The 60,948-nt window shown below is 36.2% G+C and overlaps 5 protein-coding genes and 1 long non-coding RNA gene across 7 annotated transcripts; 3 read left to right on the top strand and 3 right to left on the bottom strand.

Annotated features, from left to right (window-relative positions):
* Positions 1-15,912: 15,912 nt before the first annotated feature.
* On the top strand, positions 15,913-18,910 carry LOC113333077. The gene is made up of 3 exons (XM_026579567.1): positions 15,913-16,210; positions 16,597-16,726; positions 17,524-18,910. Exons 1-3 carry the CDS (start codon positions 16,078-16,080, stop codon positions 18,764-18,766), a joined length of 1,506 nt encoding a protein of 501 aa, XP_026435352.1. The 5' UTR covers positions 15,913-16,077; the 3' UTR covers positions 18,767-18,910.
* Positions 18,911-19,580: 670 nt separating this feature from the next.
* LOC113333076 (AMSH-like ubiquitin thioesterase 3) lies at positions 19,581-24,180 on the bottom strand. The gene is made up of 14 exons (XM_026579566.1): positions 23,983-24,180; positions 23,364-23,428; positions 23,167-23,242; positions 22,864-23,055; positions 22,599-22,705; positions 22,219-22,324; positions 22,094-22,140; positions 21,568-21,868; positions 21,335-21,424; positions 21,192-21,254; positions 20,843-20,917; positions 20,557-20,619; positions 20,377-20,429; positions 19,581-20,063 (listed from the first exon to the last, which is right to left on the bottom strand). Exons 1-14 carry the CDS (start codon positions 24,094-24,096, stop codon positions 19,889-19,891), a joined length of 1,527 nt encoding a protein of 508 aa, XP_026435351.1. The 5' UTR covers positions 24,097-24,180; the 3' UTR covers positions 19,581-19,888.
* A 177-nt stretch (positions 24,181-24,357) lies between these two features.
* LOC113332654 (dnaJ protein ERDJ3B-like) lies at positions 24,358-27,452 on the top strand. The gene is made up of 9 exons (XM_026579177.1): positions 24,358-24,575; positions 24,690-24,971; positions 25,391-25,502; positions 25,588-25,704; positions 25,946-26,032; positions 26,619-26,678; positions 26,769-26,846; positions 26,954-27,025; positions 27,107-27,452. The coding sequence occupies exons 1-9, from the start codon at positions 24,502-24,504 to the stop codon at positions 27,263-27,265; spliced, it is 1,041 nt and encodes a 346-aa protein (XP_026434962.1). The 5' UTR covers positions 24,358-24,501; the 3' UTR covers positions 27,266-27,452.
* A 20,673-nt stretch (positions 27,453-48,125) lies between these two features.
* LOC113333118 lies at positions 48,126-53,413 on the bottom strand. 2 transcript variants are annotated; one of them, XR_003351808.1, is made up of 8 exons: positions 53,176-53,413; positions 52,738-52,868; positions 52,178-52,655; positions 50,759-50,972; positions 49,474-49,781; positions 48,921-49,251; positions 48,654-48,771; positions 48,126-48,545 (listed from the first exon to the last, which is right to left on the bottom strand). It is a non-coding gene; the product is annotated as an uncharacterized LOC113333118 (long non-coding RNA). The 2 variants fall into 2 exon arrangements; XR_003351807.1 differs by having other exon boundaries at positions 48,921-49,781; positions 53,176-53,412.
* On the top strand, positions 52,910-54,101 carry LOC113333117 (protein disulfide-isomerase like 2-1-like). Its single transcript, XM_026579610.1, has 2 exons — positions 52,910-53,254; positions 53,957-54,101. The coding sequence occupies exons 1-2, from the start codon at positions 52,991-52,993 to the stop codon at positions 54,005-54,007; spliced, it is 315 nt and encodes a 104-aa protein (XP_026435395.1). The 5' UTR covers positions 52,910-52,990; the 3' UTR covers positions 54,008-54,101.
* Positions 54,102-55,203: 1,102 nt separating this feature from the next.
* Positions 55,204-56,612, bottom strand: LOC113332702. Its single transcript, XM_026579222.1, has one exon. The coding sequence runs from the start codon at positions 56,573-56,575 to the stop codon at positions 55,367-55,369; it is 1,209 nt and encodes a 402-aa protein (XP_026435007.1). The 5' UTR covers positions 56,576-56,612; the 3' UTR covers positions 55,204-55,366.
* Positions 56,613-60,948: the final 4,336 nt, after the last annotated feature.

Below are 60,948 nucleotides of genomic sequence, written 5' to 3'. Positions count from 1 at the left end.
ATATTTGGACTGGTTGGGTGGGGTGCGGGTAACAATAGGTGGGTCAAGCCGGCTGGTTGGGTCTAGTTTGTGCAGTCCATGTAAGGTTCCGTTGTATTAAGAAAATATCTCCCTGAACCACTGGCTTGAGTGGGTTTTAAAATAAAAAAATCTATCTGAATTCAACTAAGTTTCAAAAATAAAAAACTTCTCTGAACCTACGGTTAAGCTGAATTTTATAAAAAAAATCTCTCTGAAACTATGATTTTAATGAATCTTTTTTTATTTTACATTGTACTTGAGGCGTTATTCATGTTCTTGACGGGAAAAGTTCGATCTTAATATTGGTGCATATAGAGGTCATAGCTCATCACCTGCCTTATTCGTTGTATTAATTGGTCTCTCGGACGTATAAAGGCAGCCCAAAATTAAGGTTTAGATCAGTCCCAGTAAAATTAAAAATATTACCACCTGGTCTACCTCGGGTTAAAATATAGAATATACAGTATTGTACAACATCTACTTAACAAATAATTGCAAGTTTTTAACACTAGTCTCGATTTCAAATATTGTTTAAAGTTTTCACATACTCTAACACTAGTCTGCAAGATAAAAAAAAATCTTATTTATAAAATTTAATAATTTTTGGACTTAGCAATCGCAATTTTGGTTAATTTTTAGTGAAACTGTCAAAATAGATAAATAAAAGATATAAGGTGAATCGGTGATCTTACTGTTTAACAAATTTAGTGATCTTAAGCAGTTATACTGGTGATGGTGATAAACTTAGATATCACTTGAGCGTCTTATTCGGTCGTACCCATGTACTAATATTTGCTTAGGATCTTATAAGGTGCATAAAATATTTACAAGCCTTGATGAACCTTTTTCCGATCTAATCAACTATGACAAAATTACAACCCTAATAATATATGTGATTTGATCATATGTGAGTATCTGAAATCACTTGAGCATCTTATTAGGTCGTACCCATTTTTAACTAGATAATTGCATTGTTATTTAGTTTTTGGTTATTGATTTGTTTGACTAATTAAAAACGTGGGGGTACCAAAATACACCACCAACTTTTTCTTAGGCAACATGTATGGACAAACTAAAATATAATTCTGAGAGTTCAACTTTATGAATCTCAATCAAGAAAGAATATTCAGAGTTTATATCTCTATCTCTCACAATCAGAACGTTTACAAATACAAGTCCGTGAACCTGATTTCTGGGTGAAAGTACTTGGTGATTCCAAATACCAATTTCCAAGTAATCAAGTCGTATCCAACAAACAAGGATGGATGTATCTACTTTGATTGATTAACGCACGACCTGTGATATTTCAATTATAAAGATAAACAATATAATATGGAAAAAGAAATAACACATACACCAGAAGTTTTGTTAACGTGGAAACCGCAAATGCAGAAAAATCCCAGGACCTAGTCCAGATTGAACACCAAATTGTATTAAGCCGCTACAAACACTAGCCTACTACCAATTAACTTCAGACTAGAATGTAGTTGATACCGAATTAAACCCTCCCAACAATTCAATTACAGTCGCGCTCCTTACACCTCTTGAATCCCAGTAGGACTCTGCACAATTGATTCCCTTAGCTGACGTCACACCAACTAAAAGTTGCTTCAACTCAATTGAAGACTTTAAACCAATCTTCCTCCCACAGATAAGCAATATATATTACCTTGATCTATGTGTGATTTCCTTTTTGATTGTAGATCAAGGTAATGGAAATCGATAGCAATAGACAAAGTCTAGCTAACCTCAAAATTCAGACTTACGCAACCCGAAGTGCAACCTAGATTATTATTCACCTCACAAGTATAAAACTTGTGGAATCAACAAAGTCTGATACGAAGAGAACTTTGATGATTTCTATTTATCTTGTTCAAGTGAGCATCTCAACAATCGAACAAGATTAGGATACTCGAGCTATCAAGATAAACAGTAGTTGGACCTGGCTTCACGAATCCCAATAAAGTCTTTATAGTCGCTAAACCCTAAAAGAGTTTTAGGAAGAGGACGACTCTAGTTACAACTAGGACACACCAAGAAAAGTAATGTCGGGATTCAAAGATCCCAGTTGTTTGAAGTTCCCCTTTTATAGACATTCAAAACAAAGGTTGCACTCTGGTTAGGATGAACCGTAACCGAACCGTGTATAAGACCACGCTCATGAATGGTTAGCCGAAGCTATCCAACTGAACTATAAGCTTAAGCATTTTCATAAACACTTAAGACTTAAATCGAAACACAATCATGTGATCAAATATGTCTATGGTGTTTTTAGAGATTATTCAAATGTTAATTATCTCGGAGAAATAATTTATGTGTATAAGAATTTAATCGACATGGTAAGTAGGCGTACAAGGTACAATCACTTTACTTGTTCGTGAACAGTTATGCCACGGTACGTGTACCGGTATGTAAACCTTAAGACATAACCAAGTTCCGGAGGTCACAAAACTTTTTCGGTATGCGTTCCAGAGTTCACATAAATTTTGTGGTATGTGTACTGGTATGGATACCATTTAAACATATCCACGTTACGGAGTCCACAAAACTTTTCTGGTACGTGTATCGGTATGGATACCAAACCGGTTCCGTAACCAACAGTCATTTTCTAGTACGCGTACTGGTTTGCGTACCAATCCAGATTCATGAGTTCCCGGACTTTTAAAGGTGTGCATACAAATATGCATACCAAAAGTATGTTTTTCGACATATAGCTACTCTGTTTCGTGTACTGAGTACATGCATTGTGGCTTCAGACTTATAACAGTTTTCCCAGTTTGAGATAGCAACCCTCGCGAGTTCGATCGAGCAGTGCTCTAAAAATCTCCCCCTTTGTCAATTTTAGTGACAAAACTATCAATACATATGGATTACAAAATAAATAAACCAGCTTCTCATCCATCATACTTGATATCCTTCGCTCTAAAACATTCCTTGAATTATTCGTTACTCTAAGTACTCAAGCGATTCTGAACGTTGTTCAACTCAGCATCACTGTTGTTGAAGATCATTAGCCATAACAATAAGAAAACAGATGTTCTCAATCATTGTTATACAGTGTCATAGTATTATTATAGTTAATCAAAGTCCAATTGTATCACAACTTTGAAATAATACTATGGTGATATATATCACTCCCCTTTAGTCAATACTTCATCTTACAATGAAAACCACTTCCCCTTACATAATGATATGTAAACCATATGTATGTAGTGTGAACTACCAAATAATTCTCCCCTTATTTGTCAATATAAATTGGCAAAGGTACGAAAACTACGTGATCATAATGAAATTTTCAAAAAGATACTTCATGACTAAAAGAGAACATATCAACTTTGTTTCGATGATTTCACATAGTCGAAACTTAGTATTCATCAAGGAGTTTATAAAGATACAAATTAACTCCTACAATATTCCACAGCCGCACTCCCCATAAAGATATGACAAATAAGCACAAGTTCGATTAAGAACTCTCCCCCATTTGATGTCATTCCCAAGAGAACAACATGAGTGACCTTACTTTTACAAGAAAAGAAGGATTTCTTTGGACACGACTTGTTAGTGTCCAAAATATCATCGATTAAACTAATCACAAGAAAACCTTTATGATTAATTTAACCAGAAATTACTCAACATAAGAAAACTTACGGAGTCATACAGTACTTTCACATAAAAGTGGATCAGGGAAAGATTAATACTGCGAAAATTTTTAAACGTTCATTCTATCTTTCATCAATATTTGCATAAATACATAATAGACTTAACTTTTGAGCATATATGAGATAAGCACAATTCACGAACGTAAACGCCTATATATCTCATAAGCAATTGCAATATATAAAATCAAAAAGATTAAATACTGCAAAAACCATCTTCCAAATAACTTTAGAATTTAAATAAATAAATCTAAAAACATTGCAAGATGAAAATCGTTGAAATAGATATGTGTAATCACAATAATTGTTATTCCAAACCCTAGTTCTCCTTCTTAAACATAAGAATAATTTCTCAAAAAGAAGTTTCCTAGACATTAAGCTTCTTGAAAAATTCTTTATCGTCCCCGAACTCCTTGTCGTCAACAGACACTGGAACATAAGGTTCATGAAGAAATGAGTCAATTCCAACAAACCTTCTTGACTGTTGCTGAATCAAGGCCTCTGAATTTCAATACATCCTAGAACAATAACCTGTATTTGCTTAATCTCCATTCTTGTTTCTTTCAACTCTTCAAGTACAACAGAAAACTCCTGAAGATTTGAGGTGTTAGCCCTTGGTTTCTTCATATTCTTCTTTTTTCTCTTGAAAGTTGTTGAGGAATGGGATTTGTTTTTTTCCTTCATGACTGATGGATTAACAATGATATTCACATCTTTTCCATCAGAAGAGATGATGCTTAAAGACTCCATAAAATTAAAGTATGGGATTTGTGAAAAAGGAACACAAAAACAATAGATCCACAAGCAACCTTTTGATGAAAAGAGTTTCAGAGAAGGAAAATAATTTAGGGTTACAGAACCTATATACAGAGTAATAGGGTTCACGTACGATCAACACAAGCAACCCTAAAAAGTGAAGGAATGTCGATTTTGACCCCCTTTTTTATGTTCAAATACTGAGAAACCTTTTCAATACCACTATTTGACGACTTGAAAAGAATAATCAGGAATTCAGAAAAAACAAAACTTAAAATCCAAACTATAATAGTTTTTTGTTTTTTTAATCCTATAGCCCGATTGTGCATAACTCTTGTTTCTTTTTGAAATTCGGGCACATGAGACAAGATACACTTTCAATACAATTAGACTGTGTTGGGGTGAACAATAATCTGTTCACCACATGGTTCATATACGGAATTTTCAACGTCCCTTTTTATAGGTCATTTAGACCTAGTTCTTTTTTGTAGTGATCTAACTTTATCCTTAGAAATCAACTTCTTAGGAGATGAGTTAAACAGACATACCTCGGATGGATTTGACTTTAGAACAAGTTTGAGCTTGTTTGCTAATCGATTAGCTATCCGTCGCAGTTTGTTGATATATCTTAGTTTATGTTCGTACTTGAAACAATTAAAGAGTTCATGACCCTTAATAGTACAATAAGAACATGTCAATGTGGAGGTTGGTTCAGGGACCATCGCCGAACATGCTGCTAAACAAAGTGAAGTACCTGAAACATGTGAGATCGAGTTTTCATTAGTCATAGAAAAATTTCATTCTCCAATGTGGTCGATGAGATTTCTTCAGGAAAAATATCAAGGTTGATGTGAGTATTGTTACAATTATCAAAATTAATATTTTCGTTAAGGAGTGCTACAATTGATTTTTCATCTTCAGTCGAATCACAGTAATCAGATGTTTCATCAAGAGTTGCAGCAAGACCTTTGTTCCCAGTGTATTTTCTCCGATTTGAACATTAATTGGCAAAATGACCAAAACCTTTACACTTGAAGCACTGTGGCATATCCTCATCATCAGTGTCGACAGTATCCATGTTTTTAGGAGGGGCACGATCATGGGGTTTAACTGATGATCTAGGTTTATCTCAGGTGAATCGTTTGCTTCTCTTCAAAAGAAGATCTCGAAACGGTCTTGTGATCAAATAAACTGAGTTGTCAAGATATTCATCTGATGCTTCAGTCTCAATAGGATCATCCACAGAGTTGCAAACACTTTTACTTTTATCAAGTAGTTTAATGTTCTTTTGTGCTTTGAAAGCAATATCCTTTCCAGCTTTGGATGAGTGCTCGTGATCAAAGATCTTTAACTTTCTAATAAGTGTATTTCTGGAAAGTGTTTCAAGGTTATTTCCCTCAACGATGGCATGTTTCTTAGAATCGTATCTAGCTGGTAGCGATCCGAGAATTTTCATCACAATGTCCTTTTCAGGAATATCCTTACCTAATGCAAAAGATGCATTAACAATTTCAGACACTTTGTGATTAGACTCATCAAATGACTATTCATCACCCATACGAATGTTTTCCCAATCATAATTTAGGTTTTGAAGCCTAGCTTCCTTCTTAGAGATATTCCCTTCAAATACGGTTTCTAAGATATCCCAAGTATCTTAGACCGAGTGCACGTAGTCACATGGTGCTGAAGATCTGGGGTAATGACATGGATGATAGCATTTAATCTGTTAGAATTTTGCTTTGCGGTAAGAATCACGACAGGTTCATACTCACCAATATCCTTTGCAACAGTTACACCGTCTACTGTAACTAATGGAGGATTATATCCATTAACAACACGAACCCATGATTAAAAATCACGCGCTTGAAGAAAAGCACACATAACAATTTTTTATCATAAGTAATTTGAGCCATCGAAGATTGGTGGTACGTTTACAGAGATAAAAATTAGAGCCATATGGACTAAACTCCAATATAATTCCGAGAGCACCAACTTAAAATTCAAGACTCAATCAAGAATTATATCAAAGAGTTTTTATCTCTTTCTCAATACAATCAGCAAGTCAAACCGATAGAAATACACGAGCATGATTGATATGAGAAATAACTTGGACGGTACCAAAGACCAATATCCAACTGTTGATGGTGGTTTTTAGTTCAGGGATAAAAATGTAAAACCATATATTTAATGCGCCGTCTGCAAAAGGACTGAGCCATTTTAAAGTAATGAGTGCCCGGGCCTCTCTACTCACACATGTACTGAGCAATTTGGTATATTTATTCAGAATGGTGCATGTAGCAACAATCCTAAACATTCTGTAAACTCTCGCCTATATTATTCATTAGTGTATGGTTTATTAAGTATTTTCCTATGCTATGTTCCCCAGCTGAACCCTTAGTATTGGTATGACATGACAATTAGTGTTCACTCGCAGCTGAGAAGCACGAATTTCCCGAAGTATCAAAATTAAGGTCTGCATGAAAATTCTCAATCAGAAGATGCGTAACTGCTCTCTGAGAATAAAAGGATTTTGTGTCAACAGACAGAATTTGTTAAATTTGTTCAATTTTGTGATAACTCACAAAATTCAAGTTTTGACCTAATTAATTTGCAAAAATTAGGCCTTTTTGCGCCTGTGCAAATATCTCGAACCCTATTGGTCGAGGCCAAACCTAGGCAAGCTAGGAAACTAATCCGCCATGGAGCTAGTAGGAGCAAAGTCCTACCAGAAAATAAGAAATAAAAGAGGATCCGCAGAAAATAGGAGCAGGAACAAAAGAAGGCGTGGCCATGTCATGTCACATGGCCGGCCAGTTTAGGCGCCACCCGCAGACGGCCATGCCCCATGCTTCTTGACCGCCCCCCTCTTTCATATCGACCAATAAGGTCGCTCTAAAGCCGCCACGCGCACTAGAGATGTGGTCACGCCCCCATGCTGCTTGCCAGGCCTCCTCTTTCCCATCGACCAATCAGGTTGCTCTAAATCCGCCACATGCACATGAGATGTGGCCGGGCCCATACTTGTCGGACCTCTTTCCTATCGTCCAATCAGGTCGCTTTAAATGCTCCACGTTCACTAGAGATATGGCCCCATCCTATGTTTGGCCGACCCCTTTTCTATTGATCAATCAGGTCGCTCTAAACCCGCCACACGCATTAAAAGGCCAAATTATGCCACCATGCTAACTGGCATGCCAAACGTGCCATGCCACGCCAACATACTAATCGGCATGCCAAACGTGCCATGCCGCGCCAACGTGCCAATTGGCATGCCAACATACCATTCTGCCACAGTAACATGCCGACATGCCACAAACTACGCAGCTACGTGCTAACCCACTTTTGCTCGTGGCCAACTGCATAACAGACTCAAAACATGGTATTCTTATCAGAAAACACGTTTTTACTTTAGTGGCATTAGTCGAAACCCTAATTCTTGGTCGTGGCCCAAATTACGCCACTTTGGCCCCACGACATGCCACGAGCCATGCAGGACCCATAAAACCCTAAAAAAGGTGCCATGTCATGGCCACCCATGGATATCCTTGCGCTTGTGGTCGTTCCCACATTATGGCCCTGCCATAATTCCTTTGAAGCGGCCATGGCACCATCTGCACAAAAAACGTCACCATGTCGCGGTCACATGCCACACGCGCTGATTAGGATTGTGGCATGCCAACCCCTAATTTAGGCAGCGCCGCTATGCCACATGCCACACGCGTTAATTAGGGTTGCGGCATGCCAAACCCTAATTTAGGTAGGGCCGCTACGACACATGCCACACGCACTAATTAGGGTTGCGGCATGCCAAACCCTAATTTAGGCAGGCACCAATGCACCACTATGCCACTGACAGGCGTCATTACGCCATTATGTCACTACTGGCGCCAACAAGATGTGGCCATAATCAAAGGCCACCTTCTCTCACAAATTGCAATCTCAGCCGTCCAACTTCGCCACAGAGTTAAACCGGCCTATAACAAGTCTCAGGTGACCAACCAAGACTAACCTAATAGCGTCACACGCCATTTTCCTACGACAAGTCTCATGACTTAACTTGCCACACATGATTATCCGCCATTTAGCTGGCGTACGATTAATCAGAATAGCCAGGTCTTGCACACAAGACCCACTCAGTAATCTGCTGCACATTTTCCACGAAAATACTCGAGACATCAAACATGTCACAAACTGGGGGATGCTCATCAGGGTATTAATCTGGCGGTTTGCAGCATGCGGCGTGCAACACGCCCATTATAAGAAAGTGTCAGGAAAGCGGGCAGTTAGTGACGACAAGAAGTAGTGGGTGTAAACTAACCCGTTTCCTTCATAGTGGGGACGTGGTTTCTAGCATTTACACATTACCCCACTTCTCCATCACTCAATCACTTCCACTTCCTACAAGATCAGGGTGCGTTCAATTATAACTTGTATAAATAGGTTTCTACCTATTTCGACCAAAAAAACAGTTTTTGGTTAACAACAACACAATATCCATAAAAACACCAAAGAAATGATAGCTTACATTCCGCAAGCCAGTTCCATATTCTGATACAAGTCATAAAACAACCACACCTTCAGAATCAACCATTCTGGTCTCAGCACTTTCTTCGCTTCCCTCCCTAAGACCAACCCTTCTGATTCACTTTGTGACTGAAGCAAGACTGGAATGACCATTTCTTGGTTTAGGCCAGGATTGTACAGATTGATCTCTCGAATCTAAAGTACTCCCGTGTAGTGCATTTGTTTAGGCCTAAATTCGTTTCTCATCAACACACCCAAATTTACCAAAACCGGCAGAAACATTTTTTACCCCAAAACATTAACAAACAAGGTTGGATTTATCAACTGATTGAACTACGCACAACCTATGATATTTCAATTATATAAACAAATATAATGCAGAAAAGAAATAACACAGACACCAGAAATTTTATTAACAAGGAAACCGCAAATGCAGAAAAACCCCGGGACCTAGTCTAGATTTGAACACCACACTGTATTAAGCCGCTACAGACCCCAGCCTACTGCAAGTTAACTTCGGATTGAAATGTAGTTGAGTCCTAACCAAGTCTCACACCGATTAAGGTACAGTCGCATTCCTTACGCCTCTAGAATCGCATCGGATTCTGCGCACCTGATTCCCTTATCCGATCCCACCCACAACTAAGAGTTGTTACGACCCAAAGTCGAAGACTTATACACAAATATGTCTCCCACAGATATTTCTATATTCTTTATTCTGTTTTTGTTCCGTCTTTTGATACGAAAATCAAGGTGAACAGGAACGAACTAATAGTCTGGTCTTATACTCCCAAAGAGAAGCCTAGAAATATTAGTCACCTTACAATAACCCAACTGATTAACATGAAAATTTATTGCGGAATCATAAGAGTCTGACGAAGAACTGTTGTGATTACTTTTTATATCTTACCTATCGGAGATAAATCTCGAGTGAATCTTAGAGAAGATAAAACTCAATACGATAGAACAAGTAAGATCAGAATACGCAACTCCAGAGAAAATAATTGGATCGGGCTTCACGAATCCCAAATGAGGTCTTCAATTCGTTAACCTAATAATGGTTTTGGAAAAACCTAGGTTAAAGGAGAATCAACTCTAGTTTGCAACTAGGACACATGAAAGTGTCGGGATTAGGTTTTCCAGTTGCTAGAGTTCTCCCTTATATAGTCTTTCAAATCAGGGTTGCTTACAATCGAACCTAAAATAGATTAGTAAATCATTTAATATTCACTCGAGATTTAAGATTATTAATTCTTAGCCGACACTTTCCTGATTAACTCCCACCGTTAGATGAACTCCTGATTTAAGATTCAAACTAAGTTTTCTTAGAAATTAAGCAACCAATCTCCACCACTAGATCGTCTTATCTTGTTACACACAAATGAAATATACTTATATTTAGATATGGGTTACCGTACCTAAACGTGTATATTGAGTTGGCTCAAGAACAATTAACCGAAGTTAGCCATATGAACACTTTTTTCTTAGCCGTATTCATCTAACACTTCCAGATCAATCAATCATGAAAGATAATAAAATGAATCTAATTGTGTTTCAAATAGAGTTGTTCAATTGTTCACTATCTCATAGAAATATATATGAACAAATTGAATCAAAATCGGTTTGATTCGTAATCATACAAAGTACTTATACAAGAATCAATTCATGAACACTAAGCCACGGTTTGCAAAGATTTAATCCCTTAAATCATACATAACCGATTTTAGAACTTCACCATTGTGTTCACAAACCAGGTACGCGAACAGCAGCTCCGGACCTTGGCCTAGTCAAGCCGTTCGCAAACCCGTTTCGCGAGCAATTGTTTCGGACCCATCTCAGGTAAACTCGTTCGCATACTAGGTACGCAAACAAGAGTTCGGGACCTTCTCAGGTAAATCTGTTCCCATAGTAGGTACGCAAACAAGAGTTCCGGACCTGAATCATCACAATACAGTTCGCATACTAGGTATGCATACCGTGTTGTATCCAGACATGGGTAATTGTTCTAAACTCTCATTTTAATCATTGAAACATCATTGGAAGATGACAATGGTAATCTTACACATACCATTAACTTCAAGTAATTTTCAAGTGGTCGAACGATCAATACGAAACTTCCCGAGTTAACATCAAATGACTGTCTCATACAAATCATATAAGATGTTCAAGGTAATTCTCACATGATCATCTTTTGACTTAATATTTAGTTTCTAACAAATAGATTATTTCCAACGAAACTCGTCAAGAATATGATGAACATAGCTAAAGCAAAAATCTTCCAACACATATTTCGAGAAATAGATAAGCGAGATAAACTCGGATTGAAATATCAAATGTGTATAATGTAAAAGTCTATATATCTATACGACTTAGTCTCTTAGAAGATATAATAGAATAAACTTCTGAGTGATAGATAAGTTTTAGTCTCCACATACCTTTTGTTAATGAAGTTCCTCCAAGCTCCTCAGTAGATCTTTTTCTTCAATTGGTGAACGCTATGAAGTCTAAAGCTCAACTACACATTCTATCCTAATCCATAGTTATAAGTAGACTAGAAATCAAGTATATAGTTTTGATCAACTAAACTTGACATAACAACGCTTGCGAGTTCGACCAACGAGTGCTCTAAGATCAGGATATGGTGTACATCATTTGGGAAGATTCTAAATCATCTATCACACTCGTTATAGCGCAATTATCTTTCTTGATTTTTTTGGAGAACTCAGTAAGTTGCGACAAGCCGGAGGTGTTGAAGATTACCGATATGAGTTTTAAAGATTATTAACAAAGTATGATTCACTGCTACAAAGTAGTCAAATAAATTTCTTTATTAGCGGGTTGCGAGAACCAATCCATACTGATATACAAGCCAACAACATTATCAACATCAATTGGGTTGTCATGTCTATTTGAGGCATGTTATACGTCTCAACAAGAGGCTATCACTCCCACAACAAATCAAGGGAAGAATCCAATAAAGTAATTGGCGACTCTGGAGTTACAAGAACGATGGAAACAAAGATTTTGCTTCACATGTGATAGATGTTCATTCCGAGGCATCGATGCAAGAAACTATTTATGATAACTCTAGTCATGGAAGATACAAAGGTAAATCATCATACCAAAACTGGCAGCCATAACCTTAGGGACAAGGCTTGATTCAAAGGGGGGAGAAGTTGATATAGTCTGCTTTAGACTTATGTTTACTTAGTATTTAAATTCATATTGAGTCTTTCTCATATTCCTTGTTTATAGGCTTTTATTAGAGTTCAGGATAAGTACAACTTTGCGGTTATATTATTAGGAGGTCAGTTATCGATATTTATCCAAGAGAAATTAATGTAATCTCTGTATATATGGTATGGGTAATCAATAAAAGGGATCAATTGTGTTTTATAAAAAGAATCGCAGTTGTACGCGTGATTTGGCAGGTTAGCCTCCTCTGTTAGCATTTACTTTAAAGAAGGGTCCTCTAAAACTCTATATCTTGTTCCCTATATTTGTCCCAAAAAAAAATTATTATGGAAAATTTTCAAAAATTTATTTTTAGCCCTCCTACAAATACACATATTTAATTTTTAGCCCACTTAAGAGATAATTAAAAGTAAAATTTTATTAAAAATAATAAAAAAGATAATTAATAAGGAAAAAGCCATTTTTATTAGAGGGAATGCTGACTTTTGTCAAACTTATTTGACTTCGGGGTGGATTTAAATTACTCTTCCATTTCCTATATAAACTGTAAACCCTAAATATCGAATACATTCGACTGTTCAGAGTCTATCATCTTAATCCCAAGATATTTAAGTGAAATGGAAGAAAATGATCGTAGTAAATACTAAATCCCCAGAAAGCAAAGACGATCAACAATGTGACGTGAAAATATATTATAACTTGTTAATTAAGTACCTATGTATATATCGATTTTGTCATGATCACAACCTGAATGATTTGACAGTTTGATTTGTATACAGTTGCTTCACTTTTCTTTCTCTTTATAATAGCATCGATTAGCTTACTGCATTAGTTTTTTATTTGCATATACAATTATTTTTGGTTTGCGTATAGAGCTTACATTTCTCAATGACGAAGACAAGGTTTTCCATTTGCAGATGTTATATGCAATGAATCCGCTCTATCTACTATGGACGACTCAATTGATTCTTTTCGCAACTAATAAAGTATGATTGCAATATTTTTTTTGAAGAAGAATTGCTGCATAAAAGTATGATGTTCCTTAACGTTTGTGTTTTAATTACAAATGATCTAAGAATTTGCAATAAATGGTTTAATGGTTAGAGTTTGGGTCAGGGTAAAAGGTGATACATCTGTATTTATAGGAAATCAAACTCCAACAATAATTTTGGCATGGTAAAGCTTATTATTATATTCACCCCATATTGACCCAAGACTAGACCACATTCAGCTTTCCTCCTAATAAAAGTGGCTTTTTCCCTATTAATTATCATAAAAAAGTTCTACACCTCACACAATTATCTCCCATTTTGCTTCCATTAGCTATATATATCTTTCTCTAATCTCATTTTGCTATTAATATTGTTAGTTTTATTTTTTAGTTGTGCATCTATTTGGGTTTTTATAGGTGGATTAGAATTAGCCGTTAACTACACCACTGGTTCCAAAAAAAAAAAATTGGCGCTGCTTTCGGCCGTCTTAAAAATCATTGACATTTTATCCCTACCCAACGAAAAATTCTAGGTCTGTCCCTGCTATCATCAAATCCTTCTCCATTACATCATACTGTAATCATACCACCAAACTCAAAAAGTAAATCTTCCAAGCTTGATAAACAATCTTTTCTCGATCGGCACATGGTCTCAGAATTGTGGCACTTACCTACAAATATGAATGCATGAGTCTTAGTAAAAAAAAAAAAAAAAAGCATATAGGGTGTGCTAATTTCTCATTTCATCCGGCTAAGATATAATATAATTTTTTTTAAATATAGATAAAAAACTTAAGTTACATGTAAATGACCAAATTGGGATTGGAGCCATTACATGATTGACAAGACAATAACATTAGAGTTTAAACGACAAACATCAAAATCAAAATAGCTCCACTAAAACGACAGAGCAGATTGAGATAATTTAACCAAATCAGTAACATGTAAGAAGTAAACAAGTTTAGATGGCATTGTTCAGATTGTTTTAGACAAAACCAAACCGAATAACAAAACTATACAATTCAGTAATGTTAGGATCATAGAATGATCTGACCATATCTCAAGGATTTTAGTAACAAACTAGCAAAAATAACCAAGGTAATTTGAGTTGGAGTAAATTGCCGAAAATCTGTATGAATCCGTCTAGATGGGCGTCGGAGACTGGGATTTGAAAATGCTCTGAGTTGATGTTGTTGTTGAAACTGTTGTTGATGTTATTAGAGTTGTTGTAGTAGCTACTGGAGTCGTTGCTTGAGTTGATTTTGTTGTTGTTGTTACAGATGCTTTTGTGGTTGTTGTAGAAGAAGTTCTTGTGAGAAAAACCAGGCCACAAAATCCATTCATCATCATATGATGGAGCTAAGAATCAATCAAGGACATGAGATGACCGCAATCGAAAATCCCCAAACTGAAAACTTAAAAACTTCTAAATCCGAGAAGATATACCAAGAAACCAGATAAAGGAACTAATCCTACACTACTACTAAAGATTAAAGAGTGAAAAAAGCAAATCAATGAAGGTTTTACATGTTCAGATTTGTTTGGAGCAAATCTAAGCAGTGAGGCTCAAGCGACGCTAGGATTCAGTGCGTTGAGGAGAGAGGGAGAGCAGGGAAAACCTTGTTAACAAAATAAAACTTGTTAGAGAGAGCAGGTAAAATAATCCAATTCCTATAGGTTTATTTGGGAACCAAGCAATTTCACCATCATAACATGATGACACTCTTGTTAGCAAAGTAAACATACTTGCCGGAAGTACATTTTAAATAATTAATGCTTCCCCAGATAGCAAGGCCTTAACTTAATCCCCAACTACGCATTTGCCTACCTAGCCATACCTATAGAAGGTTACTTGTCCACCCCTGTTTTCTAAGGGGCGCACAAGTTTACACTCCAGTGTTAAGTTTAATCAATGCCCACATACTTAATTTGCGAAATTTAGTACCGAATTCAAAGCTTAATTGATGATTGACATTAATTACAAGGACTATGATCAAAAAAGTACGAGCTCAAACTTCTCTATGTTTTTATTATATGAATTCCAAAGTCCTAACCTTAATTAACATTAATTATAAAAGGACGATAGAATATGAGTCTGAGCTCAAAACTTCTTTGGAGGAGGTTAATTTCAAGATTTTCGACAAAGATACTATTTGTGACCTTGTTTATTAGAATCTCAGGAGCTTTAATTCAAATTAGACTTGAGTCACTCACAAGTCAAATATTGTTGTGAACCGCCAGTATTCTTCTTGCTTTTGAGTAGAAAAAGGTATGTCAAATTTGGGTGTTCATAGGCATAGCCCTCACGTACTCATAAGTCATAACTCTGTAGTTAAGAGAATCCACCAAATGTATTTGCGATTCAATATACAGTAGATCGTAAATACGGTTCCCGATTTAAATAACCATGTTGCTGATGGCATTAAATGAAAGTGGAAGTCATAAATCATGCACCAAGAAAAGTTTACGTACGCATGTACGTGGGAGATTAAAGCCCGTGACAAGGAACTCGACGGTTAAGAAGCCACGAGTGCCCATCTTGAGTTTTGATCATCGTGTCATGTTTCTTAACCCTAGAAAAAAAATATCACGCATTTGCATTAATTCTAACGCATCCACCATTTTCAGTCACCACCCTGGCTCAGCACTCTCCAACATTTCAAACAAATTTGTGTCTTTTTTCTCTTTTTCTAGATTTCTCCTTTTTTCTCAATTGACTAAAGCTAGCTAGCTAGCTTCTAAAAGAGGACCCCCCTTTTCTCAAAAAGTGATTCAACAAATATTATATCAAGTCCCAAGTCGCAAGTCATCAGACCATACTCACTTCTCTTCTCTCGCTCTGAAGCATATATAGTTATATACTCACATTTACACTCCTGGAGAGTTGTAAACTTTTCTTCTCCATTCTTCCTAGCGGTGTGAAGGAGAGAGATCATGGGGAGAGCACCATGTTGTGAGAAAGTAGGTTTGAAGAGAGGGAGATGGACAACTGAAGAAGACACAATCTTAACGAATTATATTCAAGCTAATGGTGAAGGTTCATGGAGATCATTACCCAAAAATGCAGGTAATTAACTAATTTATAACTATTATCACCATCTTCTCTGTAGCAAGTGAAATATTACTTCGCCGAATGCAATGTTAAAATTGCCTCTCTTTTTGGTAAGGATCATTGCTAGAGTTGATTTGAATATTCATAATCAATTTACTTTATTTCATAAGGTTAAATTCTAAACTTATGAAAATTGATCATCACGTCATAGCATTTTATTTTTTTTAGCATTTGCATCATGCGAATATTCACGAGATACACAAGATAACAACATTGTACAGATAGTTTATGTGGATATTTTGTTTTTCTTTTTGTTTTTTGTTTTGCTTCATTTTGTTTTACTCTCGCATGGAGTGATTTTTCTGACATGGGTTTTGTTTTGTTATTTGTTATGGAAATAGGTTTGTTGAGGTGCGGAAAGAGTTGCAGACTAAGGTGGATTAATTACTTAAGAGCTGATCTAAAGAGGGGAAACATCTCTACTCAAGAAGAGGATATGATCATTAAGCTGCACAGCACTTTGGGAAATAAGTGAGTTCTTCGCTCTGCAACACATCTCTCTTTTTTCTTTGTATATACGGCATTCTTTCGCTAGGACTTCCATTTCTTCATTTTGGTCACTATTCATATAGTCAGAGTTCTAACGGTACAGAGTTATGACCGAACCCGCCGCTAGATATTTAATCAATCTAACTTTTCCATCATTGATTAATCACTATTACCAATCTGATGTACCTATCAATAACTGAGGTAAGGTTCAGCGTCGGAATCCAGAGATGAAAAAACAATTGCAAAAGCTGACCACGGAGTACTAGAGGAATCGGGTAATTTACCAATTCCAGAGTCATTAGTAATCTTTTGGGTTCAGTGAACGACCCATTAATTCTTCAAGGACAGAAACAGTTGGTTTTTCTTTTATAGATCTTATGTCGACACAAAAAGTACCGAGTTTGTTGACCTATATAATAAAAGTTTATGTCTGAGTAAATTGGTATAAATCAAGCACAAACAGCACACACAAAAAAGAAGCAGCTAGCCATCTTATGATTTTAGTGGTATAAATCTATGTCTACTCCATATGCATGTAATATATATATATAGGGTTTGGCCAAGCAGTGAATATTGCATGCACGGTGTTACCGCTAGGAGGACCATAAGGCCTGAGCTTGCAATCCGTGTACTGCAAGGAAGCCTTGGTATTGCACAACTATTTTTTCTTTGCTTCATTAAGAAAGAAAATAATCTTAGTTTTATTTGTTATTACTGCTGGTGGCTGTTGGTTAATCTCGTATTGATATTAATTGGAGTTTAATTGTTTCATGATGTAGGTGGTCAGTGATAGCTGGACACCTACCAGGAAGAACAGACAACGAGATAAAGAATTATTGGAATTCTCATTTAAGTAGAAGAATTCATACTTTCAGAAGACCCCTGCATTACAGTAAAGAAACTCCATCGCTGGTGACAGTAGATACAACTAAATTGAAGAGTACAAATGGTGATAAAACGTACAAAGGTGGTAAAAAAAGTAGAGGAAATATGAAAAAGAACAAATTAATACCATCAAGTAATAATATGGCAACACGGATGGCAGAGAGAAAAACTACTGATGATGATCCTGATCATAGAAAAAGTGGTTGTGAAGATGATGTAATGATAACTGCAACGCCCATATCACCCCAAGAGAAAAATACCCAGATGATGGATGTACTAAGGCAAGTGGAGAAAGAGAGACAAAGGACAAATATGGACTCATGTGATCAAAGAGATCAAGGTAAAGAAGCCATAGTTATTTCAGGTCCTTTTCATGATGAAGTCGGAGGAATATTAGGTCATAGTGGGGGAAGTGAACATCAAGGAAAGGGAGACAGTATATTAATGTTGTGTACAAGTGAGGAGGAGATGGAAAGTGGGTTGTTGAATAGTCCATATGTAGAACAAGTACTGCTTGCCTCCAGCATATTCTGCTCTAATGAAGAACTTATTATGGGCAATGAAAATTTGGGTCCGTCGTCGGATATTGATGGCCACAATGGCCCTAATAATGGTCATACATTTAGTGATGGGGCAGGAAAGAGGGTCATGGGTGGTTCGAATATTAGTGATGATCAAAACCATGATTTCGTTCAGAATGAACTTATCAAAAACCTAATGGAGTACTCTTCTTCTTCTTCTTCTTCTTCTTCAAGTAGTCATGATCAAGCAGAGATTGTTTGTGATGATCAAGTTTTTGTAAGTTCAAGTAATAATATTTCAGACATGCAGCATGGAAGTCATGAATTATGCCCTAGTTCTTCAATGAATTCAACCACTACTTCAAGTAGTTTTACTACTATTAATACTGATGAAATTGAAGATAGCGAATGGGTTTACAATTGGGATTTTGATATGGGAAACGCAACTGTTGATATGGATTTGAAAGCAACTTCTGCAGTATGGGATATCGAAAAAGAAGAATTGCTATCTTGGTTATGGGAGAACGATGATACTGGTGATGATGCAGCTGCAACTATTCCAGAGTCTGAAAAACAACAAGCTTTAGCTGATTGGTTTCTTTCTTTAACTCGTTAGTTGTCGGTCATGATGTTTTTGAAATTAGAGGGCTTGCCACCTATATTAGTTTAAATTTGGTTTGGAAATAAAAATGATCTTTATTTGTTTAATTCATTTAACAACCTAATATAAGTAAACCTCATTTAAATAATGAGCAACATTCTTTTTAAGAAAAGAACAACAATATGACATTCCCAGACGATCTAGCGTTCTTATGTTTTCAATGAACTAAATTAATTGCTAAAAAGAGACTTAATTGAATTGGACCCAGTGGTTGTTGTACCCATTTGTCTGTCGTACCCATTTGTCTGTCACATAATAGCTGCTGCAATTACTCCTAGGGGTTTTTCACATTGTCCTTTCTTAGGCAAGTTGGTGGTTTGTTAATTGTCCTACACTCTTTATGTTAATTAATTCTATAACTTTCATCTCTTCCTCCTCTCCCTATCCCACTTTCTGTCTAAAAGAAATGCACTGTCATGTCATGTTCACAGTGCGATTCAAGTGTAAAAAGCCTGGGTACTATACTAGTACTACTACATCAGGTAGATCTGGTTGTGCCGCTCTGCATGGTTATAATATTAATCAGAGCATAACTTAATGAGAGGGGAAGTGTGTCTGTGACGTGCCAAAGCCCTAAATCTCAAAGAGCAGCTGCAGAGATATTAGTTTCCAATATATACGAGAGCACAAGCAATAACACCAAGCAGAGAGAGTGTTCATGACAAACTGTTAACGAGCAGCTACAGTAGCTGAGATAAGAAATGATCCTGCATATACATATAACACAAAATATGTTGGAAGTATATAGCAGTTCATAAACAGCTTAAACTGTAGGATAAAAATCAGTTCACTGTTTTTATTTCAAGTTTTTATCTGACAAAATCAGTTTACCGTTGAAAATGGAATGTATATACAGAGCTGATGTCGAGGCTTCCAAAGTAAAACCATCGATTTCAGTGTTGAAGGCTTTCTTTCTCATACATTGTGATCTACGGATCTCCTACGTACTATGGAGCTAGTTGAATTTCACACTTTCTTCATAAGTTTGTCAAGAATATATATTTGATATTTACTGATGTTATCACTTGAAACTAAGGTTTAATAAAAACAACAAGAGAAGAGTAAAACCATACAACCTCAACGAAGATCCGCAATCTCGAACTTCAATTTAGGATTCATGTAAACATGTGAACAATGCTCATAAATAGGACTACCGTCAGAAGGCTCCTCATGTGGATGAAAGCCACGTTGTTGACAGTTACGAATCAATGAGACTCCCCCAGGATCAGATAAATGGAATATGCCGTGCTGTCTGCAAGCAATAATTGAGTAGCTGATAGTCTGTAGTCTTTGAATGTTTAAATACGACAAGACAAAGTTGTTGGTTCGACCGATGCAATGAAGAATGGGTGACCTTGGACTACACAGTAACAATCATTTTTCATGGTCCAGGTTTTAAACTCCCTTTTTTTTTTTTACTTCAATTCTACTATTCCACAGAGTTGAAAATTTGTTGGACAGAAGGCAGAGTGGGTAATGGGTGTAACCAACTGCTATTTTGGTTCAGCAGGACTATGCAAAGTCACTGTAATTGTAACAGGTATAAAGGGAGAGACAAATTCTACCTGGAAGTATCTGTGGGGGCCATGACAATTGCAATTGCTTCAGGTAACATGATCTAATAAAAAAGCCACGTAAAATCCATGTTAGAAAATCTCAAATGAACTGCAAAAGTGAAGTAGGTATGGGCAGTATATTGAGGTCTACACGCATATAATACCAATTCCAAAATAGTCTATTATTACCTGGTATGAGTAATGTGTATGAAGATCAACTGAAGACATAAAGCAAGTCTGTGAAGGATGTGTCTGAAAAACAAACCAGGAACTTAATGAGTGAAGTGACTGTATACTTTTGTGACTAGGACAACACATATCAAGGATTAAAGATGTGCATGATATCATACAAGTGATGTCAAACTGAAGTATTGGTAGACACATTATGCGCCCAAAATGAGACAAGGATTAGACAACAATAAGTCCTTGAATAAGAAACAGGATGACTACTTGAAAGGTGATTTTTCTCACTTACATGAATCCACCCAAGGGGGAAAAGGGAGAGTTTGTCTTGAAACTCGAAAATTTCTTCTTCATTCATCGTCGAGCACTGGACAAACAACAAACACTTCATCACGAATGACGTTCACATATGCATATAGCATTTAAATAAGAAGTGCATCCCATGCGGGTGCAGTAGATTTAGGAAGAACACAAACGGTACAAATAAGTTTTCTTTTGATTTAATGAGCTCTGTGGATAGTTTTCATCTTAATATGAAATTAGACTGGCATCCTAGACAAGCCAAATAATTTAGCTAGATCGGCGGAACACTGAAGCTGGAGTAAGACACAAAGAGAACAATGGAGCAAAATATTACTTACAGAGTCTGAAGTCGCCTCCTGCTTTGGAATTATCAGTGTTGTAATATGGAATACTCTGTTTTTCTGCAATTTGTTGCAAAAGTCAGAATAAATATAATATCCATTACAGTTTGCTGCAAACATCAACATTCAGAAGAACTTACCAGTTTACCAGCAAGAACCCCACATGTTTCTAAATTTTTCTTTGTATTTGCTTGCGCCAACCTCAGGAAAGCGTCCATCATACTTACAGGCTGCAAAATGAGCATTTATTTTCACACTATGGATTACCTAAACAACCTTTCAATAAACCTACCAAAGAGCCGATGAACCAGTACTTAAGAAAATTTTACAGGAAGAAGAGAAGGTGTAGGTTTGGGGTGGATGCGAGTCTTACAATGTGTAAATGCTGATAAGAATTAGAGTTGGACATCTCATCCGGCATAGATTTTGCTGGTCCAGGTCTTGGATCAGCAACTTGTGATGGGTGTATCGGGTGATAATCATGCTGCTTCAGCTCAGCAAGAACTGGGGGAGGAGAGGGTTGCCTGATGTTATTCACTTGAAGAAGCTCTTCTATGATGTTACCACTAGAACATGAGTCCTCTGCAGAACTTGACCATCTACCATCATCCAGGGCAAGAACCATATCCATTGTAGATTTATCAACTTCGGGATCATGGGGCCCACCCTGCAGTCTATTTTCCATTGACAGAAAGAAAACAGAAAACTATGCGTCCATTACAAGTAGAAATATTTCAATAAGAAATTTGTAACATGTTACAGAGAAAATACAAACTGGCCCATAAGAACGAAACAGACAAACATACGCATAAATGAAGCAATGCATACTAATATGAGGTCAAAGATGAACGATTCAGGAAAGTAGTTAAGCATGAAGGGAACTGAGCTAGGATCCTGACCCTGAAATCTCCACTGGAGTTGAGTCAATTTTGCTTGGATATTGGACCTGCATCAGATCATATAGTGGGTTAGTGAGTCTATGGCATATGCAGTTTCATACAAAAATGAAAGGTTTAACCAGTACCTTGAATGTGGTAGTAGGCTCCGGCCATTTTCCCCGAAGACCATTTGGACCAAAAATCGAATGCCTGGATAACGTTTCCTCTTTTGGAGGAGGTAGACCGAATGATCTGGAGATAAAATCATCAGTAAGAAAAGCACTAAGCCCAACTTTTACAATGTTATCACTGGCATATAAGCGAGAAGAACTGCAGAAAACATGCTACAGAACTCATGAAATTTTAAGTTAAATGGATCGTATGGAAGTAGAAAATCTAATATCAGCACACACTTTATATGTGTTGGCCAGGTATACATGCAGAAAGCCAAAAACAATGGATAATCAAACAATTAACACAACTTGTTCTAAACATGTCTTGATGTAAAGTGAAACAATATACATACAGCTTCTGGAACTGCTTCTCTATCTGCATGGTGTTTGATGAAACAATCTGATAATTATTTTTGTGCCTCGATGATGCCTGAGATGTGCTTCTGCCAGTTGGGTACAGCTATATAAAAAGAATGGGCAATTTTTTAGCTCAAATGAGAAACAAACATTGCAAAATTATAACATGATGGTAATGATTTAAAAACCAGTGACAACTGAGACTTCCAATTGCTCAGTTCTGTATATGGAAAGGGAGTGGGGGTGGTGGTGGAAGCAGACCTGACTAGTCTCCAGGTTAGACATAATTTGCTGGTTAGTGGAATGAGCAGATTGTGGATGATACGAATCTGAATTGTAAGAAATCCTCTCAGGGATGCCAAGAGTATCATAATAAGCTTTATTCAATTCTGCCACTCGACGATCAACATCCGGCTTAATAGATTCTAGCTCAGTCATGACAACTGAAAGTTTCTGAAAAGAAACAGATACCGAAAAGGTAGCATTATAATGCATGCACTTAAAAAGAGCTACCTAAAAAGATGCAATCAGAGAGAAACACATGTATGATTTCAATCAACTCACTTTCATATACATAGATCTTAGCTTTGGAAGTATGACTTGGTAATCTCGATGGCTTGGAATAGTTTCCGCAACCAAACTGGAAAGGTAACAAACAAGTCAATCAATCTATAATCAGAACTGTAGATTTAGTTTAAGTGAACCTAACATAACATAACATAGCAAAGCAAATGCGATCTATCTAGATGTCTTTTTGTTACCTTGAAAACCTAACAAGCATAATATGCAAATCAATAATGTTTCCCTCCTCCCGATAGATATTTGCCTGCATACCAACATAAAAGTAAAAAATAGCAGAAAAATCAATAAACAAGCAAGTAAATCATGCCAAAATGAATATGTACTGTAAACTATAGACTAGTTTGATTCATTACTAATGTAGTAAAGCAAAGTGTCAATGATCATTTCCACCGTCTGTGCTATTTTCAATCAGGTGGAGATATTCCTATGACAACCACAATACGATAAGGTAATGCCTATACTAGTCGTGTTATATTTTCAATTTCCAATCAACTAATCACCTCATTACTAATGTATTCCAACTAACAAATTATAACCAAAATTCACTTTCTCTCTAAGATTGTATTGGCAAATTATCACCTCAAATTATTCACTTTCCTAGTTTTCCAACTCAACAAATTATTCAAACCCTAAACCCCAAATTTGAAACTAAATCACTCTATCCTAAGTTCAATTTAATAAACGCCCTGGGCAGATCAAATAAACACCAACTGAAACCAAACAAATATAAATTAAATTGAGGTAAAATTCATTCAGACCAAACAAAGCAATCAAGAGATGGAATTAAGAAAATTAAACCTGTTTAAGAAGAGAATCAGCGATTCGATAATAGTTACGAAGTGGAAATCGATTATCAACATCAATATTTCTAGTCTTGGCTTTTAAATCGATCGGACCATCGTGTGTCTTCATCGTTTAAATTTCTTTTAGGGTTAAATTTTGAACTTGAACAGTGAACAAGAACAGAGAGAGAGATATTTTAATTTTTCAAGAACTTTTGTTCATGGCGTGTATAAAACGTAAAAATAATTTCTCAGAGTTTTTATGTCGACATAATATCTATATTAATCTGCTCACCTACATCTAAGGTAGGTGTACATAACCATAAGCAAAACGGGGTATAATAGTAAATTCGTCGTTCTGGTTCTCAGTCTTCTTTCTTCGGTTAAGAAATTAAAATCTTAGTTTTTCCGAAAGAGGAAATCTACAACAGATCGAAAAATAAAACCCTAACTCGAAACCCTAGATTTTTAATCGAGAGAGGGAGAGATTTTTAATATCTCTCCTGAATTATTTTCATAGGAAAGATTCAATACAATGGCGAATCAAAGTTGGAAATTTTTGTTACTGGTTTGTGTTTTATCATCATTAACTCTCTCTGTTCTTGCTGGGTATGTAATCATCTTCGAATTACTAGATTCTTGTTTGGTTATTTTATATAATTCATATAATGGAGAATTTTTCATCATCTTAACCTGAGCAATTGGATTTTTGATTAATTGTAGGAAAAGTTATTACGACATACTACAAATTGCAAAAGGTTCAACAGAAGATCAAATTAAAAGAGCGTATAGGAAATTAGCTTTGAAATATCATCCTGATAAAAATCAAGGAAATGAAGAAGCTAATAAGAAATTTGCTGAGATTAATAATGCATATGAAGTATTGAGTGATCGTGATAAGAGGAATATTTATGATAGATATGGTGAAGAGGGATTAAAGCAACATGCAGCTCAAGGTGGTGGTGGAAGAGGTGGAGGAATGAATATGCAAGACATTTTTAGCTCGTAAGTTTCGTATACGTGTTTCATTTTCATGTAATTTTTACTAGCCGATTGAACTCAGAACATTGTTTGACCACCTCAGATTTTAAATTCTTGTTCAATTTAGAGTAGGATAGGACTGGTTTTGATAGTTACGTCATTTGTGTAGTTTATGAGGTTATTGGATATCACATTGTATCACCTTAGATTCTTGTTCCCATCAAGAAAACTGACGCAATTAGGTAGATTTCACCTGGTGTTGGTGAATGATGTTGCTTAAGGGTCATAATTCTTCTTTCATTGCGTCTGATTTTTAGTAATGTATGATGTCATTGGTCTTGCGCATTTGTGTGATTCTTAACGTCATGTTTAATTGGATAGACTTTTATTGAAGGATGGGTTGATGCTTTTTGATTGTTGACGAAATGAATATTTGTGTGTAGTTTCTTTGGTGGAGGTGAACCAGAAGAGGAGGACAAGGTTGTAAAAGGCGATGATGTGATTGTTGATTTGGATGCTTCACTGGAAGACTTGTACATGGGAGGCACTTTGAAGGTACGACTACTTTTATTCTTGGAACTGGGTTGTGGACATTGGAGACTTTTCAATAGTTGATGTGTATTATAATGAATCTAATCAGGTTTGGAGGGAGAAAAACGTCTTAAAGCCGGCACCTGGTAAGAGGCGCTGTAACTGTAGAAATGAGGTCTATCACAGGCAAATAGGTCCTGGAATGTTCCAACAGATGACAGAGCAGGTATGCATTGTCAGATATTTCAGAAAATCAAATTACGAAACTTAATTAGAGCCATGCTGGAATGCTGCACAAAATCACCCATATGATAAGATCACTGTGTTGCATTTTGAGAGCGCTGATTCTCAAGGACCAAAAATATTGGCTTTCATAGTATTTGGACACTGTTCTCTCTGCAGGTTACTGAGAGTAAGAGACTGGTTATACACCTCTTAACATTTTTCTGCTAATATGCACTCTACAGGTTTGTGAGCAATGTCCAAATGTCAAATATGAAAGAGAGGGGTACTTCATCACTGTTGATATCGAGAAAGGGATGCAAGATGGACAAGTAAGCTTAACTTAAAATCCTCTTACTCTTTGACTGCCTTTCTTATGAGTTATATAAAAGAACAAGTTATCTTACACTAGATGCTTTATCTGATCACCTGAAGAGCATTAATGTAATTAACTTCTCTTTTTATTTTCGTTTAATCAGTTTAGAAACACTCTGAAAAGATGAGGCATCTAATTAGTATAGTACATTATTGACTTCTTGCTGTGTAGTTTTATGTGCTCTTCTCATTTTATTTCTTCTGCTAGTTAAACGGTCTTGTTGGTGACCTGATGTGGCAGTAGTTCCCTACTGACAATGAAGCCACTTCTGACTTCTCTTCCTCATTTGTTGGGGTTCAGACTAAACATCTTTACATCTCTAATTCAAATCAGTGGATAAATTAGAAATCTGATGTGAACGACGGAACAAATAATTCGTGCTCCAAATTCCAAAACCACATAGATGCTCATCTAAATTGTTCTTCACCTATATGAACTTTTCCTTTACTTGATTGTATGTTTGCGATTTTGTTGTTAGAATTAGCTTTTGTCTTATATTGTCTAGCACTCTAGCTACTTCATAACCTCTAGGATTCTTGCAGGAGGTGTCATTCTACGAGGACGGTGAGCCTATCATAGATGGAGAAGCTGGAGATTTGAAGGTTTGATCAACCTCAGTTAAAACAAAATATTGTAACTAATGTGGTAACTTTATTTTGACGACTACAAGTGTTTTCTGTTGTCTTCTGCAGTTTAAGATCCGTACTGCTCCCCATGACATTTTTAAAAGGGAAGGAAATGACCTCCATACAACTGTTTCAATATCATTGGTAAATCTTCCTTCTTTTTATCTTTCCTAACTGCCTGTTTCGGAGGAACAAACAAACTCTTTGGTATTTTTAAGCATTAACTAATTTGCCAACACCCCCTTTTTCAGGTTCAAGCTCTTGTTGGTTTTGAAAAGAACATCAAACATCTTGATGAGCATTTAGTGAAAATCGGCTCGAAGGTATATATTCTCTTGTCTTCCTTTAAATGCTTCCTTTCATTTATAATAAGAACAGTAGCTGATGTGAGGAATGATTTGCAGAAAATTACTAAACCCAAGGAAGTGAGGAAGTTCAAAGGGGAAGGGATGCCATTGCATATCAGCTCAAAGAAGGGAGACTTATACGTCACTTTTGAGGTTCTTTTCCCTTCATCACTGACAGAAGATCAGAAGACAAAGATCAAAGAGGTGTTTGCATAGAACTAAGAATTAATATTAGTAGTTATCTTATTAGGAAGTTAAAAAAAAAACAGAGAGCTCTGATTTTTGCTGAATTTTTGGGGGCTATATTTATAAGAAAATGTTATGATGTATTGTCACAAATGCTTCATCAAGTTTTAGAATTTTTTCTGTTTGAATTAAAAAAAAAAGTATTTTATATCAAAAACTAGCATCACCGGGGCCGTAAGGCCCCGGCTCACCCTCTAATTAGTCTCAAGCGTCACGTAGTCTTCCGTATCCGATACATGATTTTTAGCTTGACATTTTCCGTAAAGATATTATGAATAGCAATTATATGATTTTTATCCAGGTATCTCCTACGCTAATTTAGATACAATTATGTGTAATTACCCGTTGGGTCTTTTATGTCTCCAATTCTTATTATGAGATCATATATTCGTGAGAACACGAACCTTTATCCCGTAAAATTTTTGTGTTCACATTTACATATATAGTGTTCTAGTTAAATTAATAAATGAGAGAATCCAAATAGATACAAAATAAGAATAAAATATGTAAACCAAATAAAATTATTTCTTGGGATCTCCATTTTACACTTGCTTCTACAACTGCGCGAGATATTTAGGTTCCATTATCCTGCATCAAAAACGTATGTGTCTATCTTGGTTATGGTAAATAGTATGACTAAATTTGTAAAATATAACTAAAAATAGTCATCCGTCTTGATCACTATGGCTATCTTGTTGGAAGATTAAACACAATTAATAGTTCATGACATGGCACAATCTATTATTCTGTTTGGATGGTATGTGCGCCTAATATGTTGCATTTCCTAACTATCATTAATTTTTATACAAACACGATGGAATCATACCTAGAAATTTACCCTTTGTAGTATTCTAATTCATGATCGAGATAATATATGTGTTGCGGAAGGGATCTCTTATAGCTAAATAATATCTTGATGATCTCCAAATGGAATATATATTTGTGATACATTCTCCGTTAGGTTATTCTACAATTGTTATTTTTTATAGGACTTATCTGCTAGTCAAATATGCCGACATTTGGTGTAGATTTCCCATTTTATACCTCTAGCATAAATGAGTCAACCTAAATGAGTTTGGATACCATCATATTATCACCGAGTAAAAACTTCGTAACTACTTGATGAGTGCCAAATATTGTATATATTTGCACATTTTTATTGGCATTTAACTCATCATTTGTGCACTAACGCTCCATTTTATCCCATATTCTGTGTTTTCGTTGTTTTCAAGAATAAATACTTTTCTCAATTAATTTTGCATTTTTAGGTACTAAATAAAGCCTGGTTAACTCATGGAGCGAAAAGAGCAAAGAAACGGCAAAGACTCCCGCAGAAAGGCAGCGAAGATTGATGTTTGCAAGAGCCGGATCAATTAAAAGTGGGCTTGAAGAGGAAGAATTGTTCTTAAAGAAGATATGGGCTTGGCATACCCAAGGCCCAAAACCCTTACCCAAATCCATTTCCATTATCCATACTCATTTCCATGAGAGCCGCCAGATTGGATCCATCTCATCATCCAACAGCCATCTCATCATTGTGCATCAAAATCCGAAGCTCCTGTCAAACATCATAGTACCTAACTCCAATCTAAGCCGTCAGAATTGTTGTATCTCATAATCCAACGGTCGCTACATACCTCTCCATCGTAGCTGTTCGATTCAATCTATATGGGATCATCCAACGCTCTTTACTCGTTGTTCATCAAAGTTCGCTACTCCCACTCAACACCCAAACGCCAAACACCTACACCACAAACCAAACAGCCCCTAACCCATTCTTCATCGACCTCTTCTCCTCTTCTCCCCAAATTCCTCTCTTCCTTCTCACCTGCAACTTCCGCCACCACCATCTCCTGCCATCACTGCCACCACCAGACCTCGAACCACACCACCACCACAACCACCCGAAAACTCCACCATCTCTCTACCTAGCCTAAGTGTTTCATCAAATTCACATCCCACTGACCTAGGGTGTGGAGTTGATGAGACGACTCGGGTTAGGATTCACAGTTCACAAAGAAGAGCAGCAAAAGCAACAGAACAAGTGGGAAGAACAGAAGAAGGTATGGGTCGAGGTGAAATCGCAAGTGGGTACGTCAAATTGAAAATCCCCAAATCAAATTTTAGGTTTTCAAAAATTAGGGTTTAGAAATTTGGGGATTCTGCACTATAAATAGAACATGGTGTTTGTAATGTTAGGGGTATGCCTGGGCTAGCCAGAGCACTAATAGTGTTAGTTTTAGGTTTTTACTTTTTTTGTTTTAATTCTAATTTTAATTCACAATTAATGTTCTAAGTTGTTCTGCTAGGGTTAGAAGAAACCCTAATTTTCTATTTGTTGTTCATGTTCATGATAATAACCTTGTTATGCTTAATTGTTTAGGATGGAATTTAGTCTTAGGATTTCAACACTTAACTTTCACAGTGTATGTAATGCATCCATTGTAGTTAGATTTATTCGGTGTTGTAGAACTGCAACTCATACTTAACAGTATATATGAACCTTTTGATTAGTTGTACCTTGAAAAGACATTTAATTCTTAGGAGGATTATCTTAGTTGTGATTGAATCATCCATATCAGATTGACCTTAGATATGTAGAGGATTGACATCCCTTTCATTATCAGTTGTAAGGACAAGGTTAGTGTTAGGATCAGAACAAGTAATGTAAATTAGTGGTGGACTCAAAGGCCCTAGTATACTTCCCATTGTTTAGATATTGTCACTGCCACTTTAGGAAATTAGTTAGGAAAACACAAAGAAATAGCATTACACCCTCCTTGTCCCTGAGGACAAACCCCTTCTTACCTCACTCACTACAACTGACCCTGTATACTTGCAGGTCTAAGTTGTAGGTTCTTTTAAAACCACACCAAGTTTTTGGCGCCACTGCCGGGGACTCGGTAGCGGCGCTGTGTTGTTTCTCTCATTTTCTGCATCTTTGCTAGTTTGTTGTTTCATTTTACTCTTTCTCTTTGCATTCTTGCATTTTAGCATAACTTCATTATCTGTCATATTGCATACTGCATTGCTTTCCTGCTACTGTCTAGCTTAGCATTCTTGCATAGTGCATTCCTGCATCTTGCATCACTTATTGTTTGCTGTTTTTCCTCGTTGCTTCTTTGCTCCACCCATTTGCTTCAAAGAGACTGATCTTTTCTTCTGAGCCAGCAGGTACCTACTGTGGAGCAACATCTTCTGTTGCTGCTGTGCTTCTCTTGCTGTGCTGCTGTGAAGCCTGAAACTGTGGTGCTGCTTCCAAAGTTGGAAGGGAGAGGAACAGTAGCTGTGGGCTGAGGCAGAAATCAGCCAAATCTAATCCAGTTTACTGGGTGTGGTAGTCCAAATACCCTGCTGGGCCTGTTGTTGAAGCCTGACCCTGCCTTGCTGATCTGCTGGGATGGGCTGGGCTGGTGCTGTTGAAGTAGAAGCTGTGAACCAACTGGAGCTGCTTGTGGAGTTGCACAGAATTTGAACCAAGCCCAACTGGGCTTTTGCAACAAACACAAAGGGACCAAAGCCCAACTGGGCTTCCCTCCCAAAAGGTAAGCCCAAACCCATTAAGAGAACCCAAATTGTGGGCTTCCATTTTCTGTTGGGTTTGTAATTTTAATTACCTGTGGGCTTGTTTTAAATTGAAAATTGAACTTTTGAATAGTTTTTAAAAGCCCAACTGGACTTCCCTCCAAAAACAAGTAAGCCTGAACCCATTAGCAAAGCCCAACTGGGCCTTCTTTATTGTCTGTTGGGTTTATATTTTTTCCGGGCTTGTAATATTATTTTAAACCCAACAGTGGGCTTGTGCTTTTGGACTTTTGGGCTTGTAATTTTAATTGGACTGTGGGCTTATAACTTTGAACATTAACTGGGCCTTGTACTCAAAACAATAACTTTGGAACTTTGAGAACAGTGGGCTTAAAATCTTTGAAAATCTATCAAGTTTTCCAATTTCGAAAACTCCTGTTGGGCTCCTCACTTTCCAAATAACCTGTTGGGCCTCCTGAAGACTACTGGGCTATGCTTTGGGACCTGTTAAAATACCAACTGGGCATGTTCAAAACTTCCTTTTGGGCTGCACAATTCTCCCACCAATGTGGGCTTGCTCCTAACAACAAAACCAAATTTTTCTCCCAACTGAAAACCAAATTCTTGCTCCACCAATGTGGGATTGCTCCCAATTTTAAAACCAAAGTTTTTCTCCCAATATTAAAAACCAAATTTTTCTTTTTATCTCCCAATTAAAACCAAAAGTTTTCTCCCATTCAAAAACCAAAATTTTTCTCCCTCTTTTTAACCAAAAATCTCAAATAGGCTTTACCTTTAAAGCCTAAAAACCAAATTTTTGAAACCCATAACTGAAAAGTGTGGGCCTTATTTCTCTTTTTGAATTGTGTGATTGTTTGATAAACATAACATGTCTGGATTTTGGTCTGCCACTGGGAATAAATCTATTAGAGAAGCTTACGGGCAAGATTCACCTTATGAGCCTCCCACAGACCATGATGTCAATAGTTATAGGGATTATTATTATGAACCTTCTGTAGGTCATGAACCTCAATATGCAAACCCTAATGACTATTCACACATGTATCATCCACCATTGAGTGAAAATGAACATCTAGACAATATCCAACTCACACATTCGTCACTTGTGAATCAGTTAGAGGCTCGGATCACTGCTTTAGAAATGCAAACACATGAGAAATCTGTAGCATCTAGTTCACATAGACGACCTGAAATCTATGCATTACCTTATGTGGTAGTTTAGACCACCCTGATAAATATTGCTATATTTTGCATGATTATAGGCAATTTAGAGAATCCCATGAAAATCCAAATTATGAAATGCCCACAAATTGTGAGGCTGGTAGTCATTGGGACCATAATCAATCCTTTGAGGGTTGCGATCAATCTTTTATAAACCGTAATGACCATGCACACATGTACCATTCACCACATTTGAACATGAAGAATTTTGTACTCCCATGAATTTAGACTCCACCACAGAAGCTTTCAGACACAGTGAGCAAAACTTTGCTAGATCTACATCACGAATTCAGGCATATTTAGTTCAGATTTTGCTTCACCTACAAAAGGAGGAAATTCATGAGGAAATGTATGTTGTCCCTAATGAAGTGTCTAGTCCCATTCATGTAAATGATGTTGAATATGAACCTAATTTAGAGGAACATGAATCGACCAATGACACCACCACTGTTAATGAGGACCAATATGCATGTTACCATGATGATGATTATGAAGATTATGATGATAATGATGTTATGTTAGAAGAACATGAAAATATTGTGGAACCTTTTGGTTCAATAACATATGGCTTCTCGCCCTCGACCTTCATGAATGTTGTTTCTTCTAATACTCATAGCAAATCATATGATTTTGATATTGATATGGTACTCGTACAATTGTTCTTCGAAGATGAGCATGACATAGGAATAGTTGAATCTTCTGTAGACACTAATGTTAATATGCATGAAAACAAATTTGATGTGTTTGATTCCTTGCCTAAGTCACAAAATGTTATTTCTTCCGATGTTGATTTGAGTACTACGGACATCATGATACCGATTTAGGTCTTGATGTTTTGTTCGATGAATGTGAGCATGATTTACCAATTTCTGATTTAGCGGAAGTATGTGTTGGTACTATTGATCTTATCCATGAAAATAACTTAGAAGTACCAACTTTCTTACCTAAATCGCATATTGAGATTATTCCACCCAACCTAGATTTGGTTTGTAACAAAACTTTCAAACCAAATTTTCTAAAAATTCCCAACCTAGGATTGGAACTGTGTGCCTCCCAAGTCCTTTTGGACTATTTTGCATCAAAATACAATACTTTTAAGGAGCCACAATTGGAATACATTTCTTTTCCCATCCCGCAAAAAGTCCATTTTGAGTTAGACCTGGTGAATCCCGAACCCCCAAAATTGCTAGATTTGTGCTTAAAAATAAATCTGTTGAGAAATTCAGGTTTAGGGGTGATTCATTCGGTTTTTCACTCTCACTCCCATTTAAGTCCAATTTTAGTGTTTTGAAACCGTCTATGTTTCAATACTTTGTCTTTTGGGTTGATCCTCAACTCTTTAGACTGTATGTATATAGTGAATTGTTTGTATATAATCTGGTAGGTAATGTTTAGTGGAATCATATGTTTCTTGTATATATTGTGCTAACCCAATGTGAAGTCAGTTGAGTTACTGTTGGGTTTTGCCTTGAGTAATGGAGTTCAAAACTTGCTTTCACCAGTATCCGGTAATCTCTTTCCTTTTTCTACACTTAGCATCGTTCTCATGGTATGTGTTATAATCATGTTTATCTTTTGAAACATTGAGGACAATGTTTATTTTAGGTTTGGGGGTGAAAAGTAGATACTTTGATAACATGCTATAATTGAAAACAGAACTCTTTCTTTTTTTAAAAATGAAAAAATCAAAATAAAAAATTAAAAAATTTGAAAAAAAAACATAAAAATGGAGCTCATTTACCTTGAAATGTTGACTCTTGTGCATGTATGTAAACATAAGGATTCTTAGTCTAGATATTTAGGCACCCTGATTCTAGCACAATTCACATAGTGATAAGAAACTTGCACGCGCACGATCTACCAATACATGTATAGCCTCATCCTTGAGGTGTTCTATCGAAAGTCATGATTGCCAATCACTTTAGAATACTGAACGAAACTTAACTAGCTTGTTCTTTGGTTGGTTGGGATAGAAGGTGGAGGTTACATTAAGAAAGACAACCATCGAATTTAACTGGGTGCATCAAAAAGGGCTACCTCTTGCAAAGTGTCATGTAATTTTTTGTTTCTTTTTGCTTATGTATCAAAAGAGTTACCATGTTGTAAATATTTAAAAATAAAAAATAAAAAAAATCAAGTATTTATCAATTCCATCCTCTCTTGTTCCAAAAATAAAAGAGAGTAGTCAATGTAAATAAGAGTCATGTAAAGAGACATCTTTTGTGTTTTAGTGTTATAAGCAAGAAAGGGTGTATGCCATTGATGTACAACGCGAGTAATTGTGAAATACCTCCAACTCATTCACAATTATCGTAAAGTCCGGACAGCTAGCTAGATGTCGACCTCGGTTCTTAGCCTGAGAAACTATCTCTTGGTGATTAGTAGTCATAACATCCGATCTTTCTTTACACATGTGTATATACACTTTACACTCTTCTCACATGTCTTTATTTGTTATCAGTGCTAGGATTGTGCCTTTGATAGCTAGATTGACATCTCCATTTTGCTGTGAGCTTCTACTGTCTTGCACATGTCACATTTCATGGAATCTGAGCTTATATTTTGTCCTAGAACTTTGTAGGTACGTTCTAAGCAAACCTTCACGAGACTTCAACTCGTCCACTAGGGACACTTAGTGGTTTAAAAGGTTTATTGCATTCTCTAAATGCAATCGAGAGACCAGCGACAGTGGTATAGGTAGGATTTCCTTAGTTTTGTTTTACTTGAGGAAAAGTAAAATTCAGGTTTGGGGGTATTTGATGAGTGTCAAATATTGTATATATTTGCACCTTTTTATTGGCATTTAACTCATCATTTGTGCACTAACGCTCCATTTTATCCCATATTTTGTGTTTTCGTTGTTTTCAAGAATAAATACTTTTCTCAATTAATTTTGCATTTTTAGGTACTAAATAAAGCCTGGTTAACTCACGGAGCGAAAAGAGCAAAGAAACGGCAAAGACTCCCGCAGAAAGGCAGCGAAGATTGATGTTTGCAAGAGTCGGATCAATTAAAAGTGGGCTTGAAGAGGAAGAATTGTTCTTAAAGAAGATATGGGCTTGGCATACCCAAGGCCCAAAACCCTTACCCAAATCCATTTCCATTATCCATACCCATTTCCATGAGAGCCGTCAGATTGGATCCATCTCAACATCCAACAACCACCTCATCATTGTGCATCAAAATCCGAAGCTCCTGTCAAACATCATAGTACCTAACTCAAATCTAAGCCGTCAGAATTGTTGTATCTCATAATCCAACGGTCGCTACATACCTCTCCATCGTAGCCGTTCGATTCAATCTATATGGGATCATCCAACGCTCTTTACTCGTTGTGCATCAAAGTTCGCTACTCCCGCTCAACACCCAAACGCCAAACACCTACACCACAAACCAAACAGCCCCTAACCCATTCTTCATCGACCTCTTCTCCTCTTCTCCCCAAATTCCTCTCTTCCCTATCACCTGCAACTTCCGCCACCACCATCTCCTGCCATCACTGCCACCACCAGACCTCGAACCACACCACCACCACAACCACCCGACAACTCCACCATCTCTCTACCTAGCCTAGGTGTTTCATCAAATTCACATCCCACTGACCTAGGGTGTGGAGTTGATGAGACGACTCGAGCTAGGGTTCACAGTTCACAAAGAAGAGCAGCAAAAGCAGCAGAACAAGTGGGAAGAACAGAAGAAGGTATGGGTCGAGGTGAAATCGCAAGTGGGTACGTCAAATTCAAAATCCCCAAATCAAATTTTAGGTTTTCAAAAATTAGGGTTTAGAAATTTGGGGATTCTTCACTATAAATAGAAAATGGTGTTTGTAATGTTAGGGATATGCCTGGGCTAGCCAGAGCACCAATAGTGTTAGTTTTAGGTTTTTACTTTTTTTGTTTCAATTCTAATTTTAATTCACAGTTCATGTTCTAAGTTGTTCTGCTAGGGTTAGATGAAACCCTAATTTTCTATTTGTTGTTCATGTTCATGATAATAACCTTGTTATGCTTAATTGTTTAAGATGGAATTTAGTCTTAGGACTTCAACACTTAACTTTCACAGTGTATGTAATGCATCCATTGTAGTTAGATTTATTCGGTGTTGTAGAACTGCAACTCATACTTAACAGTATATATGAACCTTTTGATTAGTTGTACCTTGAAAAGACAGTTAATGCTTAGGAGGATTATCTTAGTTGTGATTGAATCATCCATATCAGATTGACCTTAGATATGTAGAGGATTGACATCCCTTTCATTATCAGTTGTAAGGACAAAGTTAGTGTTAGGATCAGAACAAGTAATGTAAATTAGTGGTGGACTCAAAGGCCCTAGTATACTTCCCATTGTTTAGCTCTTGTCACTGCCACTTTAGGAAATTAGTTAGGAAAACACAAAGAAATAGCATTACACCCTCCTTGTCCCTGAGGACAAACCCCTTCTTACCTCACTCACTACAACTGACCCTGTATACTTGCAGGTCTAAGTTGTAGGTTCTTTTAAAACCACACCACTACTACTATAAAATATTATTGTTCCCATCCCAGAGTAATCATACACTTTTAAGATTTAACTCTTGTTTATACTACAAAACTCAATCCTCCAGTTTTTAGTAAATAATCTATAAATATCTCACGCGATACTGTTGGTATATGTTTTGATCTTGCAATTACATGTGAAGCACCATTTCACTCCACTTAAGTTCTCTATCCCAAAAACTGAATTTCGGACGTGCCATTAAATATTTGAAGTTGGTATAATGTTGTTTCACATATTATTGTCGCTCGAATAATAAACTATCGTCGAATTCAAGGAATATGATATCGTTATACTTTAAAATGTTGTAGATTACTGGGGTAAACTATCAAGCACTTTTGCACTCAATTTGTCTTCGATGTTCGTCAATACAAACTTAGAATATCAAATAATAAATTATTCATCGAATTCAAGGAATATGATGTCGTTATACTTTAAATGTTGTAGAATACTGGGATAAACTAAACTATCAACCACTTTTGCACTTGATTTGGCTTCGACGTACGTCAATATAAACTTAGAATATCAAATAATAAATTATCATCGAATTCAAAGAATATGATGTCGTTATACTTGAAATATTGTAGATTACTGGGGTAAACTATCAAGCACTTTTGCACTCAATTTGTCTTCGACGTTCGTCAATACAAACTCAGAAAAAACATTAGGAACTCCAAATAGGTTAGTTAATTTATGTTTCATTTAATTCACGGTTGTTGAGAGATCAACGTTAATGTTAACTACATGATAATTTCATTGTCCAAGCGATTTTTTCATATATTTGGATATACTCGGAGCTTATTAAGTATTTAGTTCCACGATATTTCTTGATTAACCGAGTTAATATCAAGTTTATTTATTTGTAGATTTTTTTTTTGTCTATTCGGTGTGCACTTATTTATGGAAGTGATTGGTGGGCCCGGGAAAGTGTATAAAATTGAAGCGTAATAAAAACGCGGGCCTACAGTAATACCGCAAGTGCACGGTCGTCGGTTGTAGCTCGTGCAAGTACGGGTCGATCCACAGAGATTGGGAGTGTTTGGAGTTTCTAGCTATTTGGGCTCTAAATTTCTATTGGGCTTCTAATTGTGCTTTGGGCTTAGTGGGTTTGTTTGTAACAATGAAATGGTTTTGGGCTCAGTGGGCTTTTGGATTGACTGTGAACTTATGGGCTTTTGGTCTTTAGAGTTGCACTGGGCTTTGGGCTAACAGTGAACTGGGCTTAGTTACAGTGAATTGGGCCTTAGACCTTAACCTGAACTGTGGCTGGGCCTTGAACCTGGGCTTTTATTAAGTCCACAGTGGGCTTTTGTTATGAATCTGGGCTTCAGCAGTAGCAGAAGCAGTGCACAGCAGCCGCAGAAGGGTAATGCAGCAGATGCTCAGCAGGGAAAGGGAGAGCAGCAGCAGTGCAAAGGGCAAGTGCACAGCAGCAGGGGGAGACAAGGCAGCAGAGCACTAGGGGAGAACAAGGCAGTAGCAAGTAGTAAAAGCAGTGAATGCAGTAACAAGAACATGAGAAACAAAAGAGAAGCAAGAGCAAATAGTGGCAGTGAAGCAAAGGTAACAGTGGCAGTTAACAGGAAACAAAGCCAAATAAACCAAGGCTGTTAGCCAAGGGCAGGGAGGAGAAGAAGTAACAAAGCAAAGCCAAGGCATTCATCTAGAGTTGGAAGAGAACCAGCTTGCTCACAGTCACTAGTGAGCACTAGTTTCTCCCCACTGCTCAATCAACTCAATGCTCCAAAGGCTTTAGCCTAACATTCACACAAAACAGTAAACTAATCCTAACATTTGAGAAGCTAACAGTTGACAAAACAAGAGAGCCTAGGCATACAACTAGAGTGGAAAGAGAACTAGTTTGCTCACAGTCACTAGTGAGCACTAGTTTCTCCCCACTGCTCAATCAATCCAATGCTTCAAAGGCTTTAGCCTAACATTCACACAAAACAGTAAACATCACAGAGATAACATAGTAACATACACAAATCAGGAGCATTTACAGTGAAATTAAACAGTGCAACATTCTAATTAAACTATCCTAACATAGATTAAACAATGAAACATTAACAAAATTTACAAAATAAAATTAACAGTAACACAGACAATTAACAGCAAACACTAAGAATAAAATTGAAAATTGAAATTAACTGAATTTGAAATTAAAACTAACCTAAACATGGAATTAAACAATAAAGTATGGAATTGAAATTTGGACAGTGGCAGCAAATGAAGAACCCTAAATTAACAGAACCCTAACTGTTTATGAAATTGAAATTAGAATTTTACAAACTAAAATTAAACCTAATTGGTAACTTGGCTAGTCCAAGAACAGTTTTCTACAACACCCCAGCTCTCAATTTATAGTTCCATACATTTTCCCCAAATTCCCCCCCCAAAACAGTTGAGGCTAGGGTAGGGATTACTCACCCAATTTGACACAACCACTCCAGTTTGATGTCGACCCATGCTTCTATTTGTCCTCCTCTACCTCTCCATGCCTTCAATTTCTCTCTAGCACACGTTAATCCATCAACCCATAACCTAGGGTTTAGGTTAGGTAATAAGTTGATGGGATAAAGGGCTAGAAGGATGGGGGAAGCTATCAATCGCGTGTAGGATGATAGGGTGGCAGTGTGTGAGCTCGAGGTGGTTGTGGCAGGGCGTTTGGTGGCGCGGCAGGGAGAAGGTGGTGTTGCAGGTCTGGTTTGGTCGGGGGAGAGGAAGAAGAAGGTGGAGGTCGATATGGGTTAGGGTAGGGAGCTGTTTGGCTAGGTCATAGGGTTCGAGTATTAGTGTGTTAGGCGGGTGTATCAAGATGGGTTTACCGCGAGCTGAAGCCGCTGGATATGGAGATGGTAGGTGGATCGGACGGCTAATAAAGAAGCATCTTGTAGCGACCGTAGGATGTAAAATACAACGAAGTCTACGGTGCGAGATTAGGTTAGGTGTTGTAGTGTTGAGCGGAATCATCGGGATTTGATGAACAGGCATAGGAGCGACCGTAGGATTCAACTGCAATCTAATCTGATGGCTTGGAATTTAGGCACTATGGTGTTTGATAGGATCTTCAGATTTTGATGAGCGATGAAGGAGCGACCATCGGATGATGAGATGGATCCAATCCGACGGCTGAAGATGGAGGCGGTTTTGGTTATAGAAAGTGGGTTTGGGTAAGGGTTTTGGGCCTTGGGTATGCCAAGCCCATATCTTCTTTAAGCACAATTCTTCCTTCTTGAGCCCATTTCTAGTCTTTTGGGCTTATGCGCACCATTCTTCGCGGCTTCCTTGCGTAATCTCTTCCGGCTTTTCACTACTTTTCTGCTCTTTTCTGCTCCGCAAGTCATCCGACTTTATTTATTACCTAAAAATGCAAAATTAATTAATAAAAATATTTATTCTTGAAAACAATGAAAATACAGAATATGGGATAAAATGTAGAATTACTGCACAAAAGATGAGTTAAATGCCAACAAAAAGGGATAAATATATACATTATTTGGCACTCATCAGTGATTCATAACTATTCAGATTTATGCCCCAAAACCTGATAATTGATCCTGGCCTTCATGTTTCCCTAAACACTAATTCTACCAGTAATATATTTCTGGTTAGTAATTAGTTTTATTTGTGTATTAATAACTTATGTTTTTACAGCTTATAATCGACATCTATATGCGAGAATATCTATAGACATTCTGTTTATCCTTAAAAGTGTATGAGTTCATTAAATTTCATATTAGTTTCCAAGAACACAGTACGCTATACTTTGATACTTCGACCGTATTTTTAGTATGTGAAGCCTTCGACTTCAGATCCTGAATATATTCTGATTCTAGAATTTAACCTAAGCAGCTTCCTGTGACATGCTTTAATAGAAGCCCTTTCCCGTTGTTGTAATATTCATTTAGTTGTTTCTTTAGCATGTTTGGGTTTTCCATATTATAAAGGGAATAAACCAAACTCTTCGTTAAGTTCCAAATAAGTCCTTGATAGCTTACACGTGATTTCTATATTTTCTCCCATACTCTCCAATTCATATATGCTTTTCCTTGGATCCCCAATTTGGTTGTACATTATGGTGATTTCATTAATTATCTATGGATATTTTATTGGGGTTTTTCAAGGAAGCCCTTGCGATTCCTAACTCAATTTTAGAATATTTTTTTAACCTTCAAAGTAAGAGCTCCAAAATCGCATAATTATGTTTATCTTTAGCTTCCTTCAGCTTGATTTTTGAAGTGTTAATTAGATTGTGTTATCTAGTTTTGAACAAATCATTTCCAAGGTTCTCAACTACTCCGCCATGTTTCAATTGATGAAGTTAATATTATTATGATTTGTTTTTGAAATGCTCATCAGTAGTACTGCTACAGTTTCTGCCTCAAACAACGTCTCTAACCTTAATTTGTTGCTCATCCGTGATGTATGGCTCATGTTATATATGCGGAGTATAAGTTTCTTGGAATTTCTTATTTACTATTTTTTATTAAATTAGACAAATTTTTAAAATTTTATTTCCACATAATCCTCCAACATTCTCGAATATATGTGTTTGTTATTTAACAATTTACGTCTTTAATCTTGTACTTATCGGGGAAATTCAAACTTATGTGGAACACGTATGTATTGTTATTCTTTATCAAGATGAAAGCACCGAAAAGAAACTGAACTTTCTATTCCCACCGAAACAAACCAAATATATCAAGATACACCTGCCTTAGCACATTAGTAATTAAGTCCCTTAACAACAAGAATTTGGCGTTTTTCCAAATGACTATATTTTGATAGCTGATGTGAATAGATGATGATGTACTATATCATATTAATCTTTTATCACAAAAACATTTGAACTACAAATGAACTATTAATTTGCTTGCATACAAAATCATCAGTAAAGTTTCATTGTACAAAATAAAAATGGTCCAAAATCTATAATGCTTTACGAAATGAATTACCTACCTAACTTTGCAATGGTCTAATTCATTTGGTGGTAGTTGTGGCACGTTTTTATATATAATAATGATGGCATCACCAACACCTACAATGATGGTAGGAGATGCAATTAGATAATTAAGTGTTAATATGATTTATTATTTGTTGAAAATGTGTTGAGGTGAGGGGGAAAATAGCGAAACTTTGACAATGAATTTGTGAAACCTAGGGATTCTCTATTTTCAAAAAAGAAACCATTTTCTTCATTCACGTTTATACACTTCGATGCCCAGTATTTTTAATATTAGAGCCCTACACCCGTCTTCAATCTTTATATTTTTTGTCTTGTACTAACTTAACTTGAATACATACATGCATCATCAATGCATACATACACGCATCATCGTATTTCATGTCCTAAGATCGACTCACACGGTTTATGCCTAGTCAACGACATTGACCACTAAATTCCAAGTTCAATGTAATTGTAAGCGGAGGATGTGTCATGTAAGTTTGCTTGATCCATGGTCATGCTTTGCATATTAGTGTAATTAGGTAATCCGTCCATGACCGTTTCATGATGGATAATGACATTATGCTTAGCTAATAAAGAGAATTACATGCGATGGATAATTAGGCAAAACCCAAGTTAAAACAGATCCAAAGTTTACAACCACATTGATATTAATTCCACTAAATCGTAGTGCATTGGATTATTGCTATGCTGGGGGAAATCAGCCATGCGAAAAATCAATCTCGAGGAACCCAAATAATCATAGATGCAATTTAATACGTAGTGGTTCCAAATTGTCAAAGTAAAATATAAATAACCTAGATAAATTTTTCAAAAGCTGAACGATACTGGAAGTCACCCGTTTACCTTCGCATATATGTTTCTCTTACAATTTTTTTGATAAACATGAAGATATCTAGAACATTGAAGCTATATCTATGTAGATCATTCCAAGAAGCTAAATTGATAAGTTTGTTTAGAAAAAACACCTAGACCTTGTAAGAGAAAGGTCTATGAGGTTGAGATTCTCTTCCAAAATGAAAGATTTTATCAAATTCGATCAAATTTGGTCCTACTATAGGCAGAGGGAAACTCCCTTTCATCCCAAACTCAATCACCTTCTCTTTCAAATGAAGGAGTGAGTGAAAGTGTTCACTACACGGCACATTGTTTTCCATATGAGTAAAAGAGAAGGTAAACGTCAGTTTGTTTGCCGTGAATATATAAAATGAAAACAGACGACGTATTGTTACCCGTTTAAACTATGTTTTCAAATAGAGGTGATCGAACTGTTTATACGGGTTGTTGATAGCTATTATTAACCGTTTGATTCATTTTTATTATTTGTGGGACCTTTATGTCCCTGCACACAGGGAGGTTTGACAACATTGACTGTTTTTTCAAAAAAAATAAAAAAAAAATTGACTGTTCATTGAATGTTAACCTAAGGTCTGGGATTGTGGTCTTTCCCATAGCATTTTTCTTTCCGAGCAGTGTTGTCCCGCACCGTTTTGCGGTAAGCTATCCCACACAAGCGGCTTGTTTATCGTTAGATCGCGTTAAAACCCAGATCCAACAGCCTTGAACCCTTTAGGGAAATGGTGGGTCCTTTCTTGAAAGTGGTGGGTCTTTTTCTGAATGTGAATCTAACTGTTGATTTGATCATCTAACGATAAAGAAGCCGCTTGAGCGGGATAGCTTCCCGAAAAACGGTGCGGGATAGCATTTGTCTTTCCCATAATGTAAACGTAACCATTGGATTTTGCTTCTCCCGTTCAGAACAGTTTGGTTTTGGCTTATTTTGCACGGCCATCTGTATGCCGTATAGGCTCTTGACCATCTATCCGGCGATGGTTTTTCCACTCTATCAGGTAAGTTCTCATCCATTTTGAAAGGGATAGACTACTAAAACAGTCTATCTCGTAACCCTTTCACTAAGTGAGACTTGGGAGAACCATGGATATCCATAGCATATTATTTTTCTTCGCATATCCTTAATAGTACCAAACTGAATTAAAATTTAATTAAATTAAAAAATAACAAAATAATCAATTGCAACCCAAAATTAAATTTTTGACGGTGTTTAAGGCATTTGTTTTCTCAATTTTCATTCTGACACGAAAAACAAAGACTTCAATAGAACATGTAAATTAAAAAACATCGACTATCCTTTTTAGAAATGTTTTAGTCGCGTCAACTATTCCTCTGTTTGTACACATATACACATTATTCACATTAGTGTATAATTCATGTTTAATATGTACTGACAGAAGTAAACGGTCAAAGGAAAATGAGTCAAATATGATTTGTTTCTCTTATATCGGTGGGTTATACTCAACCGGCTTGACAAAAGGTTACAATCTAAGATTAGTCACATTAATCGCCATTGAGTGTACTGAAGAAACATGTGTTATACTGGAAAGAAATTGGGTGTCATGGATCTTTTGCAAAACAAATATAGACTCCACCAACTCTGTGTAATTTGTCATGGCATATGATATATTACACAAAAACATTACTGAGCACATCACCACAAAATCAAACAAAATAGAATTATATTGTACTCCGACTGCAATGAATTTTTTTTTTGTTTCCAGGAGAGTAAGCAGAGAAGCAACTCAAATGTAATCAACCACATAAATAAGCAAAAAAAGGTCTTTAATCCAAACACACTAAAACTGTCTATGAAAACAAATAAAAAATCATCTGATGTTTAGAAGTTCTATCTAACAATTCTAATACTGAATAAAACTTTAATAATCGATAAAATACATCCAGCAATAAGTTGCAACTTTTACCGGGGATTGTCTTCTATGAAATATAGAAGTCCAGGTCTGGTAGGATTCGGAAAACACGATCTCACGCTTCATTAGTGATACGACATGTATTACATTCTAGTGCAATGCAGTAATCAAGAGTGTTGTACCTCTGAGAAGTCTTTCTATGGTTCCCATGTTCTGAGGAAAGCACCGGTCATTCCCACCCTGAATTTAGAATTTTGATTACTGCATCCACTAATTTAAAAGTTCCGACGTTGCATCTCAAACATCAATAATTACCTCAGGCGTTTTCTGTTTCACTATATCCTTGATCAAGTATATCTATTCCTCGGGGTTTGGGACGGTAGACATGACTGATCGCATTGTTTCTTTGCTAAGGTTCCTAGATATGTACTTCACCTCACGACCATTATAGAGAATGTCTACAGCTAACTCCTGCTCACACAAAGATTAGCTGGGAAAATACACCATACGTGGTTTAACTTTCAATGATGGATACATGCTGCTGATAAGTTTTACAAACAAAGATGCAAAAACTATATGAAAGTCTACTACTTGCGGATAACCACCTCTAAGTTTGGCTTATATATATTCGTTTCCTTCAATAATATTATTGTGCTTTTGGCTTCATACTTCCAAGCTGGGTTATATATTATTCATGGTCATGGCAAAAAATACAAACCTTGGAAACTACATGCCTAAAATTGTGCATAACTTTCGGAGGATTTAGATTACTAGAGATATAATAAATAGTAACATGTTATGATCCATTAACACAAATCATCATGGATATTCTACAATTGTAGAAAACCCTATAAAGAAAAACAAAATTGAGGAGAACCAAAAAGGTACAATTATCAGATTATGAATTTGGTATGACAAAACCTGTTTGTAAAAATTTGAAACAGAAGGCTTGCTGCTGAGGTTTGTGGCTAAGATCAACCAATATTCGAATTTCCTGATGAAAACTGAGAGTAATGAAGCTATTTAAAGAGGTTGTCACATGCCTCTACCAATCGCCCGTACTGAGAACTGATGTTATGTTGAACCTAGAATTCTTTGTCGTGCCATTGACATGCCCTGTTTTTCCACTGCCTTTATGCCTGCAAACATTTCACTTCACGATCATTAATTGAAAATAAGAGAATGGATCAGACCCTAAAAGCACTGTTTGTACTCGCTTAGTTAAGAAGATCTAGTACCAATTTTGATCCTTGGAAATTATTGTACTTATTTCCTACAATTAAGTTGATGAAGCTATAGATAATAAAATTGTTGAGGCATTACATACTCCAGAGCTATGTATCCACTGCAAATCCAGCAAACATACACATAAAAAGTAAAATCATGGTTTTCCAGAGTGTTGCTTGATTTTGGGGTAGCAGAAAAGATACCTATTGAATTACTCTATAGCCTATACACATACTACAATAGTTAATTTTGGTTTTTTACTTTCTTCAGTTTAAGACAACAGAGAGCCTAACCATAGCTAGGAACCCTCGAGAAGACAAAGGAAGAAGGCCTAACTTTTAGAGTATGTGCTTTTGGGGAGTTCAGCAGCTGATGTCGGTATGTTGATATAAATCTTCATCATCGAAGCTGTGATAATCCCTCTGCAATTACAAATACTATCATTAATTATACTTAGTTATGTGTTTGTAAAGCTTTGAATCAAACAAACTACGTACCTTGGTAGTTTCGCAGATGGTATTGTGTGCTTTGATATATGAGGGCTTTTTAGACAAAAACGCCATCCAAAATGTTTAAAACGTCTATACTCTACAGTTTTTTCCACACCATCTTGGTCATACATGAGAAGTATGTCCTCATTGATCTTTGTATCTTCTGCAAATCCCCATGATTGATGTCGTAAAAACTGTTGGGAACCTCCGCAGTCTTGTAGAAAAGAAGAATCTCAGCGGCTCGCCACTTAAGTTGGTGCAGTAAGTTTTATTTGAAGCAACCCAACAACAAACAACAATTTAAGGAGTACTAAACATATGAGTAATGTTCAAATTGCAAGCTCGAGTAAAAAATAATAACCGCAAAATTAAACAATCACCACATCAACGGCTACTTCTACACATGAATAAAATCTTGTAATCGATTTAAAGATCAAATCTTGGAGTAGAAGGAGAAACATAAGTATACTCAGGCTTTCACCAACTCTTTTTTCATGAGTTTTAGCCTTGTAACTAAACTATTTCTTGCTCATCAGGGATAGAAAAGGTTGGCCAATAGCTAAATAACAATACTGAAACAAATGAATATTGTACCTTCCCTTTGTTGTGGTACTACCATCAATTGAAACATGTGTCACTCATTAGGTTATCACAATCATTGGAGCTGTCAGAGAAACTCTGCAACGACATGGTATCCAAAATAATGTGCACATATGAAATTTAAGTATGAACGCAGATGTCCATGCTAACCATATTGAACTTACAAATGATGATGATCAATTTGATGACAATTTAGAATCATACAGATGTTCATCCAAACTTATGCATTCAAACACCATGTCAAAGCTACATAAAACTTAGCAGTATAAGAGACGACCCAAATTTTCTTGAAACGCAGCTTATATTAACAGCACGACAACCTACACAATCCAGGACAAATACATACTCCCTTCGTCCATGTTTAGATGAAGGGATAGGTGTTTTCACATAGATTAAGAAAAAAGAAAGAGATAAAAATTTTTCCAAATCTACCCTCATTAATAATTCCAAAAGTATTAAAGTCTTTAATTTTTAATTCCTGGATTCTACAGTAAATTTGGAATCTAGTGAATTGTTTAAGAATTTTATTTTGGGAAATTGGACTAACACAATATTTTATATTTGTATATGATTCCAAGGTAGGGATAAATCAGAAAGGTTTATGGTGAAAATATAAACACCTTCATGTAATTTGGGATTTGAAAAAAAACCATTCCCCTTCATCTAAAAGGGGGCGGAGGGAGTAATTGATTACTGTTTTTAACTGATACTGGGTTAGTATTTATACATCAACGCTTCCCAAATCAGGGCAGATTAGATGTACATACACTAACCCCATCTGGTTAACGACAGTTCCTTCCTCTACGGTCTGTGTAGAGCATTAGTGATGTGAGATTGTATCCCATCTTCTTCTGAACCCATTGCCATCGAAGACTTTAGAAAAGCTAAAGCTTGAATTCAACCATACCTGTGACTATTGCCAAGTGGTGTTATATTAATATATTTGTTGCTATAATAGTTAACTTGCTTTTGATTATGTATAGTGTTATGTTACTTGCAGCAACTCCACCAAAAAAGTTTAAAACCAAATATAAGAAAACCAAAGTGGTTTACCCGACGATTAATTCGAAATTAGAGCGGCTACCATTCATTGTACTTCGCGCTCCAATGATCTGCCAATAGCTTTACACTTTCAGAGACAAAGGAGCAGAGGAAAGAGCATCTCTTCAGCTGGGGATTTCATTTCGCACGAAAATCCAGAGCGTGATTCGGATCATATACATATAACTGTGAATAAATTAAGTCATGTTAAATAGTAAAATTTTGGTTTTCATCCGCGTCCAACTAAGACCAACACATCAACCATCTTGCCAAGAGGAATTAATTTTAAGTGTCAAAGAGCGATAGACGGGATTAGCGGGATATAATGTGAACCACATTTAGCCTGTGCTTGGAAGCCGGAGAACACTTCAATAATGCAAATGGGACTGAAGGCCTTGACATTCTATGAAACAATGGTAATCTTAAATTCCAATTTAGACCGATTTAAAGGAGTGGTGTATGAGATATGAACACAGCTTGCCAAGTGGTAAGAACCCAAAAAAATATAACTACGAAAACAGATGAAAAATTTAGAGTTATATCTATTCGGAAGTTCCGCCAAAAGAAATAAAACAACCGGAAACGTGGATACGTGGAGACCTTAAGATGAAAAGATGAGTGACATTATGGATGATGTGCATGATATATATTTTTCAGGTACATTATGGGCTTCGTTTTCATGTGTACAAACCAATCTTCAGCAATCAATTGATTGAATAATGTGACGATTTTCATACATCCGCTATCAGATTTCTCCATAAGCTCTCGAACTCTCATTCGGATGATCTATTCGGAAGTTCCACCAAAAGAAATAAAACAACCGGTCCATTGTGATCTTCTACCTCAAGGTTTAAGAGATACCCGTATAGGGAACCTGTCATATCATTCGAACTATATCTGCCAAGGTAAAATAGAAAAAGCATGGATCAAAATTTCGGTTTAAATAATTCCGTCGACAGAGAAATCCAAGCAGAGACCATCAAAAGTAATAACCTAGACTAATACCTGAATTAGATATTGTAATTAATATTGTTGTGTCTTCTCCAGACTGTCCCTACAATACAATAGGTTCTTTGAAGTGAAGTCATAGTTAAGATATCAGCTTACTTAGAGTTTTGTCCTTCTGCAAATTCATCAGCGGACTCATTAGATACTGCTTTTGTCTAATAATAACCAACCACCACAAAGCAAACATGAAAGTCCTGAAAAGAAATTTCAGCATTTTCATTTAATAAACATATCCTACGCACAGGTTTGTAACATAGTTCATACCTTAAAAGGGAATTTGTTTCTTAGCATTGACGTCAACCACCGGTGCAGTCCCCGTTGAATCCAAGACGAACAATTATCAGTTAACCCCATGTTCTATATGATTGGAATAGGGATTTGGCTACCAATTACTATATTATGTAGTTTAGAGCAGCGGATAGAATTGAGACATGATTGAAGGATCTTTTAACTTCAAAGAGGAGGAGGAGGAGGGGGAGGGGGAGGAGAAGGAGAAGGAGAAGGAGAAGAAGAGGGAGAAGAAGAGGGAGAAGAAGAGGGAGAATTCGTAGCGATCCCAATGATTACTTTCATTTGTGTTTGAAGACTCGTTGGTCTGAATAGATACTTCAATTTGTGAGATCTCTGTTTCTATGGTAACAAACCACTCTAGAACTTGGACTAACAAATCTCACAAATGTGTTTCAAAATACTAACCTACAGCTACAGGTAAAAACCCTAATAGGATCCAGAATGATGTAATGTACCCTTGGAAAGACAATGAAACAACAAAAGAGACAATCCAACCAAAGAAAAAGTGTGCAAGGGGGAAAAGTACCTCTTGTTGAGGGATATTCTTCATTGTCCTTGTCGAAGTATGCTTTGTTTCCTTTGCTCTTCAATATGGCTCAAACCTGCACAAAGCTGGGGCAGAACTGGCTAGAGTCTCTGTCGAGCACTTGATGGGCGTGTTTCTAAAAGTGCAGAGGTGTGCATTATGTTATATCTAAGCTAAACACATTCATCTTCTTCACAAACCCATGTTTCCTAGACTCGTCGGAACTCCAAAACATCTCTTCAAATTCCCTCTGTTCATCTCTCAAATCAACGGCAACAACTCACATCTTCAATGGCAGTAAACTCCCTCTTCATTGATTTTTCGACAAAACAATTTTTCATAAATAAGAAACACCAAATAAAAAATCGAAACAAAAATCCATAATGAGAAACAAACCCGTTAACACAATCGAATTCCTAATTTAACCATTCAACGCCAAAAAGACGGTGTTAGAGAGATGTACTTTGTTTAACAGTTTGTCTATTCACTCAGAATCTCATGAATAACTGCAGAAATCTGGAGGCGATCATTCAATAAATTAGGATTTTAATTAACTCAATTGTCAGTTTATTCCAGAAATCAAAACAACCCTGCATTATAATCCCCTAAAACAAACACACTGCAAAAGAAGAAGAAAGGTGAGGTGGTCTGGATGGTGGTGCCTCTTACAGTTTAGAAAAGAGAATGGATTAAAGTCAGAAGCAAAAATCTAGGGTTTTGCATGAGCGAAAGAAAGTCATATCGGGGAAAGAAAAAAAAAAGGATCGGCGGAGAAAAACGACTTTTATATGATTTTCCATATATCCAATCGACGGACACAGTCCACCCCGGGGATCACCCCAATGTATTTTTGTTCACTCATACCCCACACCGTAACAAAACCTAAATTTCCTGGCAGTCATTTGAGAAAATTCCATCCGGTTGATTCCGACCACAGGATGACATTCCCCAGTGAATCTTTTTCACATTCCGCTGATGTTTTCCTAATCCTACTATACTAACTGAACGTTTCTTCTACAACTCTCTCTCCTCTTGTGAATTGTTAAACAATTCAGAGCACTATTCTCTTCCTACAACGTCCATACAATTCACATTACCAAACTAAAGGATGATCCTTTAAGAAATGAACATGAACTTTAAAGAGAGAGAACACCGTTCTCAATCTGGCTTTTGGTTTCGTTTGAAAATTCCCAATTTCTATTTTCCCTCTTGTGAACACCACCCTATACTGTGATTCACTATTTTACAGACAAAACAAATAAATTACGGATAAGGCAGTACTTACCAATTATGACCCTTCTGAAAGTGAAGCCTGATCTCGCAGACTCTATCACTGAATGCAGCATCAAGTGAACCATTTTCATCGCTGACTTCAGCGAGAAACCTATCAAGTTTCGCGTATAAGAACATCAGCCAAAACCTATATGGATCTGAGGCAAACCGAACTCTGTACTAACCACCTTCTACTCCAAAGAACTGAGAAGACATGGGAATGAATCCTGCATTCAGAACCAACCATTGATTAACAATCAAATATATTTAAAGTAACTGACGCAAGGATTTTAAAATTAAAAGTGAACTACATCAAATACAGCTGTGTACATTAACAATTTAAGGATTCATATGACATAAATATTAAGCTTAGCAAAAAAAAAAAAAAATATTAAGAAGCAAATTAGACCCATAATTATCTTTGCGAAACTCTAAACATATTGTAAAAATTCCAGAAACATCCTATTTCTTTGAAATGTCAATGGTTGTGGTTGTATCTGTCATTTGTTCTTGTAAACTACATGTTGTATAAATTTTGTATTTATTAGAAATGAGTACTTCTTGCATACTTCAGAATATATGGATATGATTAGATAATTTCTAACATTGAGCATTAGTTCTCCGAAAGAAAAAGAAGAATTCGTATACCACGTAGCCAGAGATGTGGACAAAGCTTCATCTCTTCCAAGCTGACAATTCATAAGGTGTTTCTAAAAGATTAAAAGTTTAATATGGTGTTTGTTGGTTAACAACACCTCGTAAGTCCTGATAAACATATTACAACCAACAAACTTAAGCCTTAAATACGGGCACAAAAGAGTATTTTGCATCTTACAGAAGAAAAAAAAAAAAAGAGCAAGCTCCAGATATGCTGCTATACACAGTTGCGGACGGAACGATTTTTCGACAATCCTGAACTGAATCCTATAGTCTTCAATTCCACATATTTACGGATGTTAAAACTTGTGTAGTAAACATTCATGACCCATAGATGTAATCAACAAACGTTGTTAAATGTTATGTGTAAAGAACTAATAAAAACACTGTAAACCTAGTAAGCTAACTTCTGTTCTGCATATTGAATGCCATTGTCCCCAGGTTGTTAACCAATCTATCAGAATTCGTATTACCCGAAAAATTGAAAAAACTCATTCACAAAATTGCAGAAACAAATTGAATTAAGAGTAATCAATAATTCGAAGCAAAAAACACGAATCCTAACCCTAGATATCATATAAGAAATTGATAAATTAGTATTTCTTAGCACGATAACACAACAACCTTTGTCCTTTGAACTACTTCAATTGTTTAAATTAAACACTAAATACTGAAAAACCCTCGGATCTACCCCCAAATATCAAACCGTAGGTTTCAATTTCTGAAATCATTATAAAAATTTCTGAAATCAGTACAAAAAATCAATTACTATTACCAAAATCTCAGCAAATCCCTCCAAGTTCATCTGAAATCAACAAAAAGAAGTCGAAGATGCTGCAAGGACTGGTTCAAGTATTAGAAGATGATGATGTGGCTAGCTGATTCGTTGTTGCTGCTCGAGAAGGAGAAGTAGATGAAGGAATGATTCTGGTGGTGAAAGACCTGGTACTGCCGTATAAGAGGATATGAAGAACTAAAGAAGAATTGAATGTGGAAGATGAAACCTCTCTCTGCTGGTTACGAAAAATCGAGAGAAAATTGTTTAGGGATATCGATCCAAACGTCACCCACTGCATATTCCGTTCACACACATCCCCACGTGACACAATCGAAATTTTCATGGCCGTCCAAGTCAAACGAAATCAGGGCGATCCCGTCCGCGGGATGACCCCCTCCGGTAGATCCTGACCATCTAATGACTCTTTGATCTCAGAGTCAAACACCACCTTTTTTTTTTTTATTACAATGATTTGCTAGAACATAGAATCAAACTAAAAGTGATTAGAATAAATACTGTTTGATTATCTTTGTGAAGTATCTGGATTATGGACGAACCGTGGTTTACTCCTCTGGCTGGGCGCCAGGAAACTTCAGTGTGTGCTCACTTTAGTGCAGGCATAAGTTGCATTAATCCATTTGATTGACTTTTGAGGCCGTAGAAATTGACCAAATAACAAGAAGTTGACCTGAAAAACGAAACAATCGATGACTTGTTAGTTCTCTTCTCCCACAGTCCCACTTGGATTTTTATATTTTAGCTTTGCTAATATCAGAATCAAGATTCAAGAAACAATCAAGGAAATTGAAAATGGTTAGCTTTGAGGAGAAGAAGGTCCGGCTGAATCTTTCCATTGAAATTTCAGGGTTGTTGTTGTTCATATTAGCATCAAGTAGTGTGGCAGATGTTGTTGTTCTAAATGATATCAACTTTGAGAAGAACGTTGGACAAGATAGATATGCTTTTATCAATTTCTACTGGCCAGGGTACCTAACCTGTGAAAGGCTTGATCCTCAGTACGAGAAACTTGGTGAAAACATTGGAATGGCGAATGAGTCTGTTCTCATTGGAAAGGTATGTTGTATTTCAGTTCACACCCATCGCTACATATAATAGTTCATATCCATTTCCATTGAATTTTTCTTGACAATTCAATGGTTTCTTATAAAGGTCGACTGCCAAAAAATTGGAATGTGTGCGAGAAGTATGAGATCACTGTTTGGCCAACACTAAAATGGTTTTATAAAGGATCATTGAAACCAAAAGAGTAAGCTTCATTTTCAATTTTAAAAACCAAAGTTCAGCTCTTTTGTTAATTTGTAAGTTAATACAAAAAATTCATTTTTTCATCATCTGCAACACATTGTTATCTGATTAGTAAAAGGAAAATGGGTCATTTGTCCAAATATTTTTAAATCACGGTTCAAATGAACGAGTAAAAAATAGTTTGGGTGAAATGGCAAAAAAAAAATAGTAAGGTTTCATCCTAACTTAAATTTAAAAAATAGCAAGGATGAAACTGGATACATCATATGTAAATTAAAAATAAGAAAAAATATTTGAAAATGAACTCGATGAAACTGGTTACATCCTGCCTATTTGTCCATTTAAACAGTATCAAAATCTAACTGTCCATTTCATCCAGGAATTGTTGATTTTAGTCTTTTTAACCAATTTTGTGTTGCTAACAAGTGAGTCCTGATTTTGTATTAGCTTACCTCAATCATTGTTATTTGTGTTTGCCTTTCAAGGTGAATAACCATTTTAATTATGCAGATATGGTATCACTCGGACTCCTACCCTGAAAATTTTCCCCATGGACGATAAAACTGGCTTGTTCGGGCAAGGTGGCGCAAACAGTACTACAACTAACCGAGAACTCGAAGATCTTCCTACATTGAACTTCGTCACAAAGGGAAACAACAACAACACTGGATTGTACGGCGTACAATGATGCTAATTGTAAAGAGAATTACAATACTTCTAAACTGGAGTTAAAAAGAAAATGTTCTTGAAAGCAGTTTTTGTGAATTTAAATTCCACAATGGGGGAGACGACACAAGAAAATTTTCAGCCCCTTGTACCAGACGATTTCAGAGGGTGCCTTGGATGTTAAAATCCAACTATACCCAATCTAACATTCACAATTACTGCTGGGATTACATGTCACATTCATTCTTGCCAATGATGTCCACAAAACTTTTTTGAACCCTTTACTTTTTTAGATCGGAATATTCAACTAACTAAATCATTCCTAGAACAGAAACTAGTTCAGTTTGACAAGTAGTTTAACCAACTTGTTACTATTATTGTGTGATGCATCATCATATTGAAAGTTGATAGTTCGGCCACAAAAATGGCTTTCAAAAGTTGATAGAAGCTCAGCGCAGAATCTAAACCTTTTGCAGATATATAGAGTTTCATCATTTTGAGTCCATCTCAACTAGTATCCCAAAATGAGCCTCAATGTTCTATATACTATAGTATGAATGGCCTATGGGCTATGGCACTTCTCCAGAAAAATTAAAGATTATGAAAAGCACCAATAATTGGAAACACAAACTAGGATGCTACTTTTTAATGGTCCCCCTAAATCTACCGAGAGTAGTCTGAGAGTTTATTTAATGATACCCTCACCCCTAGCTCTTTATTATTACATTAAGTTAACAAGAGATCCAAACAAAAAATAACCCGTAACCACCACAATCATGCAACGCGAAAGGATACAGAAGCACACATGGTTGAGCTGCATATAAAACCAAAAAGAGTACACACCCTGTGTACTGTTCCAATATCACTAATAATCAGGATTTAGGACCCTATAAAACTGATTCTTGCCCTAATTGTGTGGGGTGGTAGGGGCCATCCATGTTCTTCAAGAGAATTCCAAAATATTAATGAACCAAAATAGAAGAAATTATATTAGGATATTTTGCCTCGAATCAACAATGTGTATGATGGGTCACATAATAAATGAGCAAAATTGTCAAGAACAGATAAGATTAGGGAAATCAAAAACTAGATTTCAACATTTAAACTCAAAATCTTCAAATCTCTTTAAGTGTAAGAAATTAGAGAAATGAGAAATTAATTTCTTAATTATTAACATAACAAATTATTCCAAGTAAACAATAACATTCATATCATACTATACACAACAAGAAGAAAATGAAGAAGAATGTTTGATTACCTAGAAGAAACAGTGGTGTTTAAAGATCTAGCAAAAACATTCATGGCGCCATAACCTTTTGAACTAAAACCTAAACACCCCAATAATCCTTGTCTATAAGGTAAATAAGTTTTCCTCTTCATCTCTTCAGCTTGTGCTCGATTCGAAGTGTACAGCATTTCATGTGCTGAAGGCCCTGGTATTCTCCGCTTACCGATTCCGTTAATCGGTCTAACAGTTTTTTTGGCGGGTACTGAGGATTTCTTCTTCTCAACCTTCTCAGTAGTAGCAGTAACAGTTTTTTCTTTGTCATTCGTCACTGAAATTGAAGAAACGGATTGTTTCTTGTCTTTGACAGGATTGAATGAAATTGAATTCCAGAACTTTTCTTTGGAATAAATTCCTCTTCCTTCACTTTTACTTCTTAAAAAATCTTTTAAGAAAACCCATCTCTTTGAGCTTCTACTAGAAGTTGATGAAGATCTTGAAGTTGAAGCAGAGTCTGATGGAGTAGTAGTATTGCTTTCTTCTTCATCATCTTCTTCGACGGAATGTGTTTGTTTATTTTCTTCTTCTTCTTTTCCTTCTTGTCGGTGCCACTGAGATTGTGAACTTCTTAATGGAGATAAAGATCTAGCTCTACGATGTATAGATCCATTTCTCAACCTACCTTCTCGTTTCAAAAACACTGATTCTTCGTCTTCTTCTTCTACTTCATTTTCAAGATCTATTAATGGAGTTAAGATCTGTGGTTTCTGTAAATGAGATGAAAGTTTCATTGGTCGGATCTGACCGTTTAAAAACAACTCATCTGCTGTACTTATGGAATTACTTTTTGAAGAAAAGTCAAACTCAAATGATCCTGATGAACTTATATTCACTGTCGAAGAAGAAACAGAGATTGATTTCGATTGAATGTAATGCATTGGACTTGCTGGAGCACTAAAAAAATACCCATTATTATTATTATAATCTCTGTTACTTCCGGGACTTGAAGGAGCACTAACGTACGGTGAAGAACAAGTACTATCAATCATCTCATCTAAGTTTTCTTCCTCATTTATGAAGCATTGAGTTTGATAAGAAGTATGTAGAGCTACTTTTTCGTTAAAAGTCCTAAGGTTTTCTGATGATCTTTGGTTTTCGCCATTAATAGGGCTCTCCATCGTTGCAGAGAGTAATGAAACAGAGAGTTCAGAGAGAATGGTTATGTTTATACTACCCATGAAGAAGAAGAAGATAATGTAGTATTTGATATAGTAGAGGGGCAGTTGAAATAACTTTACTGCACCGCCACTGTATCACGTGCATAGTTACTGTTTTAAAACATACTTTAAAATTAGTCAGAATTATGTTTTGGTTACGTACTTTTAACGTGGGTGAATAAAGTGAAGGTTATAATTAGTGAGATATGCGACTGCTACAAAAATATGATGTTGGTACACTTACGTTAGAAAGAGGTGAACGAACATCTTTGTCAGTTGATATACGGCCTTCTTGAAGTGAAAAAAAACTAATTATTTTCCCTTAAAACGAGGAAGCTTGTACACGTGTAAAGGCGTCGTAGAAATTATCGTTTTGGGCGGCGATCACGTTTCGGATCCAAGTATTTGAGAGTGGGGGGGACTAAGAAAGCCTGCACGATGTCACAATGATGTTTTATTGTGTCAAAGGCTATGATCCAAATACTGCGCCTTAATTTAGCTCTAGAACCCACAAAACGAAAAAATTGCAATTACCATTAAAGGTAGTGTTTACATGGTGTGTGTGGGGGTAATGGGAACAAATTGATTTATGGAGGGATTAGTTACTTGGGTTGCTGAATTACCCACTATTGTGCTTGTTAATGTGGCTTTTAATAGTGTTCTTAATACCAAGGTTTGAGATGTGATGGAACCAACAAAACGAATAATTGCAATTTAGCTCCCCAAGACCAAGAGAAAAAGCGAAAGATAAGGACATTGCAGCTAATTTTGTCTGTTAAATATATCATTTGATGTTCACATAGCGGAAACTATGGTGAGGTAGGTAGGATGCCCACATCCTCAAATTTCAGAAGTTCGAGAGACCCAACATTAAGGGTGTCAAACGGAGATAGGAAACTGTTGCAAAATGAAAATGTCCAAATTAATTTATTGGATATTTAAATTTGGATATTCACTTTATTTATTTACTAGGTTTGTGGCCGTGCGTATTTTTTCTTCCTTTAATCATATTTTTTATTTGGTATGCATTTTTGTGGCCGTCGTAAATGCATTAAATGGATAGAGAAAAAATATGGAATTTATTTATTTATTGTTTTATTTTCGTAGAAAATATGAGTGAAATATGTAGGTTCTTTTTTTCCTTTATGTAGTATTAATTTGGAAAAAAGAGTCCTAACATATATGTACTTGACTTCTGAATTGAGTTTGGACTTCCATAAAATTCTAAACACGGTAAGTTAAGTTTTCCTTTTCCATTGGACGGTGTTACTAACGTACAATTAAGTATTTGGCGTAAACACGGTGTAAGAAAATTATTTAGATCAAAACTCTCACGGACTTGTTGTCCACCTTTCTTCTTGCTAACAGTGTTACCAACAGAATGGCGATTTTACTGTGAAGAGTGCTTACAACAAACTGATGGAAAATAGAGTTAACAGTCAAACTACTCTCAACAGCGTTCCTAAAAGTACTTGGAAATCTTTATGGAAAATGAAGCTCCCACACGGAGTCAAGTTTTTCATCTGGAAGTGTCTCAAAGGGATTGTACCTACTAAGCTCAGACTATCCATCCACAACAACAGCTTGGATACTCAATGCAGCATCTGCGATAATGAAGAGGAGTCTCTATATCATCTTCTAATCAACTGCACTCATGCTAGAGCTGTTTGGAGACTGGTAAACATTGATATAGATCAAGTTAGAGCCAACTGTAATTTAGTCATGAATTGGATTCTATCTTGGTTGGATAATCTTCATAATGTTAGTGCTACAGATAGAAATGTCTGGAGGAATTCTCTAATGGTTGGTTGCTGGATTATTTGGAAAGAAAGATGTGATCACATCTTCCAGGATAAAACTCTCAACCCTCTTTCTACAGCTGCTAGAATTAATTACCACCCGTATAATCTTTACATGTCTTTAAACTTATCTGAAGTTATTCCCATACAAAGTTCAGCTATTACACAGAATGAAAATTTCCTGTTTAAAGTTCATGTGGATGCATCCTTTGATAACATTACTAATGAACTTGGCATTGACATGGTGCTTTGTAATTCTGCAGGACAAAGTGTTAGAATTAAAGGAACCTATGCAGCTGGAGTATTAGACGCTGAAGGTGGAGAATGTTCAGCTATGCTGGAGGCACTGAGATGGTTAGCCAGTATGAAAGTTGACAACTTCCACCTATTTGCAGACGCATAAGTAGTAGTTAACTCAGTAATCACTGACTCCAATCAAGTCAGATGGGAAAACAATAAGTTTATCTGAGATATTCAAGCTGTTCTTTCTTCGTTTAGTAGTTTTAAAATTTCTTTTACCAGAAGGGATGGTAACCACATTGCTGATGCCATCTCTAGGAAAGTTAGAATAGATAAACTGTGTGTGGAAGACTACAATGATTTCTCCCCGTGGGTTGTGAGTTTATTGTCAAGGCACTCTGTGCCTGAACCACATTAGATCTTAATAAAATTCTTTATTATCCAAAAAAAATAAAGTGTAACCCAATTTTTAATATCCAGACCAATAGAGTTATGCCAGGTGTCCTCTCCATAGCTTCCACATTAGAAAATTCTTATTTCGGCCAATAAGAAGCGAGGGTTTTATCACCATTCAATATGAGAACTTATTTTGTCAAGGATTTAGGGGGGAGATTTTGATCTTTTTTTATCCTCTTATCTATAAAAAAAGGATGATATTTTTCATATTTATTTTTTCTGAAAGAAAACCCGATTCACAAAAAATAAGAAGTTACACAATAAAGGGGATACTTGTAAAATAATTTCCGAAGGAAACTGACCTCATTCCTAAGTTACGTGGTTTTTCATGCTAGTTTCGCTAAAGCATCCGTTTGCTTATTACATTTTCTATTTACAAACATACACCTAAATTTGACAAGAGAAGTTATTCCGACTTACAATCATTTATAGCTAAAAATTTCGTCCAATGCATAAATGAAGGAGCTCCACTGATAGCATTGACTAGGATAAGGTTATTGGATACATACATAACTTTTTTCAGTTGCATTCGAATAATCCAGGAAACGACTGAGTACAAAGCATGTGCTTCTGCATAAATTGTTGAATATACATATGTTGTCCAACATCTTGCTACTCCAAAATCTCTATTTTCTTTGTAGCAATTGAGTATGCGCCTTGCAATATTAGAGTTGTTAGTCAATGAAGCATCAACAAACATTAGATCACAATCTGCATTACTATTTAACATATCATTTGTCAATCTAAATTTTGGCTAATATGGTGCTTTATTAACTGCAGTCTTTTAAATAGTGTGAAATTTTTTTGAGTTTGATGGAGAGAACCTGGTTGGATTCTTATCCGCATAACGGTAACAAGATTCCATTTCAAATGTCCAATATTGGCTTTACATCTTGCTTTCCAATCCTGCCAAAGAACAATAACATACATCTTTTGATCAACTAATAATTCAAGAGATTTTTTAACATATAACCAGCTTATCACCCAATCACGAAGGGTACTGAAAAAACTTGAGGAAAGCTACCATACCAGACCGCTCTTGTAAAAGTACAATGACATAAAAAATGAATCACAGACTCATCAGCTACACCACTAAAAGGACATCAAAAATTCTCTGTAATGCCTAATCTGCACAAATAATATTTTAAAGGTACAATGTTATGCAAATATTTCCACATAAATAATTTGAACTTAGGCAATATATCAAGGTAACACAGCCTTAACCATTGTTTATGTTCTTGTGAAATAACAATGCACTGACCACTTTTCAGTTGTTTATATGTGGATTTGGCAGTAAACTTGAATTAAGATGTCATAAGCCATCTAATTAATGTGCTCCTTACCCATGATAGGTAATCTTATCTGCAATAAGTTCTTAATCTAAAAAACATTGAATAGATCATTCAAGAATAATTCTTCCTATTCAAGCGTGAAATGATTAATTAGTTGAGATACTTCGTTATGATTCTGCAAATGATAATCAATTGGTCTCTCTAAAGGTTGATCATTCTGGTAGATACAATTATCTTGACAGATATTACTATCATCACCATTTCCAGCCCCCTACACATGATTTTATTTAACTATATCCACCCTGCCTTTCCAGATCCAACTATTTTGTTTCTTCGAGGTACAATGTAAAAGAGAATGTTTTGGGAAATATTTAGATTATTCATTGTTTTCATGTCACTTTAGTAAGGAGATCTAAATTAAACCTCCTAAGATTATTGAATCCAAGATCTTAATACCTCTTAGTCAAACACATAAACTCCTCCGCTTTGTGATTCAATGTGTTCCACTAATCGGTGACTTCTAGATCTGGCGAAAATCGGATGATTTATTTTTTAGTTGCTCTACGATTTTCTTCTTGATGAATCTAGGCTAATATTAATTAGTTTG

Source organism: Papaver somniferum, unplaced genomic scaffold (genome assembly GCF_003573695.1).
Source record: "Papaver somniferum cultivar HN1 unplaced genomic scaffold, ASM357369v1 unplaced-scaffold_132, whole genome shotgun sequence".
Classification (NCBI taxonomy): domain Eukaryota; kingdom Viridiplantae; phylum Streptophyta; class Magnoliopsida; order Ranunculales; family Papaveraceae; genus Papaver; species Papaver somniferum.
The sequence above is the reverse complement of the archived record's forward strand: the minus strand, read 5'-3'. Positions and strand labels throughout refer to the sequence as shown.

Bases quoted from the DNA above. Each gene is read 5' to 3' on its own strand.
- LOC113333077 (XM_026579567.1), top strand. From the start codon at position 16,078: ATGGGGAGAGCACCATGTTGTGAGAAAGTAGGTTTGAAGAGAGGGAGA. The intron at 16,211-16,596 runs GTAATTAACTAA...TTATGGAAATAG, and splicing joins ATCATTACCCAAAAATGCAG to GTTTGTTGAGGTGCGGAAAG. The intron at 16,727-17,523 runs GTGAGTTCTTCG...TTCATGATGTAG, and splicing joins CACAGCACTTTGGGAAATAA to GTGGTCAGTGATAGCTGGAC.
- LOC113333117 (XM_026579610.1), top strand. From the start codon at position 52,991: ATGGTTAGCTTTGAGGAGAAGAAGGTCCGGCTGAATCTTTCCATTGAA. The intron at 53,255-53,956 runs GTATGTTGTATT...TTAATTATGCAG, and splicing joins AGTCTGTTCTCATTGGAAAG to ATATGGTATCACTCGGACTC.
- LOC113332654 (XM_026579177.1), top strand. From the start codon at position 24,502: ATGGCGAATCAAAGTTGGAAATTTTTGTTACTGGTTTGTGTTTTATCA. The intron at 26,033-26,618 runs GTAAGCTTAACT...GGATTCTTGCAG, and splicing joins AAGGGATGCAAGATGGACAA to GAGGTGTCATTCTACGAGGA. The intron at 26,847-26,953 runs GTAAATCTTCCT...CCCCTTTTTCAG, and splicing joins CAACTGTTTCAATATCATTG to GTTCAAGCTCTTGTTGGTTT.
- LOC113333076 (XM_026579566.1), bottom strand. From the start codon at position 24,096: ATGAAGACACACGATGGTCCGATCGATTTAAAAGCCAAGACTAGAAAT. The intron at 23,243-23,363 runs GTAACAAAAAGA...TTACCTTTCCAG, and splicing joins ATGCTTGTTAGGTTTTCAAG to TTTGGTTGCGGAAACTATTC. The intron at 22,706-22,863 runs GTCTGCTTCCAC...CTTTTTATATAG, and splicing joins CTAACCTGGAGACTAGTCAG to CTGTACCCAACTGGCAGAAG.
- LOC113332702 (XM_026579222.1), bottom strand. From the start codon at position 56,575: ATGGGTAGTATAAACATAACCATTCTCTCTGAACTCTCTGTTTCATTA.